The sequence below is a fragment of the Labrus mixtus genome, chromosome 11 (genome assembly GCF_963584025.1).
Source record: "Labrus mixtus chromosome 11, fLabMix1.1, whole genome shotgun sequence".
In the NCBI taxonomy this organism is placed as follows: domain Eukaryota; kingdom Metazoa; phylum Chordata; class Actinopteri; order Labriformes; family Labridae; genus Labrus; species Labrus mixtus.
In genome coordinates, this window is record NC_083622.1 from 25,700,058 (window position 1) to 25,771,059 (window position 71,002).

The 71,002-nt window shown below is 38.7% G+C and overlaps 6 protein-coding genes across 8 annotated transcripts in view; 2 read left to right on the forward strand and 4 right to left on the reverse strand.

Annotated features, from left to right (window-relative positions):
• Positions 1-17,530: 17,530 nt before the first annotated feature.
• On the reverse strand, positions 17,531-29,248 carry trmt11 (tRNA methyltransferase 11 homolog). The gene is made up of 13 exons (XM_061051083.1): positions 29,127-29,248; positions 28,483-28,548; positions 28,272-28,345; positions 28,042-28,123; positions 27,820-27,912; positions 27,573-27,707; positions 27,333-27,489; positions 27,151-27,231; positions 26,425-26,589; positions 26,255-26,327; positions 25,499-25,633; positions 20,206-20,326; positions 17,531-17,856 (listed from the first exon to the last, which is right to left on the reverse strand). The coding sequence occupies exons 1-13, from the start codon at positions 29,214-29,216 to the stop codon at positions 17,716-17,718; spliced, it is 1,413 nt and encodes a 470-aa protein (XP_060907066.1). The 5' UTR covers positions 29,217-29,248; the 3' UTR covers positions 17,531-17,715.
• A 468-nt stretch (positions 29,249-29,716) lies between these two features.
• On the forward strand, positions 29,717-31,183 carry si:dkey-29b11.3 (actin-binding Rho-activating protein-like). 2 transcript variants are annotated; one of them, XM_061049365.1, is made up of 4 exons: positions 29,717-29,868; positions 30,040-30,111; positions 30,263-30,951; positions 31,107-31,183. In XM_061049365.1, exon 3 carries the CDS (start codon positions 30,274-30,276, stop codon positions 30,796-30,798), a length of 525 nt encoding a protein of 174 aa, XP_060905348.1. In that variant the 5' UTR covers positions 29,717-29,868; positions 30,040-30,111; positions 30,263-30,273; the 3' UTR covers positions 30,799-30,951; positions 31,107-31,183. The 2 variants fall into 2 exon arrangements, with proteins under 2 accessions (XP_060905348.1, XP_060905349.1); XM_061049366.1 differs by lacking the exon at positions 30,040-30,111.
• Positions 31,184-31,557: 374 nt separating this feature from the next.
• On the reverse strand, positions 31,558-35,389 carry hint3 (histidine triad nucleotide binding protein 3). Its single transcript, XM_061051084.1, has 5 exons — positions 35,211-35,389; positions 33,936-34,053; positions 33,605-33,674; positions 32,991-33,117; positions 31,558-32,667 (listed from the first exon to the last, which is right to left on the reverse strand). The coding sequence occupies exons 1-5, from the start codon at positions 35,352-35,354 to the stop codon at positions 32,620-32,622; spliced, it is 507 nt and encodes a 168-aa protein (XP_060907067.1). The 5' UTR covers positions 35,355-35,389; the 3' UTR covers positions 31,558-32,619.
• Positions 35,390-38,344: 2,955 nt separating this feature from the next.
• On the reverse strand, positions 38,345-43,358 carry LOC132984300 (nuclear receptor coactivator 7). Of its 2 annotated transcripts, XM_061051085.1 has the most exons (7): positions 43,218-43,358; positions 42,164-42,359; positions 41,164-41,316; positions 40,885-41,037; positions 40,677-40,772; positions 40,325-40,398; positions 38,345-40,120 (listed from the first exon to the last, which is right to left on the reverse strand). In XM_061051085.1, the coding sequence occupies exons 1-7, from the start codon at positions 43,241-43,243 to the stop codon at positions 39,982-39,984; spliced, it is 837 nt and encodes a 278-aa protein (XP_060907068.1). In that variant the 5' UTR covers positions 43,244-43,358; the 3' UTR covers positions 38,345-39,981. The 2 variants fall into 2 exon arrangements, with proteins under 2 accessions (XP_060907068.1, XP_060907069.1); XM_061051086.1 differs by lacking the exons at positions 42,164-42,359; positions 43,218-43,358 and adding an exon at positions 41,663-42,101.
• Positions 43,359-62,764: 19,406 nt separating this feature from the next.
• LOC132983126 (zymogen granule membrane protein 16-like) lies at positions 62,765-65,472 on the forward strand. The gene is made up of 6 exons (XM_061049367.1): positions 62,765-62,877; positions 63,134-63,190; positions 63,320-63,446; positions 64,404-64,503; positions 64,884-64,970; positions 65,063-65,472. The coding sequence occupies exons 2-6, from the start codon at positions 63,139-63,141 to the stop codon at positions 65,204-65,206; spliced, it is 510 nt and encodes a 169-aa protein (XP_060905350.1). The 5' UTR covers positions 62,765-62,877; positions 63,134-63,138; the 3' UTR covers positions 65,207-65,472.
• A 3,981-nt stretch (positions 65,473-69,453) lies between these two features.
• Positions 69,454-71,002, reverse strand: part of cmtm8b (CKLF-like MARVEL transmembrane domain containing 8b) — a 2,703-nt gene continuing 1,154 nt past the window's right edge. The window contains exons 2-4 of the mRNA XM_061051087.1: positions 70,607-70,780; positions 70,230-70,349; positions 69,454-70,119 (exon numbers count right to left, since the gene is read on the reverse strand). Of these exons, the coding sequence (XP_060907070.1) occupies positions 70,021-70,119; positions 70,230-70,349; positions 70,607-70,780 (393 nt within the window). The 3' untranslated portion in view covers positions 69,454-70,020. The remainder of the gene's footprint in view (positions 70,120-70,229; positions 70,350-70,606; positions 70,781-71,002) is intronic.

Genomic DNA, 71,002 nt, shown 5'->3' on the forward strand with positions numbered 1-71,002 from the left:
CCTGTAGTGGAGGAGTTGAAAAAGAGAAATGCTGTGGATTTATAGTGAAGCATAAAGAGTGCATAATTTAGAGTAATCTAAGGATAAAGAGCAGTGGTCTGGAAGTAATTGTGATGTCTAGAGTTTTCAGTGGCTCCTACTGCGAGGGATGAGTGAAGAAGAGAGGAGCACCCGGCCTTCACCTTTGTATGACACCCATCCATCCACTGTCGTAACAGGAGCGCATCACAGCATGGCCAACAATGGCCGGTGGACCGGTTTGATTCGTGCACTCACCACAATAAGAGGTCATGGAGAATATCTGTGTGTGTGTGTGTGTGTGTGTTTCATCACAGAGACATCCATGGTTTTCTCTACTTAGCCTCTGTTCCCATCATCAAAGGACACAGGTGAGAGCAGCATTGTGGGTCCTGAGTTCTCATGTTACCCTTTCAACTCAGGGAGGGCACATCAAAGACGGGAGCTTAGAGGGTACTACAAAATACATGCTTATACATGCACCTACACAAAATCATCAAAATGCAAGAACACTTGTGCACACACACAATATATGGGGTACAATCATTAACATAAGAAGAATGCATGCATACGCTCGAACAGAAAAAAAGCCCATCCTGGAATGTGTGTGTGTGTTTGTGCGTGTGTTTGTGTGTGTGTGTGTATGTGTGTGTGTGTGTGTGTGTGCGTGTGTGTGTGCGTGTATGTGTGTGTGTGTGTGTGTGTGTGTGTGTGTTTATGTGTGTGTGTGTGTGTGTGTGTGTGTGTGTGTGTGTGTGTGTGTGTGTGTGTGTGTGTGTGTGTGTGTGTGTGTGCCCGTGTGTGTGTGTGTGTGTGTGTAGGAGCATGTTTGTGTGTGTGGTCCAAGCATATATCATGTAACTCATCCATCTGTTTCTCCTCATCACTTTTAACAAATTGGTCCCTTATAGAGTGACGTGGTTTGTGTCACTCTTTTATTAAAATCTTCAATTTCAACACAAACAAAAACAAGCTTTTCCTCCTTAGCCAAAACATGAATCTTGGATTATAAAAGTACATTTTGGTACAGTACAAGTTTGGCCGTTCTGCAGCTCATCTGGCTGATGCGGGGGTCCAGTGGAGGTACTAGTAATGACCTGCCAACTCATCATAATTTAAGACCCATCTAACAGTATTTTCCTCTCCTGGACCCGCATTAAGCAGATCCGTCAGGCCCTGTTAGCGAGACGGTGTGGGTATGCCAAGTGCTTCATGCAGCAGCCAATGCATGCTTTACACACCATCTGCAGGAAAAACCAAAGCTTACTCACAAACACACTTGAATCTGCCTGCCTGTGATTTAATGTACAACAAAACAAACATGCATTTAGGTGTTCTTAAACTGTAAAAATGTTTATTTCCTTATCAAATCAAAGAAAGTGTTAAAAAGAAAAAAACAAAACAGAACTGAAAGGCAAAACCATTGTTCAAATTTAAATTTGAATATGAACATGGTAGGAGATTTTGATAAAGGTATAACATGCATCATTTAAATCATGAATACAACAGATGTCATAAATATCCTTACTAAATACATCATTGAGTTATAGTTTCCTAAAAAGACAGTGAAGTTGTACTCCCTCTGGGTTTGATGCTCTCTGCTCTGTGTTCACACTGACAGCATCATCCTCAGTTAGCCCTGCCACCACATGGGGAAATAGAGACAGCCGTGTCCACTCAGGGATGCTGTATAACGCAAGCGGCAACCACCGACGATCTTGAAAAATCAAGCCAATGCGGAAGTGCAAAATGAGGCCTCATGAGGCCCAAAACCTGCCTCAGCTCTAGCTCTCAGACTGTCGTTAGATTGACTGAAAGTTAGGCTGAGACAGGATGCGGCTGCTGCCAATGACCCCCATGCCGTAACAGATGAGTGCAACACTCAGGCTTTGTCCTTAAAAATGTACAGTCTATGATGTAGCGGTACAATGGCGGGGTGTAGTCGCAAGACAATTGCAGGGGATCAAACAGACTTTTGAGCTGAAGAAAAGACTTCTAAAATATGTCCTATATACCCTCTTTGGTACGATCAATAAGGGAGGGAGGGGAGGTAGTGGACTAAAAGAGACTGGATTATCTTGATTGAAGTCACATACATCAAGTTTTTCCTCGAATTCTGTTTTATGGATGAATATACCGAATGGAGGACAATTACGTGTGATATATGTCGTGACTAATTTGATGTATTTTATCTATGAAATGCTGCCAAATGCAAATACTGGAAAATTCTGTTTATTTAAACAAAAGTCTTCAGAGAGGAGAAAAGAGGCCTGAAAACCAGCTGCATGTTTCTATGTGTTACAGAGTGTGAGGTAATCACGCCTTTTATAGGCCACACCTGACAACACAGCTGCAATCAGGACAACAATTAACAGGCATGCTGTTTATGCAAGATGCTGAAACATAGGAGGCTAAATATAACCAGATAAATGAAAACATACTCTCTCAATAAAATGAAAAGCACCTTATCTGTTGTAGTAAAATGATCTATTTTATAAATACTTGTTTATCTATTTTAAATTTCCATTTAATTATTTTTTTATAAATCCTGCTTTCTTCTTGCTCTGTAAAACTGAGGAGATATGTTGGAGCTGAAGCACACTATAATTGGTCTTCTCTTTTGCCCTTTTTACTTTAGAAATATTATAAAGAAGACATTTAAACAAGCACAAAATGTCTCTCTGAATACAATACAGATTTGTATCTATTGTCAAACAATATTTTGATAACTAATGTAATTTAAAGGCTAAACAGACATGCAGCCACCATTAGTATTAAGTCTAATTTGACCAATCACAGAAGATGACACACCTGTGATTTCTTGACTTGATTGCATGTATTTGTGTGGTCTTTAGAAAGCTTGCTTCTTCCTCTGCTTAGTAAAACTGAAACTCAGTCTCTCAATCTCTTTTCTATTTTTTTACTGAGGAGACATTCAATACAACATTTACAAGCAAAAAAAGTACTCTACACTCCATATCAAAACAGAGGGATATTCTTCATCGTCTTTGTTACTGTGTGTTGTGAAGCACCTGTGAAGTTTGTTATGAGCGTGATGAGGTCTTTTTTTATATTGCTGCCTAGTATATTGCAAAAAGTTTTATGTAACTGAGGTAATGGTTTCCACTTGGTTCTAGAGCAGAGCCGGTCATGTCAGAGTTTGTTGCATTAAATAACTTTGAAGTCAGATCATCATCTGATTCAGTGTCTGGTTTAGTTTCTGAGACACGCTCAGAAACTAAACGTCAGCTCTCAAATATTCATTAAGAGCGATATGAACTGCATCCAAACTGTAGATTCATTCCTGTTGAAGACAATGCCTTGAAGTATAAACAACAACCCATTCTTACTGATACTCCCCTTTGATATCTGAGTTCCACCAGTGTGCAGCAAGTGTGCACAAATACTTAATGTCTTTATCGTTGTATTGTTTCCTGCTAACACATGAAAGATATGGACTTTTAGTATCAACAATTCAAGTGTATTGTGATAGGGAGCCTTGGACGGAGAAAAAAAATGACAAAAAAGTAAATTTCTGTTGAAAGTGTCTTCTATCAAACAGAAATATTTCATGAGTTATTTTACTTCTATAAAGCAAACATGTCTCAGAATACTATTTATATACTTTCTCCTTTCTATATTTTTTAAACCTCAATTTAGATTCAAACTAAATCCATATCTGTGCTGAAGTCTGTCATCTGTGTTTGCTGTGTTGTTCTCAGTCTGGTTCAGATACAAACATCAGAGGTTCCAACAACAGAGCAATAAAGTCTCTATTTTCCTTAATGATTACCCTTTTTGGTACAGTTTATAATCCAATTTTTGCCCCATGATGCCATTTCATAAACAGCACATCAGAAGAAAATGATCTAAAGCAGAAAAGGCTTAAATGTTTTTTTTTAATGGTTTGTTTTTTAGTGACACCTTTACGACATGTCCCTCCTCTTAGCCTAACAAGTGACATCATGTCTGATTGCTTTTACCTAATGAGCCCCCCTGCACATCAATGACATAATCCAGTGTGATTGTCTGGTAGTTTCTACAAAAACAAAATGTAGCTGCTGCCAACGTTTGAGGCATGGCTTTGCTAACAGTAACAGTCTAATATGAGTGAAATGAAGTTGCTGCCCGTCATACATATACCATACATACTGCACTGTTCTTTCAATATGGGGAAAACTGCTGCAATCATCCAGGACCTGCTGTTTAGGACACTAACCAGAGTATTTTTCATAGTAGCACTCTTCACTCTCTGATTAGTGACCCTAACCCAAAAAGAGGGGGAAATTATGAAAATATCAGGGGATAAAAGGAGACAGCTGCTTGACCATATGACAACTCCTTATAAAGTCTGGCTCACACTTTGCAATTTTTCTACGATTGTATTAAAGTCGGGGTGGCATGTCAGCTCACACTGTACGACTGAATCGTTTACAACGCTCGACCAGACCTTGTGATTTAGGTACTCACACTGTACGACCCAAGTGTCGGGTACGACCTGAGAGCTCACCCTGTACGAGTGTAATCGGGGCGGAGTGTTGACAATTGTTTTAAAAAAAAAGAGAAGGAAGTGGAAGTTGTAATTATAAAATTATAAAATCAAAATATACGTAAAAAAAAAAAACGGTTTGGCATTGGCAGAGAAGATTTGGCACGTTTTTCACGGGCGCAACCCTCATACTAACTCTGCTGCTCATCCCACAAATGCTGACAATGCTGTTCCTGACAAATGTGGCACCATTTAAAAGGGAAATAAACAGGCTTTCCAACGGTATAAGATTTATTGCCAAGAAGCATTGTTAGAACAAAGAAATAATCTACCAAACACAAATGTCCTTACTTTTTGTGCGATAATGGGCAAAAAACAAAGTTACTGTTATATACAAGGTGGAATGTGAAGTTATGAAACGTAAGTTAAGAAGTAAACAATTGATTGTAAATATAGCAATGCCAATGGACAACAGTATTGTATATAAGCTTATGTTGGACTCCAGAAACCACTGTAATACGATCTCCAGGGAGCCACCAGGGATCGTTTGTCTCAAGAAAAACACACATAACAAATAACTTAGAATTCTTCACATCTGCTGAAGAAGTTTACACGTTTTCCTCCAACCAGTTATCCAAAAACTTTGACTGAGTTTAAGTTGTGGCATACTGATTGTGCTCTGTACATTATGCATGTGTCTGTGGGTGAGTCTCAGTCTAATAAGTGTTACCCCTCCTAACACACATTCATGGGTCAGTGCCCTTTTGCAGACGTTGGCAAGAAAGCAATGTGAGGCTGAATTTGAAAACCGTATATTCCGTTATGCTCGATAAATAAAATTGAATGATCAATTACCGACCATTACCGTCACTTAGCTGGATGTTAAATCACAGCCCTTTCATTGTCGGCACATGTGCTTGGTTTGATTCCCTGATAAAGAGCGTGTCAAGAAGAAGCAAAGTACAGCAAAGTAGTCCATAACCTCCATAAGCCTTTGCTGTTAATAATAGGCAGACTGTGGATTTTAAAGGGTACCGTGTGCCAATTACTGAAAGTGTTTCACAAAGCAAACTTCTTCCAGTTAGCAGGCTCAATGGTTGCAGGTGAAAAAGCACACACAATCTAACTGAATTTAATTTAGCCAGATGAAGGTTGGATTGAACAGGGTTAAAAAGAAATACTGTAGAAATCTTAAGAGAATCCACTGCTCACCTGTTCAGGATTATCCAAGGTAATAGAGTTAAAAGTCTTTCTAGACACTTCCACACATCTGTTAGCATTGACCTGACCATGCGTAAGTCACTTTTACGAGAATGACCTGCTCTTCCACTCTTGTCCACTTTACACCCCCTGACCAGCACCCCTCTTTTTTAACCCCAAATTTCACACTTTTTTTTACCATGGAGGATGGAAACATTAACAAGAATTATACGCATGTCTGCTTCATGGATGAGTTATGTTGGAAATGTTAGTGATGGACAATGACGGATTTACAATACTGTTTATGATGATACAATGAGAGAGTTCCCTGGAAACACACCAAGATGATTAAACTTCCCCTGACTCTCTACATCCAACAAGAAATACAGAGTCATTCATTATATAGAAAAATATACAATTACATGTATAATTCATTAACTGGCTTTGTGTAAGGGGTGCTATATCAGATCCAGCCAGACCTAACAAGTTGATTCTGAAAATGTATAAACATGCACAACAATGCAGTTAAATTAAATACAGTTATAGTTAGCAGTATTGCACCTCAGCTTGGATTAACGCTGGTTCTATATGCAAAACTGTTCATGAAACAAAAGTAAATTCAGGAAGATTTCAGAGGCTGGCTGTCTTGAGATGTTGAATGAATGTGTGAAAAATGATTATGTGAGATTGTTGGCTACTTTTAGTTTTTATTATCTTCATATTTCTTTGCTGGCTTCCTTCTTGATGATTTATTTCATGATGAAAGTGTCAGGTTATGTGATTTCACCTTGTTCTTTGTATCTTGATTTTTGTGAAGAATGTAAACTATTGCAATGGTAGACTTTGTGTGCCAGCTAAACACTATATGAGCGTGTTACTTAAAGAGTTAGCATAGAATAAAGATCTAAATTAGATAGATCTACCCTGTGATATTTTAAATGTCTTTCATGTCTTCTATCATTGCCTAAGCACAAGCACTGGTTTCTTGCAGATGTTCCTTCATCAACACTTTCTGCCTCTTCTTAGTGTTCCTCCTAAAGACATCTGCCTTCTGCTGGGCATACACTGTTTGTTTGGTGACAACTTAACAGTGGAAAAATGTACCTCAGTTCTGGGAACATGGCAGTCAGTGGTAATGCCGTTGTGCAAGAGCATTCAGCTATAAAGAGCTAACTCAACATTGGTGTGTTTGGTTCTGCTCGCAGCCTCATAAAAGCAGAGATCATCTACAGCCCCCCCCCCCCCCCTCCTCCTTTGCATCCAAGCTTTAATTCATTCCTCATAATGTGACGTTTCCCCTCCTCCACCAGCACCACCTTGAGGAGTGCTGGCAGCAAATCAGGCTTCACCTCCTCCCCCCTCCTACATTGCATGTCTGTTTTTTATTACAGGTTAAACGTTGTTTTTTTTTTCTCTCCTTTTTTCCACTCCGCTTTCATTACACAAATGGTTCTTTTTTGGAAATAAGCACATGATGATAAATGACTGTTGGAGGCAAACTCGGTGTTACACTGCGGGCACATGAACCTTTGATGAGGATGGAGGGGCGGGCTGGTGAGGTGGAAGAGTGATGAAGTTCTGTTTTTGTGATGAATGAAAGCTCACCCATGACCACTTCAATTAGTCATCAAAAGGTAAATGTGACACTTTATTTGACTGAAGGAGAGCAGAATGCAAGAAAAAAAAGACATCCTTTTTAGACAAACTTCAAATATCTGCTAAAAAGAAATCATGGCTGCATATAAAGATTCAAATCCATTAAGCCTTATTAAATATCATACCTTTGTGTTAACCAGTCAGGCCATGCTAAAAACTTGAAACACATGCAGCAGGTCCCAGTGCACTGTGGACCTTCCTGGGAAATGCTACAAATGGAAAAACTTGCCAACACCTGCCAGTAATGCTCACCATGGCTGCAGCCTGGCACGCCTCCAATCATCCTTTTTTTTTTTACAATAAATCTGTCTGGAAGGTTGATGAGGTGCTAAGTGTGTAATAAAGGGTGAGATAAAACTCCTTAAATCTTGACATGACTCCTTTCATATTTCTTAAACAATCACTTTATCATTTGCCAAGGAATGTGAGCAACCTCAACTGGCTGTGAAAACGGTAGAAACACATAAATGTATTTCCATGCAACTAAATCACCTTACTACTACGGAGGCTTTATGAAACTTCTCTCTTCAGGCCTATCCAGAGGACGCAGGGTAAAACTTACTTTGTGACTTTGGTCAACTGTGTGGTATGTAAAGCACAATTAAGGAACATCAATGTGCTCCCTGATGTATGCACAGTCTCTTAACCAGTGTTGGGAGAGTAACACGTTACTTAACTGTTTTTGGTAACTACTGTAGTAGCATTTCTAGTTACTTCAAATTAAAAAATGCTGCTACAGTTACAGAAATTTAAAAAGCACTTCCTCTCACTGCCACACTTAAGTAACTTAATGCAGAAACTCTTTTTGATAGTTGTAACTATTTTTTCAGCAACTTACCCTTCGGGATCGTCTCATGCCAATATGCCTACTTTAGCGATTCTCAGGGCTTCAGGTGAAATCAGCAGTCAGCAACAAAGGACATCCGGTCATAACTTCCTTTTCTGTACTTTGTATATTTACAGTCAGACCCATGACCTGAGATGTGAGAGTGCAGTTGAGAGACGACAACTTAGAGCAGATTATGAACTGCACTTGCATGCAAATAGAATAGAATAATAATAATAATAATGATAAATAATATAATATCCGTTGGACATTAATTAAAGCAAAATCAGGTGACTGATGAGATCAATTATTGCATTACTGCCTATATGTTTTGCGTCTTTAGCTTTACACATGTGATTTGTTGAAACACTAGCTACAAACAGAAACCAGAACCATCCTGACACCCAACATTGTGTCTACAGTGTCTGTATTCTTATACAGATTAAGATGGGCACTTGTAGATCCTTTACTTGTGCTGCAATAATGGAGAGCTCAGTGATGTTACACTTTCAAGACTTAATAAAAGGACAGAAGCAGTTACTACACTCCCTTTTACAGACACATGGCTAACCACAAAAATGAACATTGAAGTTTATGCAAAAAAAACAGATTTTTATCAAATGACTGTTCCAAGAAGCTGACACATTGATGTGCTTTCATTCTTAAGCCCGTCACCTGTCTTTGGACCTTCACGATGTCTTTCTTAACATCCTGCTGTGCTGCTGAAAACAAGACACATCCATCACCCGCTCTGAAGAGTGGGGGAGACTGGAGCTAGCAAGAGCCATAAAAACAGAACAAAGACATATAAAGACCACCAATATCAGTTCAAACCAGAGTGTACTGGTCTTTGTAATAGAAATGGATATGGTCAAACAACTTTGACACAAAAAACACTGGAGGTTTTTTACTATTTCTTTTAGTATTTCTATGCCACAAGGGGACATTAATGGACCAAAATAGACTTTTAAGTAAAATTAGGAGATGGTATAGAACCTGATTTTCAATGGATTCATGTGCAAAAAATAAGGAGTATTTTCAGAATACAGACACGGATCATTTCTTTTTATACCAAATTGATCTCAACTCTTTCAAAATACATGTGGGTTTAAAAAAATACTTCATTCATTGTGTGCAGGATCTATTAGGTAAAGGGATTTGTTTTATAAATCCACAACATGTGGAAAAACCCTGAGCCAGATTGACCATGTTACACCTTGATTCAAATCAAGTCCAAATATAACAAAGTGGTGGTTTTTAGACTAGTGCTGCTGGTTGCTGATTTATGGCAGAAGTTGATTGGCTGCATGAGTGTGTGGCAGGTGGGAGGTAAAAAAGCATCAGAGGAAGGAAGAAACAAGAAAGCTGCAGATTTCAGCGGGGGCAGCTGGAAGGGAAAATGTGCAAGCAAAGAGAGAGAGGTGTTCTGGAAAGCCCCCGTGATACAAACTGTGCAGATGAGATAGGCGTACAAACAAGGTCATGGCTGTGCAGAAAACGACATACACAAAACATGCTTGTGCATACACACGCAGAACCTTACACAAACATATCTTATGTATTTAGATTCATAAAACCTCAAAATGTTCAACAAAAGCTACGCAAGAACGACAGAAAAATAACAGCAAGAACTTTTCATCATGCAATATCCAAACACACACCGTAAACAAATGCAAACAACTTCCCAGCCGTCTCATGTTGCACACTATAGATTGTTATTTGCTCCCTACATTCACTTCAAAGCCCATTTTCTGAAGGTGAAAGAGTGAGTTCATGAGGTTCACCATGTTTTCTCCATTCCTTGTGTCATCCAAATTTACCACCAAGGTGCATTGAAGCAAAAACTAAAGGCAATGAGAGAAAAAACACATGCATTTTATATGCTCTGGATTTCCCATAGCAATGTTCCCTGAGCCGACAAGCAGGGTCTCTGCGGTCTGCAAATTGTTTATGGTGTTATGGCAAGAAGAGGTAGCATAGCAACATTGTTTAAACACAGTAAGAGAAGAAAATAACAAAAATAAACATCAGGTCTCGTGGTTTGTTTGTGAATGTTGTTTTTTTTGTGTTAATCTGCCCATAACACTTTATTTTATATCAATAGTTAAAATACCTCAAAAATCCTCTTCCTCCCGCACTGAGCCGGTTGTTGATCAGAGGAACATAGGAGCTTAAACACTTTTAATAAAATAATAATGGATTAAATGTAGAGATGCAAATGAAAAAAATGTAAGAGACATTTGACTTGCATTAGACATCAGTCTTTCTTCTGCCCTGTGATGTAAAATGAAGCACTTTCAGCTCTGGGCTGCACTTTAAGCTATATGGTTGGAAGTCAGTGTTGGTCCGGACCTCCGCCAAACCAGAAAGCTGTAACAACAAGAACAAGCACTAACTCAACTCTACAAGGTTTATTTGGTTTGAGTTCCACACTGTCATATACTGGCCAGGTCGTTTTTGGCTGCAGAAAACAGCAGGGAGGGAAATGAAGTTAGAAAAGGGCTCTGTCCAAACTCTAAGCCTTATGAGCGGATTCCTCTGATCTGAAATGCTACAAAGAAAAAATATATATGATTTGTCTAATTACTGAAGACCTGTACCACCTGGTATGTTGTCATACCTGGTGTAGTTAAGAGCTATTTTGTACCTTTTTGTTTTGCATTTATTGATTTTATTTACCTGTTTTCTTGTAATATGATGCCATGGAATATGATTGAATATTTACATTTTATGCATCCAGCCCATGATTAATCTACTCTGCATTAATAATCTTGTTAAGTAGCAACACTCAATTTTTTTCAAGATTTATTTTTGTGCTTTTTGTGCCTTTATTTCAGAGATAGGACAGTGGATAGAGTCAGAAATGGGGGAGAGAGAGAGTGGGGAACGACATGCAGGAAAGAAGCCACAGGTCGGATTTGAACCTGGGCCGCCCGCTTGGAAGACCACAGCTTCCACACATGGGGCATGCGCACCAACCACTGCGCCACCAGCACCCAAAACAATAAAAAATTTTGTGACACTAATTTGATTTACATTCGTTTTCCTACTTTTTCAGCATAAAACATGAAGCTAGCCAGCAGCTGTTCATCAAAACTGAGTAAGAGCATGACTGTGTCAACATACAAATAAAATAAATAACTTATACATGAATTAGCTTTTTAAAAGGTGCGCTTCGGTGACAATGGTAGTTAGACCTTTGGCAAAGGCAACACTCTAGTTTGAAACGTACATGACATTACAGAATGAGGCTTGTGAGAGAAGACAAAAAGGAAAGCACTGGCTTCTGCAGATTACCAAATTAGCTGAATCATTGTCAATGTGAGTTAGATGACACAACCTGTGTTTATCACTGGACATTTTGATGTAAATAAGGCTGAAGAGTCAAACAGAACAATACAGGAGAAAGGTGAAAGCATCAAAGTGACAGAGAAAGTGTGTTCAGACTAAGACAAAGCAGAATAGTCACACTACAGAAAGATAACATTTTGACACAGGGAAACACAAGCAGCTGGGCTGATCCTCAGAGGGGACAGGTGTGAGTGTGTTGCCAAGAACTGATAGGGGTGTGAGAGTCTCTGCAGGTCCCAGAGAAGAAAACATTGGAGTGTCATGCGTGTATCCTGGCTCTGGCTAACGCACTCCCCCATCTACAACACATTCCACTCAGCTAAACAGCCATGAGACAGCGGCTGAGGGATCTGCAAAGTACATGCGTACACAGCCGGGGATTTGTTCACAGAAACTCAGAGGCACAGTACCACTAGACCTCAATCAGACCCTCTCAAGAGGCACTGATGTGCATCCCTGAAATCCAAACCCAGCACAGACCTGCACTCCTCACTTCAGCTCATCCTGAAAGATGTAATTTCTCAGCGAGAGTGGAGATGAGGGGGCTGCAGGTGGAAGAGATAGCAGAGAACCACAGGAATAAAACATGAGGGAGAAATGGGTATCTGCTGTTACTTTGGACTATTAGAGATCCGCCCCCACCACCACCACTCTCACACACACACACACACACACACACACACACACACACACAAACCCTCCTAAACAGCTGCAAACTTCATGTTTTATGTAAAGCATAGCGGATATTAATATTTCCTCTCAGTGGTGTTCTCGCTGTGTTCAATATTTCCTTTGGCAGCTCCAGTTTCCTTCCACTTTGCTAATATATGAGAGTCAGTAGAAACTGGAGACTCAAATTAGCTCATTAGTGTAAATGTCAGCGTAAGGGGGGGGTGTCATTATGCTCTGTGACACTGCTAACCTGCCCAGGCTGTTTCCATGCCTTCACTCCAATGAATGCGGGATAGACTCTAAGTATGAATGAAAAGTCAGCCTGGGAAAATGAATGAATGAAAAATGCTCTCATAATGGCATACATCCTCGCTGGTGTCTTATATTAAGACCAATTAGTGCTTTATGACTCTTGCAGGAGGAGAAGAGAAAGTTTCATGTCACCATGTTTGCCATCTTGGCTTTGTGTGTGTGTGTGTGTGTGTGTGTGTGTGTGTGCGTGTGTGTTTTACCACTTGGCAGTTTAGAGTCATTAAAAAAGGGCGTGAGGGAGCCATCCAGCGGTTTCTAGTCATTAATGAAGAACAGCACTGACAGCCACAAGAACCCACACAAACACTATAAACACAAAATAAGGCACACATGCAAACACCAAAACACACACATTGACTTTTTGTTTTTGTCTGTGTCTTCCCTTCTGTTTCTGCTACAAACACATTTTTTTCAGTCCTATTAAGCGCGTTGAGCCAATAAAATACATCCACACACAGACAAACAAGTCATTTCACTAAATCAACCATGCATTTGTGAAGTGCTCTGGGGGACATAAGAAGATAAATAACAAAATAACAAGAAGTCAAGATGCAGCACTCGCCACAAAAGAGGAAATCTGGGGGGTTATTTTTAGGTAAGCATAAGTGGTTGTTGCTTGGTTTCCTTAGACGTCACTCTGTTATTAAAACAAAATAAAAAACCCTGTGTGATGATATAATGGGCCTCGGATAGGTGAAAGAAGGATGAGGAAGTTGTGTGACAAGCCGTTCAGTCACCCCATTTACTTCCCGGGCCAACAACCCTCACCACTTCCAGGCTATATCTTTAAAGAGGATGTTGTGCGTTTGGAGCAGCTCTGCACTTTCTCAACCACGGTTCTATCACTTCAAAAGCTTAGCCCCTGAACTGTTTGTTTACAAGCTGAGCGGCACTGATTGTATAGCAAACAGTCTGCAGGCTGGAGGACAGTACACACAGGACCTCTACACATCCCTAATAGGGAATCTCTGAAGGCTTTCTCTGCTCAAGGCTGTCATCTAGTGGCTCTGGGTGCAATAATACTGGAATAAGATGTAAGTTACTGTACCCTGGATTGTAAAACAAAGGGAGCAGGGTCTTGATATTCCTCTATCCCGTCCCTCGACTGCTCTCTCTTCCTCCTACACTCTTTTAAACATGGTTTTAGTTTCACACAGCTGTGTGAGATGTGACTCTTGTGGTGATTTGTGGCGCTATAATGACTCTTCCTCTGCAGGACTGCTCCTCCCAGACATTGAGATAACAGCTCTCACCTTACCTCCATCAACCAATCGAGGAGCAGCGGAGGGCTTCCTGGGGTGTATGAGGGCACCAGGGTGACCTGAGGGCGGTGGAGGACCTGCACCTGTACAAACTCCATTGGCTTTGGACAGGTGCACTGCACCTGCACCACGTGTTCAGTCACTAATGTGTGTGTGTGTGTGTGTGTGTGTGTGTGTGTGTGTGTGTGTGTGTGTGTGTGTGTGTGTGTGTGTGTGTGTGTGTTTAAAGCTTGGACATGCAGCTGTGTGCTATGAAGTTTCTGCCACACACACTCTTATATTTAAATTCTGTCAGGTGAAAAAAGATCATAGGTTAGCTTGTGTTCCAGGTCTCAAGGTGTCTAATCACTTTCTATCCATCAGGTCATCTGACTGCAGTGATCCTCCCTACATGTTTGTTAAAGGTATGTTTGCATTCTTCCTTTCTTCTTAGCAGTTCCCATAGTAATAGTTTGTCAATTTTTGCAGAGTTACTTTTGAAAACTGAAGCACATGTTTTCACAGTCCTTCATCAGTGGCTCTCAAACTTTTTCTGTCATGCCCGCCCTTGGAATGGGAAAAATGTCCACGCCTTCCTAACTGATCCAAATGGTGACCAAAAAGGGCCAGGTTGAACTTTATTTAAATGCCACCTTGAAGGTATTATATTAATTTTGCTGAGGAATGTGTGAAAACTAACAAATGAATAGCAATTATTTACACTTTCTTTCTTCACTAATATCTGCATTCATAAGTCAAGACGTAAAAAAAAGATTAATGACAAAAGGAACACTTTTTTTAACTTAAAAAATGTATATCTGAGGGGTGCCGATAGTTTAGCGGTTGTGATGCTCGCCCCATGTACGGAGTCTGTAGTTCTTTTCCCAGCGGCTGTGGGTTCAGGTCTGACATCGGCCCTTTGCTGCATGTCATCCCCCCACTCTCTCCTCCCAACATGCCCTGTCTCTCTTCAGCTGCCATATCAAATAAAGGCAAAAATGTTTTTTTTAAATCAAAAAGAATGATATCTTATACATTTGACATTGTTTTTTCTTAAACTTTCCTTTTTTTTATAACTTTAAACAGTAACACAAAAAAGTGGAACGGTTGAAATACTCTCAGCTTTATGCTTAAGAACTCGAAAACCTGTGTTCAACGTCACATTTGGAGTAACTGTTGCGACCTAGAAATATTTGTATGCAATTCAATTTGACAGAAGAAAGCACACTACACTATAAGTTAGAAAGTACTGTATATAATATTATTTCACATTTGTTTAATTTGTTAATTAAAAAAACATACAGGTACTGTAATTTCATGTTAGTTTACACAGAAATAATAAAGTTGTTATTAGCTCTTTTAATTTTAGGTTTTGATATATGACGTCATCGGCCTGCGTGCAGAGGTGACGTAAATGGTCGGGGTCGTGGTCAAGAGATGAATGCGCATGTATGCCGTTTTTGTTGTGAGGACCCGATGCTTCTTAAGAAAGATAATCATAAAAAATACAGCACCGGGAAGACAGAGTCCTGGTCTTTTCATGGGTGCAACATAAGTAACAATTGGAAATGTGCCACATTAAAATGTCAGTAATTTGGAAAAATTACCTTTCCCAGTCCGCATTAGTTTTAAACTGCCTTTAAAACATCAGGTTCTCACAGTACACCAGCTGATTCAGCAGTCTAAAGGTATTTTTCAGACATGAAGAGGAGTTTAATCAGGAGTTATCGTTCCAAAACAGCGACCCTGTCCTCCTACAGGGAGATCCCCTTTGAGAAAAAAAGAGGAGAGAGCAGGGAGTGCAAGAGGTGAGGAGGTTGAGGAGTTGGAGGGGAGGTGATGTGGAGGGAGAGAAAAGAAGGGACGGCGCCTCAGTTGTTACAAAAATTACTCACCTTTTCACTGAGTATAAAAGAGGGGATAATGGTATAAAGTTAGGATTAGAGAATGAAACACAGCCAAACCAACTGTTTGGATATGCCTTTTGTTTACAGTTTCAGTCTCAAATTATTTTATTGCCACTGGATTACACCAGGAAACTGTTCTGCTGCAGTGAGCATCCAACATTAAACAAAACCAGATCTAACAAGTACACACATGTACACACACACACACACACACAAACAGAATTTCCACAGCGTCTGGACAGAATTACGTGGTGAAATGAGGGACCCCCCCCCCCCACACACCCCTCCCTAATTATAGTCTGGATCATTGGAGACGGAGGGCTTTTATGAAGCACAGTTCATCACTGTACTGTGGCACAGCAAACACACACACATACAAACAGGCACCCTTCAAACACAGATCTTTAGAGACTGCATTTACGCTCCTATTCTTAGAGGGGATTTCTGTTGTGGCAAACATGGAACTCAATGACATGTGACACGCAGAGAAACACCGAGAGAGAGAGAGAGAGAGAGAGAGAGAAGTGTTAAGTAGAAAAAGGGGAGCTCTCTGACTGCCTGGTGGAATCATTCGATTTTGTGAAATGATGATATACAACAACCGGGCACTGTGGAAACATAAACAAAAGCGCACCACAAACGATGTGGAGCCTGGTATCATGTGATGGTGCCTGAAACTCTCACCCTGTGAAGCTGAGTGGACGGGGAAGTGTGGTGAGGAGGCAGAGGCCCAACTGATAAACAGAGCAGAGGGGTAACACGCATAAAGGCCTGCTGCGTGCTCTCTGGAGATGAATAACGAGCTCGGGCTGCGTGTAAACTGTGGCTTGAAAAACAACAAAAGCTGCTGACTAACTGTAATGGTGTGTGGCGAGCTGGGGACGCCCTGTCATTTGGGCGCTTGCTTGCACAGGGAGGCCTCTCTCACCTAATCATGTCAGGATAAAGCACGACAACGGCTTTTATTGTAGTCATACACAATGTGTCTCTGCAACTGTGTAGTATTCAAAAAAACAACAACAGAAGTCATGTCAGGTCAGTCTGGTACAATGAAGCTATTTTTGTTCTAGAGGCAACACAAGGGAATGATGTTTTTATGTCATTAGATATGAACAATTGTTTATATACTACGGCTGATTGTGGACTTCTAACTCTGCCATATTCTATATTCCCAAATAGATACAGACATAATGACTATTCTCTGAATGAATTGTTTTTATTCTGTCATTAAAATTATGGAAAACACAGGGGCGCCTTAAGCTCAGTGGTAGAGTCGGTCGTCTCACAACCAGAAGGTCGGGGTTTGATCCCCAGCTCAGGCAGGCACATGTCGAAGCGTCCTTGGGCAAGAAGCTGAACCCCAGATTGCTCCCTCTGCGTGTGAATGTGTATTCATTTTGTATGGTTTAGTTAATAGTGATTGTCACGTTACAGAGCAGCCTCTGCCTTCAATGTGTGAATGTGGTGTGAATGGGTAGGTGTGACCTGCAGTGGAAAAAGTGCTTTGAGTAGTCAGAAGACTAGAAAAGTCCATTTATCAGAACTTTAACACTAAGTCTGTGTTGGATACTGGGGGAAAGGAGTTTCTATAAAGACTTGGGTGTTTACCAGGCATGCAGGAAGGAATGAAAGTTACTAAACTGACTACAAGTTAGGACATCTCAGCCTGGACTGCTTCTATTTTCCATTCAGTCGCCTCTCCAACCTCACAGAAGTGTGACACTCAAACACTCCAGTACCTTCCTACACTTTGACCCAAGTTCTCACTTATTTGTATTTATTTACAAAATCTTGATTTACCATTCAACCAATGAGATGTCTGGTAAGTGTAACTGTAAAAGCACTCATGAAAGAACACTTATTTTATAATCATTTATTTTGAAGATATAAGTACAAGCAATAACAAATTAGATAAAATAGTGATGAAGATAAAAAGTAAGGTAACAAAAAGGTATCCGTTTGTTTCCGTCTGTCAGTCCATTAAAACTGGGTTTTTTCTATCTTTTTCTGTTTCCTTGAATCTGCATCTGGAGCAGTTACGGCTCACTGTCCATTGACATGAGGTCTGTCTTCTTCCTTGCCACACCTCTTGTTTAATCCACTGAAATACTTTTCTCTGAAGGCGTTGTGTCCCTGGTAGGGGCTGAGGTGGAGGTCTTCCAGATGAGCCAGGCTGTCCAATTCCTGTAAGGAGAAAATGTGTAGAGGTTATCGAAAATTAAGTTATTTAAACCAACCCTGAACCTTAAAGAACTTCAAGTTTACGCCTGTTAGAACAAACTAAAATCCTTTTTGAAGCAGTACAGGTTTTTTATTTTTCACCCTAAACCGTTTTTAGATGTGATGTTATCAAACTTCCAGCAGCAAATATCTTTTGAAATGTACAGAATAAAGCCTGTAATTAAAAAAAATAAATGAAAATCAACCGGGACACAAGGAAGCTGCCTTTCTCCCCCTCCCTGAGGCACATGTTGAGACTACAAATTTGACAAATAAATAATTATTAGTAAATATAACCATGACAGCTTCATTCCAGTTTAGGGGAAAAATAATTGTCAGTGTCATTCTTCATTTTTCTCATGTCAACAAAAGGACCTGTACTGTTTAGTGCTCATAATGATGAATATGAACTTTAGTTATACGGTTTGTGTTGGCTGTTAGGTCGCTGCATGCTGCAGGTCAATGAAGGGATGAAGGCAGGAAGAGAGATGCTGGTTGAAGGAATAATGAGGTGAGTTGAGTTTGAAATGATGACTCTAACGTTGGTCCTGTCATTTTTCAGCAACACCTCTCGTCTGCTTATTGATGCTGCCATGCAACCTGGAAACGTTTCCATGACCACACTAAGGGGAAATAACTATGGCTGACTAAATATCCATGACCCAAAAACAAAAAGGTTAAAGGGACATAAGAACAAATGACAACTGTGGATATATCAACTCAGTATATGCCAAAAATCATACAGGTGAAGGGGAACACATGTTTAGTGCAATTTTATATTAATAAGTATTTTAGCCAACCATAACATTATTTCACGCCCCATAAATGAGAAAAACATGGGTTTCAAAGAGACTTTTCTGTGCTCGTTTAACAGAAAACATTTGGTAAATGGACTTGAGCTTGCACACACTGATGGCAGAGGCTGATGTGTAAGTGACCACCAGAAGTAACTAATCCCATTCATACATATTCATATGCCAAGGACATATCAGACGTGGCTTCAGGGGCTGGGGATCGAAACCGCCGACCTTCCACAGTAATATGGCTGACATTTGCTTAATTCGGGGTGGAAACATTGGCATTGTGTGAACTCATGTATGTTTAACAGAATTATCGACATATTCAGAAGTAAAAACCTGATGATTTAGTTCCCATAGGTGTGCACTCTGGCCTTTTTGGAAGAAAGAACTCTGCAAACTCAGATACCTAGAAGTCGGAGAAGAACAAACATCTGTGTGTTTTTGTGTGTGTGTCATGCAGGGAACTTCATGGGAACAATTTGGGGTTTTGAAGTGGAATGGATGTCAGATCCAAAGATGGATTGTTTTCCATATAATGTGTGATTAGCCCATTTAGGTTTTCAAGTATAAAAGAAAGAAATCATATCCAGATGTTGAGGATTAACCCGAAAAGAGACACCATCACTGACTTCAGGATAGCATGTAACAAAACATGAACATATGCACATCATACATACATGAGCATGACACATACTTATGTGGTTACGCATATACAAACATCTTCTGTTCAAAAGAACAGGCAGGCGGACACATGATCCTGTTTAACATAAACAAACTTATATCTGTGATGCTGTTCATGCTCACACATATGAAACCAGGAAACATCTCTGCAGCACTTAGAGGACAGTTCTGTGCAGATATGTAGACATTATATGTTCAAATGAGAACTAGGTGAAAAAAGTTTTTTGGTTTTCCCCGTTCTGTGTGTTCCTTTTCCCCTTTCTGTTGTACAGTATATGTAACTCAGGTGACACTGATTGTCAACCACGTGCACATCGTCTTGGACCACGTGCACCGTCTTTGAGCCCCAGCACTGACTTCAAGAAGCTAGAGGCTTTTGGACTGGGGACTGCTGCTTCTTTTGATTCTCAGACAGGGACTTTGTGTTGGTGTGTTTTGTTGATTTTGTCCTCACTTTGTTTAATGATTTGGTTCTTATGTATGTCTACAAATAAATCCAGTGATTTGACAGTTCATGTGTTGAATATGTTTTTGTAGGATTGGTTTGTGGAATATTGTTTGCATCATAGGGCCACCTTAGGGTGGCACATAACAAACCAAAATAAAATGTTAAAAACTAAGACTCCTGGATAGATATGGTGCATAACCACCAATTCTCTGATCTCACAAAGTCAGGCAAAAATTCTCTTCTGACAAAGTTAAAAAAACAAATTTGAATCAAAAATGGAACAGATTTTAGATTTTTAAAATACGGTGAGTTGAGAACTAATTTTCTGTTGTTTTATCTTAGTAAATAACTTTTGTTTATTATCTCAATCACAACAGCACACACCTCTGGCTCCTTGATCTTCTCCATGGTGATGAGGCGTCGCGCTGTGTGGCTGGAAAGAGTCTGCTCACAGTTACTGATGACCCGGAGACATGGATGAAGAGGAACCATCTCCTCACAGTACCTGGAAGGAGACACACACACACTCAATGTTACACACAGGCCTCCAGGTGGACACAAAGAAAGGGGTAGAGAGAGAGACAAGCAAAAACAAATGTTTTTCATTTGGGCATCTTAATTTTACATGAGTTAGAAAATGTAAGTCCTGTGAACAAAGTGGACTCTTTTTTCCCCTGGTTGCAAAAAAAGAGCTGTTGGGATACAGACGAAGACTATTCATGTCAAAATTACAACCTAAAATCTCTTCTCTTTGACAACCATTCCACTTACTTTATCACTGAGTGTTTTAAAAAACTATATATAAAGTTTGACTTACCGGTACTTATTTATGTTTCTCTCTTCCTCTGTTTCCCACCAATAAAATCACAAGAACCTTTGAGTCGTAGTCTATCATTTGAGCCTGATTCTGCAGGTGGAGCATTCAGTTTATCCTCAATAAGGTTATGAAGAGAGTTTGGTTATAAGTTTACGGTGACGTGGGATAGAACAGCCGTTAACTTTAATAAAGCTTAAAGTTGTAACAAATAACAGACCAAACTGGTTTTCTACTGGGATTTGAATTTAAAATTGGTACCATTGGGCGAGGGAATTTGCATATACAGCATATTAAAATGTAGCTCTACAAAATGTGTATGGAAACATTTGAAATCCAGCAGTTTTAGTCAAAATGATCATCCAGAGCACTATGCCTTTCTTGACCAGAGTACAGGGTCTGTGCCCAGCAGAGATGTGGTATCTTGCCTTTGGCTTTTGTAAACATGTTTTAACTCTTAAATATTCTAGATGTCACCTTTCTGTAACAGATCTGCAGAAGATCCTGACTTGCTTTTTTTTTCTCAGATAAATGTTGATTTCACTAACAGTTTTTTTAGAACAATTCCAGCTTGCTCAGTTTTGTTAAATGCCTTCCAACACCATAAGAAGAATCTTTATGTTGGAGGTGTAACTTAGTTGTTATAATTAAATAGAGAGACCTACTTCATTTGTGATTTGACATAATGTGACTAGCATGTGTGTTTGTTCTTTTGCTCTTATTTTGCATGCAGGCTGGAATGTTTTGGTGCATGGCGTATACAAAATAAACTAGTGCTACTACATTTGAACATTGTAGTGTAAAAACAGCTAGTTATTTAAAGGAAGCGTATTTAGTGCGAGGATGAAGATGGAAAAAGTGACCTGACAGGTTGACTGCGGTGTCTGTCATCACAGGTTCGGCCAGGTTAGGCCCTATTAACAGCAATGATGTATGTGTTTGTATATTTGTGTCAGCAGCACTTTTTCCTGACCACCATCACAGTAACAACAGTCCCCACTCAAAGTCGGATTTGTACATCACTGTTTGTCAGCCATGTTGCCATGGCTACGCGTGGGCCTCTTTGGTTTACGGAACGTTAGGTCATCACAGGGACTAGAGGTGATGCATCCAGGAGAGCTACTCTCTTAAGCAGTCATCAAGAGCATTGCCTGTGGTGCTAGTGGATGCAGGCATTGATTTGAACCTTTGTAAAGGACACCGGCTTCACTTGTGTCATAATAACAAACACTCTTAAACCACTACTGTCATAACAACAAACTATATTAAACTACTAGGCTTTTTGTGCCTTTAATGGAGACATAGGACAGTGGATAGAGTTGGAAATCAGGGAGAGAGAGAGAGGGGAATGACATGCGGGAAAGAGGCCACAGGTGGGATGTGAACCCGGGCCGCCCGCTTGAGACGACAGCCTCCATACTAACCACTGCGCCACCAGCGCCCCATTAAACTACTACTTATAACATAAAAGTGATACTTTTTGTCATTTGGAAGCCTTTTGGGCACCCAAGAAGTCAGCAATAGCCAACTTAAGAGGGCTTCTGGTGTAGCCTAGACTGTAGTTATCGATAAAGGACAACTGGCCAAGACTAACTTTTCTGTGCACTGCTCATTGATTATGGTCCCACTTGCAACTTAAGAAACAAGGACTGAGTTGGCGTTCTAGAGAATGTCTAAGAGCAAATTAGTAGCTGCAGTCATATTCAGATACAGTATGTTCATAGAGATGGATAAAAAGCTGAGTTCCTGTCAGATGAAAGCTGACATGTATTGGGATTGCATTACAGCAATCAAAGATGCTGAAACACTATAGGATGATCCTTTTCAGACAACAAACACAAATCTGAACGATTCAGAAACCGGCGGAAATAGGGCCTGTTTAATCCTTGAATTAACACCCGTCATGGGTAGTCGGATAACAAGTGGTAAACTTGAAATGGCTGTGAACACAGTGAGATCCGTTAGCTCAGACTTTCAAACCGTCTGGGATGCCTTTGTCCACATTGACAAGGTCGCCTTAAGGACTGCCAACGCTCCCCATTTTCAAGACAATGATCACGTGGAGTTGCCGAACAGACCACTATCCTGAGATTCTGAGATTAAAGTCAGAATTTTTTTTTTCCAGAGAATTTTTCTCAGAATTCTGGCTCTGGATAAAAAGAGTTATTAAAGAAATTAAAGTCAGAATTCTGATATTAAAGTTAGAATCCTAAAAAAAGTCAGAACCAATAATTTTTTTTCTCAGTGGCTCTAATCCTCTTCCGTAGATTTAATATTACTCCATGTGCCTCGTCAAAATATTTGCTTTTAAATGACCAATGTCATGTATGGATATGACTGTCTGTCTGTAATACACCATCCCTGATTCTATTAGGGAGATGATCTGTACTGTATGTCTGTACATGATCAATGCCTACAGTACTCATGCTTTAAATTACACTAGGAGGGTTGACCAGCAAACTTCATTTATTCATCCAAGTTTCAGATCCCCTCATCACTTCAGTCCTTTCTCACAAGATCCTGGAGGGGGGGCTCTGTCTGATCCGAGGTTGGTACGATTGGATTTGCACATATTGAATGAAATCATGATAAAACACTCAGTGGATAGTTTATCCACAGGTGTTTTGGTAAGAACAACTGTTTATAGACATATTCTGTTGGGATTTTATCAATGGCAAATATTAAAATTGGAAATTGGAGTTCATTTCATCTGCTGAGTATCTTTTTCTGTTTCGGCTCCTCAGGGGTCCCAGCTTTTCTTAGATACAAGAAGAAAGGGCTCCAAGGAAAAAAGTTTGGGAACCATTTATCTAAGCAAACTAAATACAATTTAAAATACACTGTCTGACAATAATATATATATTAAATAAACAGCTGATTGATGCGTGTAATCTCGGTTGTAGCGCAGCTCACATGCTACTGGGGCAGTTGACTGTGTGGCCTTTTGTAAATATGACAGAACCATGAACTGAGAGATTTATCTAAATGTCCAGAGGGATACATTAGAATAAAAATGAATGACCTCGAAATGAAAACATGGTTCATTTACATTCTCTGACACATGCATCATCTTACTTTATCACTTTGCTTCACGTGTTTATGTTGTAATTAGGTCACTTTATGGCTGTGATGACTGATTTTCCATCATCTGTCTTGATACTTTTTCTTTCTTCATTTATTTTTCTCAGTTGAGAAAAGGAAGAGAGGGTTAGGGGTCTGACCAGGTCTAGACGCGGGTCTCTTGCTGACAGGACTTTGTGTCACCTGTCATCACACAAAGCGCGCACACACACACACATTTCAATGAAGCAGGCGGACACACACAATCCTGTGTTTCTATCACAGCCATGGATGCTGATATAGACAAATGTGGGGGTGACAGAAACCCGATATCTCCCCCGTAGAGCCCCAGATTAGGCCCAGGAGACAGGCTGGGCTTACACACGTGTGATTGTACACACACACACACACACACACACACACACACACACACACACACACACACACACACACACACACACACACACACACACACACACACACACACACACACACACACACACACACACACACACACACACACACACACACACACACACACACACACACACACACACACACACACAGGTCAGACTGTAGAGACAGATAGTTAACAGATCTGACTCTCCCAGCCTCAGACGTTTATTTTGGCTCGGCGCTCTGTCAGGCACGGAGTCAGCCACCGGTAGATGAGTAGCAAAGACAAATGTGTGAACATGATGACACATATGTGTGCATGGCTTCATACACAGGACCACACAGATTCATGCAAATGTACTGATGCATACACACAAAGGATGAATGGACAGGGGAATAAGCCTGCCTGTTTATCAAAAGGTCCAAAGGAAAATCCAAAGGTGGATGTTTCTTTTCCCCTCACATTTCCATACCCACACAGTCTAAAAACCAGAGGATGTAGGACTATCTCATCTCCTCCCTGCTCTTATAATAAGTGTCCACAGGGAGTGCCAGCCCTGCAGGGGTATTATTTCCCTAACGTCTGTTGGTGCCGATCTCTGTTGTGGTTTTACACATTTACAGTCGAACACCTGCTCTCAAAGTCTGCTCTTTATTTTCTGCTAATGCAAAGAAAATGGAACAATATGCAACTTTGTTTCAGATGATCCCTCTCATAGAGCACACATATAAAGGAGTCGTCAGTTGTGGTGTACTGTAAACCACCTCAACACACCTGTAACAACCCAGTTCAAACACTCTCATTCATACAGGTAGTTACAGTGGCAGGATGATGTTTAATAGGAGCGGGAATAGGAAATAGCTAAAGGGAAAACCAAAGTGGATACCTTAATATGCAAGTTTACTGGACACAAAGTGAGAGATTGATAAACAATCCCCAAGAGTTTAAAGGTAAGTCTTCAAGTCCTTTGTCAATGTGTGTATTCACAGACAGTCGCTGCTGTCAACTTACCATGTAGACTTCCCTTAGTTAAGTATCAACATCAATTGATAAAGGTTGTGTTCCAAACTATTTCTATTTTAGAGTTCAGGTTTTATGGAGTCAGTCTGCCCCCTACTGGTAGAAAAGCAAAACATTTCTCAATCTTAGCCTGATGGAAAACTTTAAACTTATCACATAAAAAACCATCAAACTATGAGAAATGTTTTCAACATGAATACAAATATATTTGCCACTTATAAGATGTCACTAAAAACAGTGAATCTGAAGTTCCTCTTGACCAGCGGGTATGACAGTGTGACTATAGCAGCATGCTTAGCGTTTTAAATAGTGGATGGTTGCCACAGTAATGCGCTCTCTTGTATACAGTATGGTCAATAAAGCTGATACGGATTCTGAATACTCACTCTGGTCTGTAGACAGGCAGCCAGTAGACTAGCCTCCCGCCCATGACCAGGTGGAGGGCAGAGGAATGTAAGAGATCCGTGAAGATGTCACTCAGGTGGTACGCCTGTGACACAGGGACGTGAGAGTCAACGTAGCTTAGGAAGAAAAAACAAATAAACACACACATGGTTAGCCCACAGAAACATAATAAAACATTTTAAAGAAAATGAAAAGGTTTTAGTGAGCAGACTAAAGACAGACGAGGTTACTCTAAATCAACACAAAGGTTAACTGTAGTTAGTAACAAATATGTTATGCCTTGAGACGAGGGCTTGATTAAACCAATAAAACATATATTTAGAAAATTGGGATTTTCAAACTGAAAATCAAGATTTTCTTTAAGATACTCGGCCGCGGGTGACCCGGGCATGTCCCCACCAAGCTACAGCTTTTTTGCTGAAGTTGCTCTGTCTCATCTGTACTTTTGCTGAAACTACATAGAGCACTTTTAAAGACAAGTTTACAGCTTGACCTTTAACCCCTAAAGAAGAAATAACTTTATTCATCTCAAAAATAAATTCAGTTTCTTTTTGTTACATTTTATTGACAAAATAAATCAAAACTTGTTTGAAGTAATTTCTTCGTCGTTTTATTAGAAGAAAAAAAAAGGAGATTAAAATCATAATTCGAGTTAGTTATGGAAAAAATCACAGCCCTACTTCAGCCCGATAAGATCCATTTTGTGTAAAAGTTAAAGAGCAAACAGCTGAACTTACATGCCATCGTGTGGTTTACTGATGTCTTTATGAGAGCCAGTTCTCCTTGTAGACTCGCGGATACCATACGGAGCTTCACACCACAAAGGAATAATCAAATGAGACACGTTAGATATTCAGCATGTCTCAAGTGTTATTAGTGGTATGTGACGATGAACTTGATGACCTACGATCAGTGATGATGGCGTCAAACAGAGCAGCCTCCCTCCACACGGGCTTGGAGGCGTCAGACACCATAACATCGACATACATCTTCTCTGTTCCGTACTGCCGCAGGTTAGCTCGAATGTTCTCATCGGGTCCTCGCCACTTCTGGCTTTTACGACTCGACCTACCTGAGAGACAAAGACAAAATCTGGTTTTCTAAAGCAATATATTCAAAAGTATGAGATAAAGACACAACATGCTATACAACAGTTAAAGTCTTTATATGTGATTTGTCACACTTAAATATAATAGAAATCAAGTATATCCTCTGAAAATAACTCTGTGAGTCATGACTGTCTACAATGGGTGTAACACCCGAGTCCCACTGTCTGTGATGTTTTCAGAGTTTTCAGAGTCCTATCTTCACTTTGTTTACATCGCCAGGACGGCCGGCTGACTCCTCCCCTCACGTATAAAAGTTGATTAATTGAGGGACTAGAGAAAAGAAGAATAACATACTGTACTCACTGCTTAACTGTGTTTCTAGATCACGCTCATTTCAGGTAAATTTACATGCAGTGTGAAGATACGAGCTTAATAAAGATCGCTAGCATTAGCATGCTAACACAACAATGCACCGCAAGTTGTTTTGGTTTCATGCTGGTGCTCAAGGGCGACATCTGCTGGATCACAAAATCACATATAAAGCCTTTAACATGCAGTTTAAGCTCTGAGTAGACAAAACTTACCTTTTCCATGAATGGTGTTGAAATCGATATCTGTTCCACAAACATAAGCTCCAAACTGAGAGCAAGCTACCAACAGGCTCCCTACAACAAACAGATACAAGGATCAGGAACCATTTATTGACACTGATTTCCCAAAGCGTGTGAATTCCTGTATTTACATGTGTGTGTGAGGATTATCTTACCTGTGCCAACAAACGGGTCGAATACCAGGTCGTTCTCTTTAACTTTAGCATGGTTAGCCATAATGAACGAGAGTCCAGCATCCATACTGGTGTTTCCTATGAAATGCCTGTTTTTTACACTGTGAGAGCGAATCAGTTCACGCTGTCCATCTGCAATCTGGTGCAAGAGAATCAAAGGATGAAATGTGCTCGAGTGCAGATTCGTTTTTTATGAGTCAAATGCAAACTGATGTATCTCACCCATCGGCCAAAATAGATGTAGTTTGGATGCTCAGGGATGTTGTTGGGGTCTGTGCCGTAGTCTTCCAATAAACAGAAGATGTGTTCAGGGCTTTTCAGACTCACTGCGCCCTCAAACGGGAGATAGTCCAAAGCCTGGAGAGAAAATACAAAAACATGATATCCTGCACATTCACAGAGAAATCCACAGATGAACATACACCACATACATCTATATGTTTTCACATCCAAACACAAACATACTCACATCGATCCTTTTGATTCTGTCCGCAAACTCCAAAGTCTTGTTGAAAGTGTAGACATTGATTTTGTAAGTTGAGTCTTTGTGCATGAACGGTAACTGTGTAAGTATGTGGAGGAGAAAGCGCAAAAAAAAGCTTAGACTCTCTATGTTCCAAATAGAGGTTTCATATAAGTGCAGGGATTGGTCCTTCAACAAGATCGAACTTTAAGCCAAAGCATCACAAACCATGCTCTCCAATGGGTAGTTCAAGAGAGATGTTTTGAGCTCACTGTGCGTTTGTCCATGACCCCAGAGTTCAAAAGCAGACCTGCAAGAATAATGCTGCATAAACTAGAGCTGCACATCAGCTGAGAGAGCATATGAGATATACATTCAAGTCAATGTGTGTAGGCTTTTATGTACAACATTACAGGATCATTCCATCACTGCATCGGCCAAAAAATATAAAAACTTACTTTGCACAAACCGATCTGGCCATGATGCCACGTACATCCTCCTCACACAAACCATCCAGACACCAGAAAGGAGACTAAAAGAGAGTGCATGCAAGACAGGGAGTTACTTTAGAGGAATGAGGTCTACAGGACTGAACTTTTAGATATGGATTATGTCTTTAATAACCAGTGTGTTTAGAAACAGCTGAGCAGGTGCATATCACTTGCAGACCTTTTCTGTGAAGTTTGTTCTGGGATGGAAGGGTTTTCCTCTGAGAGCCAGCAAAGCCTTAATTTCCTGAATGAAAAACAAAAAGTTCAGAAATCACAAATGACCATGCTTTATAATCAATTGAAATACACAAAATGTAAATGAGATTAAAGGGATAGTGAGACAATATAGGATCCCACTTTCAAAAAGTTTGGGGATACTTGAGGGAACAGTTTGGGACTTAGGGTAAGACTAGTTAACTCAGAAACACAATTTAAGTTTCTCTATTTACAAGTCTACAGGTTAAGTTAGTTTAGTTTTCTTAATCTTCATCCACTGGTTCAGGTGTCTTTACATGTATAACATACAGTTCACTTATTCAGATTTAGGGACACGTTTACATTTTTGACCCAAGAAAAGCAAAATATTATGCAGGTGTAACCTTTCAGTTTATTGTCATGATAATAAGACCTCTCAAACTAATGTCTAAATCTAATATCAGACGGCTGCAGCAACATGAGTGTGTTTAACACTTTAGCGGCTAGCTAATGGGAGAAGGGACTTGTTAGCTTGTTTCTGCTTTTGTTTATAAAGAAAAACTTGAACTAAAACATTCAAAACAACAGCTAAAAAAGTAACTGAGAGCAATTGTTAACGGAGGTTACCGGTAACCTGAAGTCCAAATTATCTTGGGCAAGATGTATCAGATATTGGTTGCATGATCGATTCAGGGTGGTCGCCATTTTGATGCGCATTCAAAACACGTCCGACTAGAAACCGTAATGTGAGGCAACGTACCGCCTGAGGACAAAATTACTAAAAAAAAATAGTAAAGAATGAGGGTTTTGTTTTTAAGTTCATACAAGTTATTGCCTGGAATTTAATCGTGCATCGTGTTTGTTGAAACGTGTTTTTGCAGTGTGTCGACGAACTTCGGTTGACTTAATAGATAAATATAATTTGGATCATTTGTAACAATTACTGTACTTAAATCGTCCGTTTTTTTAATAAAATGTTCCCTATGTTATTCAACTTTTGTTTTAATTACTCTAATTCGGTATATCTGTGTGTGTGTGTGTGTGTGTGTGGATCATAGACTGTATGTGTGGATACATTGCCTTCCTTTTCTTCTTGTAGCATTATAAACCCCGACTGTAATCTGCTTTACTTCTGTGACACCTTCAGCCTCTCTGATTGGCTGCTTGGATCTCCTCTAACATGCCACTGGCTGTCTCAGGTGTCCGTCACAGTGGTTTTGTTTCGGGACAGAAATGCACCCACACTTTAGCTGCAGTCAGCACTGCTGCTTTATTGTTAAGTTGTAAATTGTCATAATGGGTTCTATGCACTTTGGATGCAATGACATGTAATGTCGAGGGAAGAGAGGTCCGATTCAGTCTGTGTCATGTAAGTTTGATCATGTTTGACCATTGTTAACTCGCAACTTCTGGCTGTCTCTGTAGTTCTGGTTTTACAAATCTAACTTGTTTTGATAATGAACTTATAATAATGTAGTATAATAATATTTTACCCTGTTTCCTTTATTTTCCTCAATGTCAATGAAATTATTTTGTTTAGACTGTGGGTAAATCCTGTTAAGCAATGCTGAACTCTAAGCCATCCAAGGTTCATTTGCAGATCCAAACAACAGTAAGTTAGATCAAAAATATTCATATTAAAATCCAAACCTCATGTATTTTTATTACTAAGCATTAAAAAGATAGAGATCTATTCTTCAGTGAGTGCGTTGTATCCCTTCTTGCAGAAATAACTGATTAAAGCTTTGTAATTTCCCCCACAGCACAATCAGTTATGGAGACAAACAGCCAGAGCTCTGATGTCCTGGAAACTGATGATGATGTCCCGGCTCCTGCACAAGTAAGAGATGACACTTCAGCATCTATCGTCTCTGTGAAAGGCCTGAAGGAGAACTGGCAGAAGTGGTCCCATGAGCACCAGGAGTACCAGAAGCACAACCCCTTCAGTAACAACTCCAAGCCCAGTGTGGTGGTCCCTCAAAGAGGTCAGGACGACTATGGGAAGCCCCTGCAGGGATCCATGACAGAGCAGCGGGGAAAGGATGCTCACACACGCATTTACAGAGAAGTTCAGGAGCTGTGCGAGGTTATAAGGAACATCGGAGAGCACAGAGACGGAGATCTGGATGGGAAAGTGATCGCTGTTGAATTTGGGAAACTGTTTGAGCATTATGTGACCATCTCTAATAAACTGGTTGGGATTCTTCTACGAGCAAGGAAACAAGGGTTGGTTGACTTTGAGGGGGAGATGCTGTGGCAGGGGAAGGATGAGCACACAGTTATAACTCTGTTGCAGTGATCAAGAACTTGGAAAACAGCGTCGAAGTTGCATGCAGTACAGAGCTACCTCAAAATAATAATGAGCCACAATTTTCAGTAATCACAGAAGTTATCAGCATGTTGATATGTGAAGAAAAACATTTGTAAGAGAGGTTAAAGGGCATGCAAATATGTTAAGTTTAGCCTAATACATTTTGTGACTTAGGACATTCTCATAAATTTACAAAATTTTGTTTGTAAGATTCACCAACATAATGTAGTGGGTAAAGTGTATAGTTCAGATCTTTGTTGAAATGATCACCTTTACCATATTTCCTACTGGACTAGCTTTTAATTGTAGATCAAGTAGATGAGTGAGCTGCTGAAATGAAGTCAGACTGACCCAAGGAAACAACATGGTGCTTTAGAATAAACTTGGCTCGAGTGCTTCATAGCATGTACGTATGTAGCCAACCTGTATAGTTTGAAACTGTACCACACTGAGATTAGAAGTATACACTAAAAATGCTGCTTTTCTTCTTCTACTATGCACTGATATCAAAACGCCATAATCTCTGCTGCCAAAAAACATTGCCATGCATTATAATTACCTTTTTAGCCGAAAGGTAGAAGTAGAATGATGAGTGTGAAAGTGCCGCTTATGGTATGATAATAAAGAAATACAACATCCTTTCTGCTGTAAGGTTCTTTGTTAACAGTAAGCACTGCCTTGTGTAGTTTAACTAATGACGATGAGACCGTGTAAACTGATATGTCACTTCAATGGAAAGACACTGAGAAGCAGCAATACATTATTTATTGTAATAAAACTCATTTATAAAGTGAATACACTTTCTTACAGTACATGAAGTAGGGTCTTCTTTGTTTACATTCCTTTATACATAAAGCATAGCATTGAATACTATAGTTATTCTTAACACACTTACCAGTCAGTTCACATTAACCATTTTCACATAATAAATTAATTAAAAATTAACATACATCAGCCTATACACCACTATGTTTCAGTGCTTGTTAGAAACAAAGCATCATTACTTTCTTCAGAGGATGATGTAGTTGCTTCCGCTGTAAAGGAGCCGCATTAATAATGAATGATGAGGTTTCTCTGTGCTTTGAGTGTTAGTGATCTCAGCTATGACACAAAATGCCCTTCAGTAAGAAGACCGAACATGCAGTAGTTGAGGAAGTCAGAGTACACATAGGCTATCAATATATTACAATATCAAACTGCTTTTTCTTGCGACTGTTCGATACAATTTCAGCTCTACATGCAGGACCTCAAAGCTGCAAAACATCAAGGCATCCCTGCATGTAAACAATTCAAATCATTTGTCAGTTATTCTGGTGTGTTTGGCTTCGAACTGATGTTAAAAGTAATATTGAAACATCTATTGTTCTTCGAGAATCACCTTTACTTTAAGTAAAAAAAAAAAAAACCTTCCATATCTTATCTGGATATTAATAGACCTGAGACTCACTGTATGCTTTAGTACTTGGTCCATTTTGTTCATGCATACATTTCAAACGAATGCATGGAGATTAAATTCACCTCTTCTGTAAAAGAAGAAAGTTGAAGAAAGTTGAATTTTCCCGAAAAAACACTTTGGCTTCATTCAAATTTCATTGTGAAAATGTCAATTTGAAACATTTTGATACCAAAGAGGAAAACTAAGTAATCCATCATTACAATCATGTCACTGGTTTAAAATACTGTCATTGGCCACAGCAAAATAGACAGCAACTAATGAGTATTGTCAAAATTGACATCTGCTAGAAGTGAGATGTTGTCGTCCCTCTGAAAGCAGTCAGGTAGTATAACGACTGTTTCCAGAGCACTTCATCAGTTGCTCTCTCCTTTAGAGTTGAGGAGCTCAATTAGCTGCTCTGCCTGCAAGAGATGAACAGATAAGGAAACAACAAAAGTTAGACTAGCAGCAGTACTGCCAGGCCTTGTTTTCCACTAGGATAAACAAAATGACAGTGTCATGGTTACAGGCAACAAGAGAAAATAAGATGCATGTGTTATCTTTACAGATCTACAGTGCAAAATGTCGGCTTTTATTAATCAATCAATTAGTTTTTACACACAAGAATACTTTGATACTTAGTGAATGAAAAGTAATCACAACCATTTGCACTTCATTGAACGTTTCCTCATCTTAATCTATGTACCACTGTAGCATTTAAATACATACTGGAGAGAGTGCTTACCGTGATAAACCAATAGGAGTTGAGCCTGTAGAAGAGGCGGGACATGAAGCCCATTTGACTGGCAGGTGCCAGGACGTGGAGGTGTAGGTGTGTGACAGAACAAAATGGGGGCCAATGAAAACCAAACCTGCAGACATGAAGACAAGAAACAAAAAAATGTTTCTTACTGCTCGAAAGAAAAAGATTCCACTGATTGTTTCATCATCACAGCAGGAGACATGTTACAAAAGCTAAATAAGTGAATGAGTTACACAACTGATATACAGACAAGATATTATCTGTAACATAATGTACATTAGATCAAGAACTGCTGTTGACTTGGTAAATACAGTTCTTTGTTTACTCTTAATTTGAGTAGATACCGCGGTGACAAGAATGTTTGCCATTGCCCTGCCATGAGGAGGGATTATTTGCTAGGATTCTGTCTAAACAGGTATCGTGTCGATTATTGATTTCCAACAGAGAGGCAGTATACCTCAAAGTAATGTATCAGTCACTGTGTAAACAGTAAAAATCAAGCTGACCCTTGACCTGTGCTGAATAACTTCAAGGGACATTAGCTGTTAGAGTGAAGATGTTTGTAGTAAACTGTCACCCTTACATGCATTACCCACCTGACATCGCTGAGGTCTGTTACGTTGTTTTTCTGGAGGATCTCTTTCCCTGTCTCCACCATCCGCTTTACTGTGAGGGAAAACAAAAACATCATTTTTAAATACACAATTTTCCATTCAAAATTTGAATTCACTCAAAGTTGAACAAGATGTGCTTTATATTTTACAGCGAGCTTCATATTTACTTAGTCAAACTTAAATTCCAGTCAACTGCATACTGTAAGTAAAGGGAAAACAGTCAAACCATCTTCCCACATAAAGAGGAAATCATCACGGAGTATTTTTTTGTTTGTTCTAAGTTTAACCTTGTTAGTAACAAGACAATCCTTACCCAAAGGCACATGTTCTTTACTGAGAGATTTACAGTTTCCAACATGCTTGGATGGGACGACCAAGTAATGGTGAGGGGCTCCAGGTTTGATGTCTCTGAAACATGAGATTTCCTCATCCTGTTGCAAAGAGAGGAAAAGACTTAATAGATAGATAGATAGATAGATAGATACTTTATTGATCCCGAGGGAAATTCAAAGCATCCAGTAGCAGGTTACAAAGACGTACATGACATGAAACATTTGTTACAAATTAAGCCGCAAAAAAAGCCACAAAACCGACGCCGCCCCCCCCCCCCCCCCCCCCCATACATATATATAATACATATATATTAACCCAAAAAAAGATTTAAAGAATACCCCTAGACGAATCAAACTTAAACTGTGCAATTAAAAATAGACTTATATAAGAAATGTACATAACCCGTGCAGGGATAAAAATATATGTGAAATTTAAACAAGAACATATAAACAGTGGAGGGAATAAAATCTGTAATTAGACCTGAATATAAAAAAATAAAAAAGTGTTGACCTTCTGAAGTTGTGTTGTTTATATATGTACAGCAATGTTTAAAAAAGCAGATAGTGCAGAGTTATCAAAAACAGACATTAAATAACAGGCAGTGCAAACATTAAATTAAAGGTGCTATCTAAGTAATTGAGGTGATCATTGAAGTGATAAACAAATTCAAATAAAGAAAAGAAAAAAGCTTGAGGAGTAGGCTACTCATCTAAAAGGGTTTATGCTATAATGGTGACTTCAGTGACTTACATATTAACTTCATGTGAGTTTTAGTTATTTATATTAACATACTTTTTAGTTGTGTAACTGCTTACACTTTAACACCAGCTCTTTAATACGTCTGTGGTTTACAGACTGTAATTTACAACTGGAGAGTGTTTCAGGTAGATTGAACACGCTAAATTTATCAGGGTTCGTAGTATTAAAAAAAGATGATCAAATATTAAAGATTAGTATTCAGGACCAAACTAGAAAACAGATCTAACAGTGAATACATAAACAACACAACAAGGTGAGGCCAGCATGTGAAACTAAAATATATAACCTGTAAATGCATGGGTCGTAAAGTAACTGAACAGAGAGTTACATATTTTCAATGACAATTTGATATTAATTTCTCTAATAATCCGGGTTTTGTCATTTTTACAGTCTATGGTTTTGTCACACACAGATCAATCTAAACAGCTGATTAGCAACAGGCTAACGGGTGCTAGCTTCGCTCTCAACAGTTTTTAATCTTTTCCAATAGTCTCACACAGTGAAGAAGCTCTGTTCCCAGTTCATTGTTTACAATCCTGCAGAAAATACATTTCTTCTCATAGCCTTCGGTTGGCACACTGCCCGTTTTGGAGATTTCAACCTGGGCAGGTTGTGTAACGTTAGCCTCGACGCCGGCCATTGTTGACTGTTGACCTGCAAGACCTGCTCTATAGATCTCAGAGATCATCGAGCTGTCAAGGGGAAACTAAAAGATTATCGATCTATTGCAAGTCTAGAGTGAGAAAATAGCCACCAGAGAGCGATGTAGTTCAACTAACTCCATATTCTGTAACCATAGACTGTAAATATTACTGTTATAAAATATAATAATAATATTATATTATAATATATTATTATTTTGTATATTATTATATTATAATATAATTATTATATATAATATTACTGTTATATATACTGTTTATATAAATATTAATATTAAATATTATGGTCTGTAACCATTCATGAGAGCAACCATGCCGGCCCCGCCCCTTTCTGGGTGAAATCATTCCATCTGAATGAATGGTGGTTAATGGACAAGTTGGGGTGGTTAATGGACAAGTTGGGGTCATTACTTTAAAACTGCAAGTATGAGCATAAATCTGATGACCAGTGATGTAAACATTTAAAATACGACATTTCTGAACAGAGATCTGCATCATAACGGTATAAAATTAACCATGTACGTGAGTGTCTGTTCAGTCTCTCTCCATCAAACTGCTGAAACGAGTCATCAGAGGAAACTGACTTTAAACACCTGATGAGTAATTATTAAACGTGTTACCCGAGAGGGATCTTTATTTTTAAATAACATTTATCTGTAATAGTTTCTAACAGTGTTCATAGCTGTAATGGAGTGCTTACAGACATTTATTTTAGAGAAAAGGGTACATTTAGTAAAGAATAACACATGTAAAGTCACCTGGATGATATTAAAACATTTTGTATTCATACGTGAGTGTAAATAATGATGAGTGGGGCGAGACGAGGTGTTATATCGAGCTAGTGAACTTTTTATTTTGACATTTATTTTTCAGTAAGAGGATTTAGTGTAGTGTTCCTTCATTTAGAGACATTTTCACCAACATGTTTACGTGATGTGACAGCTGAAACGTTGTTAATACATTAGTGAATGTGTGAAGAATCTGTTAACACACTTCTCTGCTGTCACGGAGCGATCACTTTAATCCTCTCTAGTTTCAGTCCAAACACACACAGCTCTTCTTTTACCCTCCTTTGTTCTTTGTAAATGAAAATCCGATACTAAATTGTGTTTTTAAAATAGTTTGAAGTACAAAAAGCTTCGCGTTTAATGTCACGGCTACCAGTGTTTTCTAATCTACTGCAGATACATTCTCAGGGCTTGTTTTCACCCAAACGGGGGCGTGGTCACGCTCTGCGAGCCGGAAGTGACGTTCGACTGCTCTCGTGAACTTCATTGAACCTTACGGTAACTACAATATCACAACCACAGGATGTGAACAACCGCTACATACATTCTATTGAATTCAATATTTTCAGGGCAGCCTACTTTACGTAAACATTAGGTTCCCTCATTTTGTCGGACATAAGGTAGCCAATTTTATTAGAACATTTAATTCATTAGGCATAACCGATGTAATAAAACTTCCAATTCAGTATTTTAACAATGGTTAATAGGTCTTTGAATGGCACTTTTAGCCATGGATGACTTTGTTTTAGCTTAAGATATCTCTAGCAAGAACTGTTGGTCTTTATTGACAATTATTATTATTATTATTATTATTATTATTATTAGGCTATTAGAACGCTCACAGGATTAGTCTTAATTTAAGCAAATTTATAAAAACTTTCAAAACCTTCATCTTTGTTTTAAACTGACAATTTTCTCATGTTCCATCAAAATAACTCAAAACATAAAAGAACTGTGAAGCAAGTTTTTTTTTTTCTGAAGTATGATTATTCTGTAGGCCTATAGTAGAATAAGCATCTGAAAAATCTTACCTGTTCTAGTGCCATCTTTTATGGCCTAATGCTCTTCCCAAGCAGATCAAGCTCTAAACATTGAATAAACAAGAATAACATTGTAAGGGCAACTTAGCCCTGAAACGTTCTGATAAGAGCTGTCATATCAAATATTGGCTCTAAGCCTTGGGGCCCTTTGCTCTTTTAGCAACTGCATGCACTTATCAGCTCTTTAACACACGTTCAGTTTCTAATCTCCCTACATCTGTAACAAACTCTCAGAAAACTGCAGGTCAGCTGAAACTCTCAGCTCTTTAAAATTGAGGTTGAAGACTCACCTGTTTGCAGCTGCCTTACATTAAACAGTTTTAATAAGATCTTAAACTCTGCACTGTAACTTTTAGGCATTTTATTTTTTTATTTATTACTATAATTCTGCACTGTAACTTTTATTGTTATTATATAACTCTTTTTATATTTTAATTTTATTTATTTCATTTGTTGAATGTTTCTGAAGTAACATTTAAGCCTTAATCTTACATTATTCCTCAATATTGGATTAAAATACTAAGTATTGGATTTTCTCCTATTGTTAAATTCTAAACATTGGATTTTCTGGATTCTGCGTACAACCGTAAAAATATGCATCCTGTCAAAGACGTTTTCAGGATTCAGGGAAAATCTCACGTGGGTCCTTCAAATCTGGGATCTGAAGGTAGCAAAAATGCAGTAAAAAGGGATTTTCTATTTGAATGTTTCTTTTTTCCTCTGTCATGATGCTTTTGATGTTTTGTGTGAAGCACTTTGAATTGCCTTATTATTGAAATGTGATATATAAATAAACTTGCCTCGCCTTAGCTGTCCACCCATTCCAATGTCTTCATGGTTGTGCTGGTTGTAAAATCAATACTTATTATCAGGTTGTAAGTTGACGACTGGGTGCTGGCCATTTAACAGACTCAGTTTCTGTATGGTATGCAGTTGTTTTGTAGCCCAAAACAAAACATGCTTTAATTGAGAGCGATGCCTTGCTCTGCTGTTTTCAGGGATTTTCTAATTGCGTCTTAGTGTACTCTTTTGTGACTCTTTGTAATAAATATTTAAAGAATATTTTCCATTGCATTTCTCTTTTTCTTCCATATGCCTTTCACACCATTACAGTGGAAACTACAAATGTGACCGCTCATATTTATACTTTGAAGTCTTTTAATGCTTACAAGAACAAAACTGAACAAACAGCTTCCTTTGTGAAAAGGTGATATTTTGTTTTTGAATTTTATTCACAATTACATAAAGCTTGTATTTCACCAGGAAAGACAACATTTTAATGTGGTTCCACAACACAATATCAGCAATAATACCAGCACTGCCTGACAGACTCAAACTTGGAGAAATGAGATACAAAAAAACAACATACAAACAGGGAAAATATCTATTTCTTTTGCTTTCCTATTTAAATATTCTTCAAATACATTTTTATATTTAACTTAAAATGATGTCATAAAACATTTCAAATTCATGCAAATAAGAAGGCAGGTGTGTCACTTCCAAAAAAAAAGGAGAAGTTACAGTTAACGGTTGAGGTACCTTCCTCCACAAACTTCACACATCACTGAGAAGAAGTTTCAGTAGGACAATTCTATGCTTCTGTTTTCAAGCCAGTTTCCTTGTTCTTAATTTTTAGCTTTAGTATTCAAATGGTGAACAGTCAAAACATACATAATTTAGAAAAAAAACTTAAGAAAAAAAAAGTACATTCAGAGTTCAGATGCGGGTCCTATCATGTTCCAGTGTTCAAACCAAAAATTACCTATTTTATTCTTTTGTCTTGAGGATATGAAAAGCCCTGTATGTGCCAAGTATGCTTCATAATCCTTTAGGCCAGTGGTGTCCAAACCTTTTTTCTTGCGGGCCAAAATTGTCGTGTTAGAATCGCTCGTGGGCCACAGGTTTTGTTTTTTTAAATATAGTTGAAAACATAGTCAGGCTTTGTAGATCAGAATCAAAAGGCTCGCTAAAGAAACTCTTTAATAAAAGGAAATCAAATATTTTGATTTCTTCGTTCTACTTTATTTGTTTTTTTCTCAGAATCAAGCCTGTAATGTGGTTCATGTTTTTGGAAAAGCTTTCTGCATTTAGCTCAGGTCATTAAATGGTTAAACAACAGTCAGCTTGTTTGAAAAAACTTTGCATAATTTTTTTTTCATAGTTTCCACAAAAAATGTGGAAAATAGTAAAAGCTGTAGATTTAAAAAAACAACAACAACATACATGATACTGAACATTTTCTATTTTTAGGAATATTGTTCAGCCCTATGCACACATACATGTTCTGTAAACACTATTTATATGTGCCAAATGTTTCACATTGTTTTTTGAAAGGAAGAAAAAACAATTCTTACTTTTCTTATGTGCTTATCGTAACAAACTTTTAATCCAACAGTGTTACTCTGGCTTTTGTATTATAATGCTCTCTATAACAAAGAAGAGCCATGGAAGCCTTTACGCTTTAGATCCCATGTTACTAACTTGGCCAAGCATTGGGATAGTGGTGACTGGCTGGAAGTTTGCAGTTAGAGGACCCAGATCTGCAGATTTTAATCCTGCCACATGGATTCTAACAGGCACAGATCACCCCAAAACTGAACATGAAGCCCAGGCCGTGAACCAGACCAGGCCTGAGTCTGAGCCAGGTGCACTTTACAGCAGCTGCTCCATCAGGTCATGGCTGAACCACGCGTACAGCCTTTTAGTCTAGGAGTTCTGTTACCCCAGACAATTCTGGGTTTTACTTTGTTTTATCTCGTCGTTTTAGATGTTCTCTATCAGTTCTGAACAGTCCAAACTTCGAGGTCTTGTACAATGAAGTCTTCCTGCGATGACAGAGACACATTGTGGAAGGTGGGACAGGAGAAGCTTGAACCATGGTACAGATCAGCATCCAGCCACAGGCCAAATCCACCCCTACAGAACAGGAAACAAATAGCAATTTAATGCACAATCTATTAAAAGCTCATATAAGAGACATTGTAATCCAGATGTTTAACAGGTATAATCACAATCCTACTTTGTATTACTATATGATACTGCTAGGCCTATATCCCACCTTCTCCTCAGATGAGCATGTCTAAGTTTAATAGGTCTAGCTTTAAATAACCAAAAACGTACCCTCCGCCACCAATCTGCAGAGACTCCAGGTTCCCACTCACAAAGTAGGAATTCTCACCGCTCCACCTGTACGCCTGAAAATCCAGAACATAAAATCATTGGAAAAAGGCAATCAAACTCTGAGCACAAGTCTTGAAGTATAAGTATAATTTTTTTAATTCTCTGAAATTCACTCCTTTTCTGAGGCTTTATTTGTTTCTTTAGCGTGAGAATTTATTTTTATTTTGCAAACTTTACTGCTACTGTTTTATGAGAAAACACAAAAAGCCTTCTTCTTGTCAACATGAACACCCATCCTCTATAGCCTCTCTATAACTGTACTATAGGTGATTAAAAACCATTCAAATCTCACCTGGAATTCAGGGTTGGAGCTGAACAGGAAGGTTTCTCCTGTGCCGTAGGAGTATTTACTGACTTTGAATGGATCAGAAGAAAAAGCACCAAACACCTGGGAAGAAGTAAGATAGCATTTCATTAAAGGAGTACCAACAGTTATTCCGTGAAAGCGTCAGTTTGACTTCATTTGTGTTAAGAAAAGTGTTGTTTATAAAGATGCCAACCTTTTGTTGCATGTCTTTAATGACAAGCAACACAGGGCTGTCCAGGCCGGCCATGTTCCTGTACAGAGTCTTCAGGCTGCTGCCATGGATAGCTGTACTGTAGACCAGCTGCCATGGATACCCCTGGGTCCTTGCTGGCATCTGAGCAGCAAGCTGTTGAAAAAAAATGTTGTTCATCAAATGATGTCTACCTGACATGTAAAAAAAAACAGGTATTGTCCTCCACAAAATTGTCATCCTTGCTTTTTTTCTTCCGAAAAGTGAGAGTGTATAACTTACTCTCTTCAGTTGGTGGTCATCCAGCAGCTGGCTGTGGTCTCCCAGCACAGGGAGGATGTCCTCATCTTCTTCCTGGTACTCAGGCTCCTCTGCCTCAGAGTCGTCAGAGCTACACAGACTCAGTCGACGCTTGGCTTCTTGTACTTTGACGATCTGAAGAATAAACAAAAAGTAACAAGTCTGTCAGAAAATGTATCAAACAATATAAAACCTTTTCTCAATGGTTACTTTTCTCAGCTGTCCTATTTTTTTTCATTAAAATGTCCTGTTAGTGGTGCAGTGGCTCGAAGGCAGTGCAAACATGACATTTTAAGAGTAAAGCTAAGGATTGGGAGGCTGCACAAGCAGCAGCAGAGCAAGTGGATTCATAACTTGAGTGCTGGATGACAAGCTTCTTCGGAAGGACAATAAATAAACATCCTTTCTCTAAAGTAAATTACATTGTTCTAAAAATACAGGACAGTACCTGACATGTAAACATGCAGTACAGTAGTCCTACCTGGACATATGGCTCCACACAGTCACTAGCAAAATAAAGCACTTTGATATTTTCTGGAAGCAGCTTCATAGCTCCTGATTTCTCTGTCAATAGCGACACTCCGCAGTACCACATGTCTGTTTCCTGAGCTAACCAGCATCTTTCACATTTATACAGTCTGGATTCCTTTCACTTTCTTGTTGTGAAATTTCATTGGTTGGAAACTTGAGTGCACAGGCTTCTCATTGGTTTGATCCAATGCTGAACAGTTTCTTTTCTCTCTAAGAGGAAAGTGAAGCGTGGTTTTAGATGCTGGCAGGCAGGATGTCCATATATGGAGGCAATGGGATTTCCCACAATGTCTTGGACAAATGCCAAGCACTTTACAGCCTCAGTTACTGTAAGTTGATACTTAATGATTTCCAACTGAAAATATTTGGATTGTGAAGTGCTTCTTGTTAACCTGAAGCCAAGGAGGGCTTTAGTTGAATCTTTAGACGTATAATTTTTACAAATACGTACCTCCCAGTTGTTAGCAGTGCTGTTTGCAGGGTTGCTGAGGAGCTTGTTGATCACAGCTACCTTTTCCTTCTCCACTACCAGGTAGCGGTTCTGATGTTTCTCCCTGATGAGATAGCGGGGCTTTGGTTGCTTCTTGCCCCCCTTCTTGTATATTGCAGGAGACCACTGCACAAAGAAGGTGTAAAGGTGATCAACCCTGTAGAAGCAAGAGGACAAAGTGCACTTTTTACTTAAAGATAACATACTGTGTACTAGAGAGAGATTGTTTAAGATGCATGTGGCCTGCCATGTCCTCGAGGAATTGTAATTTGAAGAGCTAAAGGGAAAATACAATGACGTAACTGTTCAACAAAAAATAAAGAAAAAGACTATGTTTCACCATTTAGACTGGAATACATCCAATAATCTTTGACTTATACTGAGCATGTAACTGATGATTTTTTAAGATGTTAATAATGGTTGCCCCGGCCTCCATTTCCCATGAAAAAGAGAACAAATCGAAAGTTATCAAGAACCACTCTGCAATACTATGATTTTTGTTGATATGTGCCCCAACATGACTTGCCATGAAGGGAAGCATGCTCTGAATGTGTAAGGCATTACTCATGAGGACATGTGTAGCAAATCAGGAACTATAGACAATTCAATGATGAAATCCAAGACTGTGTGGGTGGTTTTGAACTAGTGTAAACCAGTTAGGTTACTTCACCTCAATCAAAAAGCCCTCCCACCCCATTCACTTATCTTCCCTTTTCTCCCTCTTCCTGTCATACATTCACACCCAGAAAAGCACACTAGGCTATTTCCAAACCCTTGGACCTTTAATTCTGCACTGCAACAACTTTTTAGTGACCCATTAATTACCCTAAACTTTTGCAGATAAAGATTAAGATCAGATTTCAAATTCTCCTATTAAAATGGTAACTGCAGGTCCTATAGCTCAGAAATGACCTAAACTATCTTAAAGAAGCAACAAAAGAAAACATCTTAAACTTTATACCATTAACATCTTCAGAACCAGGAAAAAAACGTCTTAATCATTTGTTTCACTTACTCTCCGACGCTGTATGCAACTCCCATGGTTGAAGAAAAGGAAGGTGTTGATGGTAAACTGTGAGGAGAAGGAGCGAGTAGATGGTTTGGAGGCTCAGTGCTTGAGAAGCATGTCCACACTGAGTGGCCACCATCGGCAGCATTTTATACCCAAGGATCAATCTCTGGGATAAGCCCCTGTGACAATAAACCCTCCCTTTCTCCCTATACAGCTCTACATAGCTTGCACATTTTTTACACAAAGATTACACAATGATGCCTGAAAGTTTGTGACACATTAACCTGACCTGCTAAGTGTCCCTGTCCTTGAGTTTGGCGGCAGGCCAGACTGCCACTGTGTCAATGGCTCAGTGACCACTGAGGTGGCTTTATATAAAGATAAATGCCTGCATGTCCATTTTATTGTCTTTGCAATGAGCCTAACGGTCTGTTTTCTGTAGTCTACTTTTCTGCCGCGCTGTGTGCGTCTTGCAGCCAGTTCGGGGGTTGTTTGATTTTCAGGTAACATTTAAAAAAAATAAAATAAGCATTACAGTTTTCCTACTCTATCCACTGTCCTATCAAATAAAGACAAGAAGCCCAAACATTAAGCTTGGAAAAAAAAAAAAGGTCAACCTGAATGCAAGAGAGCATTAAACACTTGAACGTCAGATCATCAGTTCAAGTATTTGATAGATTCCTTTCTGGGGAATGAGCACTTTGAGAACTATTGTTTATGACACTTGAATACATTTACTTTAGGGATTAGTCTGACATGATCATTATTAACTTTGTTCGTGTGAGTTACACCTTATTTGAAGCTAGTTTTAAAAAAAAAAAAAAGGTAAGCCTAACTGGAGAAAAAAAAAAAAAAAAAAAAAAGAGAAAAACTTTTGCTCTGTTCAGATGTAGAAATTTCACTTACCAGCATCTTTGAAGACTGCAAATAAACACATAACGTGGATGTTAAATCTGCACAAACCTACAGGTTATGATTCCAGTAGGGAACGTGTTGGTTTTAAGCAGAGGCTTCTGGCACACCATGTCACATTCAGGAAAAAAAACAAGGAACTGGACCAAAGTGCAGATGCTAGAAAAATAATTTATTTAAATAAAAGATCAAAAGTCCACAACAAAAACCTAATATCAAAATCCACACAGGAGAAAACAAGGAGCCACTGGTAAACTGACGACCGACATAGACTGACAATTAACATTCCGGCCTTTCAGGCAGAGCGCCTGGAGGCAGGGCACATAGCCAGGACAGTTCAGGCAGGCAGCCAGAAGGGGGACCAGACTGGCAGGCTAATTCAGGGGGGCAGCCAGGAGCCCAACAAAACGGGCAGACCAGTTCATGGGGGAGGCCAGGAGGATTAGGCCTGGCCTCCTACAGGGACACAGTCCACAGGACCTCCGACGAGGAAGCAGGAATCAACAGAACCTCCGATGAAGGGGCAAGATGGTGCAGTGCCTCAGATGAGGGCGCAGGAGTCGACCGGACTGTCGAGGTGTAACCAGGAGTTGGCTGGACAGCCGAGGGGACACCAGGAGTCAGCCGGACTGCCAACTGAGAACCAGGACGGACGCCCCACTGTGAAACAGGGGGCTGGAGTCTCTCAGCAGGCACAGGGGGACTGACGAGACTCAGCAGACACATGGGACAGACGAGACTCTGCCGGAACTGGTGGCAGAAAGCATCTCTGCAGGAGCATCGACTGGGTGCAGACGGCACTCTGCAGGAACAGGAACACAGGGAGGCTGAAACCCTGGGAAGCCAGAAGGCTGGGGCTGAGGCTGAGGCTCTGTGGAGCTTTCTGACTCCAATGCGAGGTCCAGCAGAAAAACTACCAGAGAGCTAGAGGATATAGACTCCGGACATCTTGAGCCCCGACTGCGTATCCTCCTGCCTCGCGCACCCGGAAAAATAGCGAGCCGTGTTCCCGTCCAGGGAGATGGCTCAGAGTAAAAACAAAAAAAAATCGTCTGGGTCCATGATTTTGGTCAGATCATTCCGTCATGTTCAGGTAAAAAAAAACAAGGAACTGGGCCCAAGTACAGAAGCTAACAAAAATGATTTATTTAAAATAAAGATCAAAAGTCCACAACAAAAACTTACTATCAAAATCCAACAGGAGAAAACAAGGAGCCACGAGGAAGCACAAGGAGACACTAGTAAACTGACAACCGACATAGGACAATGATCTGACACAGAGGAGAAGAAACACAGAGACTAAATAGAAAGGGTTATCACACCCAAGTGAGACCATCAAGACACAGGTGAAGACAATCAGGGTAATCAGGACTGGAGAGAAACACAACAAGGAAGAAATAAATACAACAAGAAACACTGAGGACAAGAACTACAAAATAAATCCAGAACCACTAAAGACACACAGAACTCAAGAAACAACAATACACACTACACACTCGAAGACAGAGAATAAGAAATTACCAAATAAAACAGGAAACACTAAAGATATATCTAGGAAGCACACAAGAAAACAAGCAACATGGATAGACAGGATAAATGAAGACAAGGAAACCTAAACTCTGAAATAGACAAAAAAAAACAACTAAATAACACCAAATCATGACACGCTGTAAGTCCTCCTCACATCATCCTGTTTTTACACTTTTGCTTTTCTGAAGATTAAACAAACAAGATCTTAAACCTTAATTAGCTTTCAGATATGTGAACGGGCTGTTAAGTGTATCGTCATCTTTATAATACACATGACAGTGGTATTGATCATCTCATTTAACACCGTACTTAAGAGTGAATCGGGACATTGCCCAGATTTTGAACTATTCAACTCTGAAATTAACATTTTAAACTAAAAAAGTGGTACTGCTTCTTAAAAGATCTTTTTCACTTTCTTTGTTTTTTTTATTTCTCTTGCAGCTCTCAAGTTGTTGTTGTTTTTTTTATAAAGAGGAAAAGCCGAAGTGATTGACAGTTGTTTTTGCCACTATACAAAGACTGAGTGCATAAAAGATTACTTGTGCTCTGTCTTAAAGATATAATTATTTTGATGTTACACAACACCAGACATTTTGAGCTATATGATCTCAATCTCCCTGTGTCTATCAAGAAAGGCTTCTATCTTTAAAGTCTCCACATATCAGCATTAGTCTCAGACTCCAGCTTTCCTAATGAGATTTAATCAAAGCAACAAACCCTGATTGCAGTGTTGACCTTGATCAAAAATGATGAATATCCAATACCAACCATTCAGACGTAATCAACTTCCACTGATAGCTATTATCACTGTCAAACAGAATCACAATGTTGTCTGTTTTTTTTTTTTTTAAATCTGTGGTCATTAGGATTACATGGGTAAACACAAATAACTTCTCAATGGGCCAGACTGTGAAAACATGCCAAGCTCTTGGAGCAAATCCCCAAATCTTCCTTTTTCTGACCAGCAGGTCTTTCTAGAATTTTCTCTTGACCAAAGCACATGATAATGATCTTTTAGAAGAACTGTGCTCTTGCACTGGGTCTGATGTAAGGTCAGGAGATCCCAACAATCAGTCATGAGGTTTTTACACAATAGAAAAAGGAATGGAAGATCAATTAGAGACCATGTGCAGCCAGACACACAGACAGGATCGATGAGTAAACACGCAGATCTACACGTACACACACCATACAAACACTTGCACACAGGCAGATATGTCCATGAATGTGTGCAAAGACCAGCAGACAGATGCATATCAGATTCCACACGTGCACACTCACACACAAGCAGAAGAACCTTTAGCTCTTAATGATAGTACGTTCAAGTCTATTTAGAAAAAGATCACAGCTGAGATTTCTTTCTTCATGCAATTCTTCTTGCAGTTCATAATTAAGCCAATCACTTTTAATGACGTCATGTTTAAAAGCAGTTATGGTAGTTGGTCCAACCTTTGTGAGAGAGAAATTTAATTACATGTTGAGCAACTTTGGATATCTTAATATCTGTTGAGACAGGTATGGACATGACCGGTCACAAAGTAAAGCATACTTTAAATGTTTAACGTATTAATCATGATGAGAGTATCCGAGTACATGAGGGAGAATGATTTATGTCCGATTGGTGGTCCAAACAAAACCACTTTCTGTCAATGTTTGTGCCCTATATTAACCTTCTTTAAATGATGGGAGGTTGAATCTCATTGAGCCTCAATTAAGATATTTGTCTTCTTTACATTATTCATCAATTTGTGTTTTACATTTTTGAAGTAATAATGAGAATGTTTGACTTCTGCATCATTGATCTGGAAGAAATCTGTCACTGGCTTACATTAGTCACTCATATTAAATTAAGCTACTAATAATGTGGCACTGGACTTTGTCTGTTTAAATTCATCAAACAGCAGCGAATTAGCGTTTTGTTCAATCATGCGTTAAGTGCTTGAACAAAAAGGTTTAAGAGGCCTCAGAAGTGTCTATTTGGTGCAGGAAAATTGGCCGTTATTTGTGTGGTTTACTGTATTTCCTGTCACTGGAGCAAGCAAGAAATGATTTACTGCTGAACCCTGAAACTGAACTTAAGCAGAGAAAGAAAAAACGGTTTTTATGTAGTATTCAAACTATTGGTAATAAGCACACCTTGAACTGTGACCAAAATAAGTTTTATTTGGCAACGTGCACACACCAACAGATAATGTGTTGCTTCACAGACACTGAGGTCCTGTGGAAAATTCTGTGGGTGCACAGCTCACAGACATATCCTCACACGCGCGCACACACACACACACACACACACACACACACACACACACACACACACACACACACACACACACACACACACACACACACACACACACACACACACACACACACACACAGTGAACAAGCCTTTGTCATTTATTTATTTTTTGGCAGCAGGTTTGGCAGCAGTTATTGCAAAGCCATTGTTTATTCTTTTCCTCCAATTCCTGTAAATCCATTCTGCCGCTACGCATTCACAACTGCTCTTGGGAAAAACCTCCACAAACCAGCATGGTTGGACTTATAAGGACATGTTTTGGTTTGGCTTTCTGGCACTGTACAGCATTTTGAGCACTTGATGGCCTAATTTCCTAAAAAAAATGTTAAGACACGTGTTTAATACGTGACTGATTAGATGTTTGATTTTGACATCAGGAAGACGGATGTCTATAGTAGGTCATGCTTGTTGTAGAACATCCTTGTTTTCATCTAAAGCAGTTTGTGTATGAAAGCTTTTAGAGAGTTGTTAAAGCATGTTAGGAAAATCAGTAGCCTAAAGTTACATAAAGTATCACTCTTCCATTTCAAGAATAACTGTCATCCATCATGAGTAAGCTGAAAAGGTATGGTGGTCCTTCAGTCCAAGACTATCACTGGTGGATAAATCCACTGTTATGTTTAAATAACAACTCTTGTAAGACCACTGTCTTCCTAGAAGCATTGAACAAAACAACATTGCCATTTAATTCAACATGATATTAAAAGTGTACAGTAAGTTTTTGAATCAATTTCAAGAGTAGACTCCCTGTATGTTTCAGTTTTGTGGTTTGGTTAAAGAGCTATTACTATTCAGAGAGGCAGAAAAACTTCTTAACAATCCTCTCAATTTGTTGTTTCAATATGTTATAAAAACGTGTTAATTTGTTCTCTTAAATAAACACAAAAGCCCTCCAGGTTTCACATTTTCATAGCGGGACTGACTGTGGATCAGTGGACGAGTCAGTCATCTGTCAATAGAAAGATTGGTGGTTTGATTCCAGCTCCCGCAGTCCACATCTCTAAGTGCACGCAGGCGAGACACTCCCATGTGACTGCTTGTGAATGGGATATGTCACTACTGGTGTGCAGTTTACACACAATGCTCTGCCAATAGGAGGGGTGTGGTATGTGTAGAGGGGTTAATGAAAGCTGTTGAAAAGTCATTTATATGAACTTTTCACATGACAAGCATTGACTCAACGTGCTTTAGAATAAAAGTAGATAACGTACATGATAACAACATTATACAATAAAAACACAAGATGAAAAAACATGTTGAAAAGTGCATGAAATGAAACAGTGACACAATAAAAAATGAGTAGGAATCAATCCATATTCAAATAGAAATAACATTTCCGAGACATGTTTTAAGTTTGCTTTTAAAAGCAGACACAGTTGTAGCTGACCTTGGTTCATGTGGTAAAGGAATTCAGAGAGTTGGAGACCATATGGCTAAAAGCACCATGAGCTGATCTGGAATTAATTTAGGGTACGGGGAGGAGACCTTTCTTTGACGATCTGAGGGACCTGCCTGGTGTGTACTCAGTCAGCATGTCAACAGCATAGAAGGGAGCTCGGCCGGTCATAGATTCAAAAACAATAGGAAGTATTTTTTATCAATTCTTTGTTTTAGTGGCAGCCAATGAAGAGTGGTTAAAATTAGATTAAAAGCACTTTAAGTGGTCAGAAGAGTAAAAAACTGCTATGAAAGTACAGTCCATTTACTGATTTGTCATAATAAAGGACTAACTAAATAGGAAAGTTAATGTTGATTGTTTAAACTGAATTGTAACAGTTTTAATATCTTGTAACATTATATGTATCCATCAACAAAACACAGGTTCCTTTTTTTTTTTTATAATTGAGAGAATAGATTTTGAGTGTGTTTTACCATACCTGTATGCAGCTGTGCATCATGCAGCTTTGTATGTTACAGGAGTCAGCAGCATGAAGATGAGTGAAGCAGCTCCGAGGTCATTCAAAGTGACATGACCAATCTGAACTCTCCGGGCAGAGGCATTGATTTCTGTCTATCCAAAAGTCCATAAGTGGCTATTGCTGAAACTCACATAGTGTGTGCATGACCGTGAGTGTGTATGTGTTTGTGTGTGCGTGCATGTGTGTGTGTGTGTGTGTGTGTGTGTGTGTATGTGTGTGTGTTTGTGTGCGTGAATGTTGCATGGCCATGCCTGCTCAGACTTGATCTATAAATGAGAATTTTTCCGCAAGACTTTCTCAACCGCTCATGTGTAGGTGAACATGAATGTCAACAGTGTGTGTTTAAATGATAATGTAACACAACCAAACTATTGTTGATCAATTAAGAGAGCATGGCCCCTGCAAAGTTAACACAAAGGTTACAGGTGATAGGGTATCAGCTCCAGTACATTTACAGGTGAATTGCATTAAACAAACTTTACTGAAACAGATCAAACAAATCAACCTTTAGATTTTGCTCACAAAGTCTTATATAACAACGTCAGTTGAAGTTCTTTCTCCAAGGCTGAGCCGGGCAGCTGTAGTTCAGAGGTAGAGTTGGTCATATTCTAAATGGTAGATTGGTGAAACTTCCTCTTGCAGTCTAAATGTCTAACTGACCTCTGGCAAGACTTTGAACCTCATGTGTATCCTAAAGGCAAAGCCATCTGTGTCTGATTGTGCGTGGTGTATGGTCTGATGAATAAAAGGTCAAATAAGTAAGTCTTTGTATTAGTGGGGGTCTTGCTTTAAAAAACACTTACTTGAAGTTAGAGACTGTAAGGTTATAAGTTCATTTTCATCTCACTTTTTCCTGCAAACTTTACTTTTTTCAGTGTTATGTGTGATTAAAAACAATGTGAATGCCTCTCTATGGTGGGGTGTACACAGTCAAAGTCATTTCCCATAGCTGCTCGTTGGGAAGCATTGGTGTTCAAGTGCCTGCCTGCAAACAGGCCAAATCTGAGCTCACAAAACTAGTTATGGCTGGTAAGGCTGACTGCTTTGACACATTGTGTGTCAGGTGTGTGTGTGTGTGTGTGTGTGTGTGTGTGTGTGTGTGTGTGTGTGTGTGTGTGTGTGTGTGTGTGTGTGTGTGTGTGTGTGTGTGTGTGTGTGTGTGTGTGTGTGTGTGTGTGTGTGTGTGTGTGTGTACATTTGAATTTGTATTTAAAATGTTATAAAATTAATTGTTTAAAAACGTTTATCTTTAGAAATGCATCTTAAAACAGGAAAATAACATGAAACATACACTTCACTTCATGAAAAAAAAGTATAGATAATTCAAATAAAACATAATATACAATGGAAAATAAAAACCTATTTAAAAAAGAACAAGTTAAAATTAATGTAAGGCAAGAAGATGTACAATTCAGTTGTCTTTCGAGCAAAGTTTAGAAAAAGCCAATGACGGAAAGAAATGTATAAGCACAACTGAAGCGACACCTTTTTAGCCTCCAGCTTAGTTTAGTTTAGTTTAGTTTATTTGCACATTTCTTTTGAAAGAAGAATCAAACAGAAAATTAAAAAATTAAAAAATTAAAATTAAAACACATGTGCAGGTGAGGTAGAAACCCATGAGGGCTTATCTCAAAACCTCACTTTAAGAGATTAAACAAAGTTAAAATAAAATACAGTAAAAATAACAAAGTAAGAATATTTACTATCACAAATAAAAGTTACCCTAATGAAAATGACATACAAACATTGAAAACATAAAAATAGAGCAAAACAGGACATACAGTATGTAGACAATATAACAAAATCAGGACAATTCACTATTCACTACAAATCTTTCTGACATCAATGCATTTCTGAGTCTCAATTTGTATCTAGAAAAAGACAAAAAATCATTAAGTAAATAAATATGTGTGTTCCATAATTTGACTCCACTGTATCTTATTGAGTACTGTCCTCGAGATGTATGACACATTGGTAGGTATAGGTTATTGGTTTCTAGTGGAGTAATAGTTCACTTGAGAATTAAAAATTAAAAATGCTTTAAAGCTTTCTGGCAAGTTTGCACTCATGTATTTAACTTTAAAAATAAAGCTACTTATTTGAAGAATATTGATATCAAAGATTGTCAATATGTTACACTTCAGAAAAAAAGTGGAGGTTGCATCACAGGACTTGGAAAAAGTTGCCATTCTGACAAAACATTTCTGGAGTAATAGAATTTTATGAAGATATGTTTGGAAAGTGCTGGCCCATACAATATTGCAATAAGTAAGATACGGATATATTAGGCTGTAATATAATGTTGAGATACAAGAAGAGTGTAAAAAAACACAAATGTTTTCTAATAATCCCCAGAGATTTTGTAACCTTACTACAGACAAAGCTGATGTGATCTTTCCATGTAAGTTTCTCATCAATTAAGATCCCTAAGAATCTTGTTGATGTTACTTTAGTCATTTCTTCATCATTTATATACAATTTCACCATTTCAGAGTTATATTAAATTTTTCCAGCAAATATCATGAAGTTAGATTTTTTCACATTTAATGCCAACTTATTTGTTTTAAACCATTTTGAATACGCAAGAAGGCCATTATTTACTTCATTCATCTTGTTCTGACAAGTTTTTATTGGAGACAAGTAAATTAGTATCATCTGCAAATAATAATGGGCATATTGTGTTTGACACTGTTGCAAGATTGTTAATGTATATGATAAACAGTAACGATCCTAAAATGGACCCTTGTGGGACCCCACACTGTATCATAGTTCTCTTAGACTCTACACCATTTATGTTGACATACTGCTGTCTGTTACATACATAATTACTGAACCACTTCAGGACATTTCCATTAAATTCATATCTATATAGTTTAGCTAGTAAAATTTTATGATTTACAGCATCGAATGCTTTAGAGAGATCCAGAAAAATACCACATGAAAACTCTTTCTTTTCTAATGCAGAATGAATCTTGTCCACTAGTTGTAAGAGCTTGCTACTCTTATATCTTCATGACATCTATATTCTTAAACTATCTCCATCCCTTATTCACGTGTGCTTCTCTCAGTCTTTACCCTAACCCCACCGGGTGAACTGTACACTCAGCACTTTGTTCCCAGCGCCATTTAACTTTAAAAGCCATTTAGTGACAGAGTCTGATGGAACGTGTGTAGCATTAAGTAGTAAAGGCCAGATTTAGTCCTGATGACTGTGTAATGGCCCCCTCTCTGCTGTGTCAGTCAGGGTTAATCAGTGATGTTTCTGAGTAAGACTTTCATTGACCCACATACAGTAAGATGCATTGTGGAACTCCGAGGTTAACACCACCCACCGCTCGGTCCACAAGAAGCCAGATCAAGTGGAAGTTTTGACACTGCACAGGAAATTCAAGAGTGTGGAGATGATGGTTTGATCTGGAGGATGTGCATAGTGACCTACTTAAAATACTGTTGAACAAACAAAAAACCACAGACCTAAGGTCTTTGCTTTCCTTAGAATTTCATTTATTTTCTACTTCAAAGGTTGTCATGATTTGATCTGGTTTTGTGTTTTCAGAGTTAAAATTTTCTTGTTTGCGTTTCTTCTTCTTCCCTGGTGTTGCTTGTTTCCCTTGTGTGTTTCTTTAAATCAATGTTTCCTAGTGTTGATTGTTTAGTCTTCAGTTCACCTGTGTCATTAGTCTCACCTGTGTCTGATTACCCCATGTCTGTTTAGTCTCTGTGTTTCTTCTCCTCTGTGTCAGATCATCAGTTGTAGTTAGTTCTTGGATGTTGTTTGTGAAAGTCGGTCATGGTGGGTGGAAGTTTTCCTCGTGGTTACCAGTGTTCTTTACCCTTTGTGTTTTTTTAGTTTACATTTTGGATTTGATATTTTTCTCATGGGTCCTCCTCTACGTTGTTTTTCCGCAAACCGTCACATAGGTATTCTTTAGAATTGTCAAAGCTGACAAAAATGTTTTAACTTCATGCATTGCTCTATAAACTATTTAATGTCATGACAAACCAAATTTCTAATAAAAATTAACTGATGATTCGTGTTAACTTTGAACTAAAGTCCAAGAAGCCTCTGTTTAGCCTCTGTGCTGGCCCAACACTCCTCCTAAGGAGAAAGACAGACCTCCACTGAGTTAGATTTAAAATAAATAGTTTGAAATAAGTATTTGCCTTTGTAAGAGTTTGTCAATGTTGTAGTTGTCAAGTTTAATATGCAATAAAAATGTTGGTTAATAATGCTCTGTCTAAAGTTACTGATTGCTCACATTTTTATGGCCTCTTGTTTAAGTTGTAGGCCTACATCAAGTCGCTCCTCATCAAATCAAGAGATAGGAGCATCTCAGGGTATAGCACCCAAAACAGGATTAGGGCTTCCAGCATCGTCGCGGGAACGCATTGTGAGCAGGGGAGGCTGAGGAAAAAAAACAGAGGAGGGGGGTGGGGTCAAGTTTAGCCAGAATTGACGTTGTCTTTGCACACACACACACACACACACACACACACACACACACACACACACACACACACACACACACACACACACACACACGTTAGGTGTGGTGCCACACCTAACGTTATGGGCCCTGCTTTTCTATTCGGAGTGCTTGTACGCTGACCGTGGTGCTGAACATCAACACTCATTTATGTATGACTCATTAAAGGCTTTATATGTGATTTTTTGATCCAGCAGATGTCGCCCTTGAGCACCAGCATGAAACCAAAACAACTCGCGCTGCATTGTTGTGTTAGCATGCTAATGCTAGTGATCTTTATTATGCTCGTATCTAAATTTACCTGAAATGAGCGTGATCTAGAAACACAGTTAAGCAGTGAGTACAGTATGTTATTCTTCTTTTCTCTAGTCCCTCAATTAAACAACTTTTATACGTGAGGGGAGGAGTCAGCTGCAGTCCTGACGATGTAAACAAAGTGAAGATAGGACTCTGAAAACTCTGAAAACATCACAGACAGTGGGACTCGGGTGTTACACCCATTGTAGACAGTCATGACTCACAGAGTTATTTTCAGAGGATATACTTGATTTCTATTATATTTAAGTGTGAAAAATCACATATAAAGACTTTAAACTCCATCGCCACACAAATGCAGACTGCTCAACGGCAGCATATAATATAACAACATATGTATGCCTAACCACAATCTCCAAAACACTACTGCAGGCTGCACGGCGGCAGCATATTCAGAGGTGCTGCAGCTGCTGCTGGAAGGATTACTCCAAGTCTGCTCCCTCCTCCTCCGATGAAGAGATATATCCTCGGGTTGGCCGATCGATCGCTTTTTGTCTTTTTTGCGTTCTTCAAAAAAGTCATCAATGCGTTTTTGCGCTATTATGACTGGTGTCCAGACCATGGACTGTATTAGACACTTGACCTGACTGAGTCACTGACAGGTGCTGTCATGAGACAATTGTTGCTTGTTGTCATTGTGGCTTAGGGAACTTACTTCTTACAATCAAGTCATTAATGTTTCCAATGCATTTTAATGAATAGACGGGTCAATACAATTAATTTGATTTATTTTTTGTTATCATTTTATATTTGTTAATTTTTTACCCCCAAAAAAATCATTCTTGGGCTCCACGCCAAGGGGGTGCTGCAGCACACTCAGCACCCATACTTCCCACAGGCCTTACTTCCGGTGCTACTGGTGCCTGATATGCCTATGTTCTGTTCAAGTTTTGCACAAAACAATGCTGTTCTCCACTCTGTTGTCTGTCAACTGTGGGAGCTAATCAGATATCCTGGGGCTTTTGCTAACTGTAACATGCTGCCAACTCAGCCTCTTGCACCAGCCAACAATACAAATGGCAGCCAAACAATATTCTCTTGACCTCAATTCAGCACCCCAACCAAGAGCACAGACCAAACCAGACAGATTTCTATCTTTTTCCACCATGCGAGTCCATGTGAGTGCATGTTTAACAACTCTTTCTTTCCTATACATTAAGTTAATATCTCCAGGAGCTAAGCAAACCTTGACAGAATATGACAACCCGCACAGGAACTCAGACAAGGAAACGCATAGAGCTTATGGTCAATTTCTGATTAAAACACAATATACGGACTCACAATCGTATTTTTCATTACTTCATCAACATTAAGTCAAAACAGGCACCAAACGAACAACAAATAATACTCAAGACAAAGCAACATGTTGTTTGCATGTTTTTTCTCTTTATTCCCATGTGGGGAGTTACTGATTTCATTCACAAAAAAGATGATCAAAAAGTGATTTAAACAGTAGGTGGAAAGTAATGATAAGTTTAAAAGTTACTGCACGCTTTAATTATTATATTTTTTTCAAAATGGGTCAGCCTTATTTCCACCAGGCGGCAATATGTAACAGTCTGAACATCATTGTTGTACCACATAACACAACAAGGTTGTGCCTCCTTTACGTTTTAGTTTTTGTAGTTGAGAAAGTCGTTACTCTCAGACTGCAGGTTATGCCTATGTTCTATTGCTCGTGTATTATAGAGAACATAGTAGCGTGGAGAATTGGCATTGTATGGTTGGTGTTAATTAAGTACTGTAGAATAAAAGTTACATCTAGAAATCCCTTTAATCCACTCTGATGCCTGTCAGCTGTCTGAGCTAATAAGCCGTCCTGGGCTACCTGACGCTAGCTTTTCCACCTACACCGACCAATTAAAAATATCTAACATGTACATTTTGGAATTTTTTATATCAAGATAAATGATATCACATTAGAATATGTAGACTCCTAGTCAATTTTCTATACTGATTAAAAATAAATTAAGTCTGGAAAAGAATGTTTTTAAGAGCAGTCACGGCATTTAAGACAATTACACTGATAATAATACCAAACACCATCATCTTCTCTATGCTGTATAAAATCCAGAGTTCGGAGAATGAATTTACACCTTTGCAAAAAAAGGTCAGATGAACAAACTCAGGTGCCCTGCCAAATCCACCCGCTCAGCAAACTGAACACCATCACTTCTGCACTTTAGACCACACTAGGCTCACAGCCAAGGTCAGGCTTCTACTACATGTCCACTCTGCTGTGTTACGTGCAGTTTTTCATTAGCCGGCATGAATTGGAAAGCTTTTTTATTAACAGTATAAAGATCCATAAATGTACAATGAAGATGCAGTTATACATACAAAACGTTTGTTTTACAGAAAATAACACAGCAAATGATCTTTTTCAATTTAAGCTACACGTGAAGGTAAGCAGAACCAGAGATACTTCCATCAGTACCTTTAATAACACAAAAAGATTTTTATTTATTTTATTTTTTTTACCTATTATGGGTTTGTATTCATTTATTTTTTAGAGAAAAGTGAAGGAGAGCACTGATCTCTAGTTGCACAATCTGACTCATCAATAAGCAAGTTAGAAAAATCAGAAGTGCAGAGATGTTTAGTTTATTTTGTTGTGTGTGTGTGTGTGTGTGTGTGTGTGTGTGTGTGTAAATGTAAATGATAAATAAAAGACAAATGTGGAGTGTGACAGTCAGTTAAAATAAACTGACTCAAAGGTTGAGAAACTTTGTAAGTGTATACTACAGGTCTCTGCTTTTGGTAGATTTTAAGATTAATAAAAAAAAAAGACATGCACAGCCGGTCTCTATACTAAGAAGAGGTTAAATTTTGTTAAATTCAGTGGCTCATGTATCCAGTCAAATGTGCAGCACAAAGTCCATTCATTGAACTTTAATTTGACATTTGGGGTTAACAGTCAGTGAAGTATCCTGCCTACTCGGCGTGCTCAACTGCCCGCTCATGTGCTCATCACTAGAATGCTGGCATGATTTCAGTGACCGTGACCTGTTTCTGCTCTACAGCTCAAGATAGCACCCAATTTAAAAAACTACATGGGATGCATTCAGGTTGTAGAACTTGCTCCGAGTTTAAACCTTTAAATCTTTACGAGAGGTATACTATCTTTATGTAAACCGAGAAACATTAACAGAGGCCTGTCAGTATGATCACGTCATCGCTGATTTACAGAGAAATCTTCCTGCATTGCAAAATTCACACTAGGCCATACTTGCTTTAGTTTAAGCTTATGTACATTCTTAAATCTCTATACATTCAGCATCTATATCTATCTCTAACTTTCTCTTATTAGTAAAGGACGGTGGATGTTTTAAGTTATTATTATCATTATTATTTATGTCTCTCGCCTCTCCCTTTCAATTGTTTGCGATTTTAATGGTCATCCCTCTATGTTAATTTTAAAATATCGCGGGCCCCTAATTGAGTACCACTCCTAATCCTGACAGAGGTTGTAGCTAAGTCACTCTGACAAAAATGCCTATACATAAGGCATGGACAAAAATACTTGGCAATGCGTGGCTGTACTGCAGAGCTCATCTGACAGAAACAGCAGAAGAAGAAGTTTTCCCTTCCTTTTATTTTCAATAAAAATGTGCTCCAACTTGTATGCGCTGGTATCATAGAATGTTATTAAAAGTGGACAAAGCATGAGTGACGTTACCCACTGGTTACTGCAGGCGGCTTTGGGAGCCTGTGGATGGCGGTCGCCATGCTGAACATGCTGTCTCAACCCAACATTCAGTTAACCTAATGACCTGGATTCCAGGAGACGGGTTATAAACCGCATGACAACCGTTGCATTGCACCCTGCCATCATTTAAATCAGCCATGTTCCTTATGAATAACTCTTAACCTTAAAAAAATCCAAACAAGTTATAAAAAAATTCACCCTCCATACAGTGTTGATCAGACCAAATTATTATTTTTTTTTCTATCAGGCTGTAAATATGTAATTTCTGCTGTAAAAACAAACATTTCCGATAATGGCAGACGCTAAAGTTTAGAGAATTACTTTCTGTTGGCTCCAAGGATGTTCAGACTGTTCTCAACACGAGTGGAGAACTGCTGACCTGGACTGGTTTGAGCGGTGGAGGAAAATACCAACATGTCCTAAGGAGGCATAGCCTGATGACCCAGAGGAAGCCTTAGAGAAAGGGTAAGAAGCTTGGACAGCCATTGGGGGTTGAAGTAGAGCCGTTGCTCCTTCGCATCGAAAGGATCCAGTTAAGTTAGTCCAGGTATCTTATCAGGATGGTCACCTGTTTTGAAGGTTTTCCTGGCACGTTCAAATTGTTTGATATATATATTATTGTTTGTTTGTAATTTGATGTTTAGGCAGACAATGCAAATACCTGCCTACCTGTGCACGCTTGTTACACTCTCTTTGCATGGGCGGCATCTTCCAGCATTCTTCTTGAGATAGCTGCACAAAGATTGCAGTGAAAGGTAGTTTGTTTCAATGATAACGATGCATAGTGCTCCTCTCCTCGATTCTCTCCTCTGGACTTGTCCTGCTTTTGTGAGAGAGGACATTTCTCTGGTTGGATACTCAAAAATCTACACTACTCTTGTTTTTATTTAATTTTCCAGATTGTGTACTGCAGCTTCAGATACAAATATTTATCTTTTACCAAATAGATATGTTATGTTAACAGTATACAAACAACTCCACTGCATGTGGTACACTGCATGGCTCGTTCAAGGAAGAACATCTGTAGTGCTGGACAGGTGATCTTAAGCTCAACAAGGGCATCTACTGGAGAATAGAGGCATAGCAGGAGAGAACAGTAGTACAGTGAAAATGCCTTTATTGCCTCAGTTTTGCTGTTTCTGCACTGCCCTGCACTTACGTGATGTGCGTATAACTACCTCCTTTTTCTTTATCATTATTACAAAGAAAACATCATCAAACGTCAAGTGCTGTATAGCCTTATGCCTTATGACATCAATATTACAGAAACATGGAGATTAAAGCAAGTCCGACTGGGTTTTTGACATCGGTTTTTGACAGCAGGTTAACAGAGCAAATAAAACAATATAATAATAAATACAAAGTAAATAATAATAAAAAATAAAAATACAAATTATAAATCTATACATCTAGGCTTAACTTAACATTACTTCTAGTCTAAAATCAAAACAAATAAATACAACATGTTGCCAGTCATGTCTAACTGAATGTAAACATACTTTTGCTGGAGGTAAGATATGTAAATGACAACTTCACAAAAGCAGAACAGGTTCTCTGCTCGCACAAGGTGAGCTATGTGAGATAACATAACTCCCTGTCATCAAACAGACTTTACCCACCTTTACCACCCCCTGCCCTGGGCCTGACAAGTCCAGTACTCATGCCGGGCAACAGCACCGGTAGCCGGGCAGCCAGCTTCACAGAGCTACCTGTCAACCAGACCTCGTTTCTCAATTTGTGTGGTATTTGGTACATGTTATAAAGTCGTGTTTTTGCACAACAGACAGTGGGGCATAGCTCCAGTGGTGTTTATCTGTCTCTCTCCCGCATCCATGAGCGTCCATCTGTAGAGACTTGAGCGGTGATTCAGTGAGAGCAGCCCAGTATGCCTGGAGTCAAGCCCCGCACCTCACCACGGTCCTCCCCAGAGTCAACAAAACTTCTGCGCACTGTTTTAAATCATACTATAAAGCTACAAACTTACAAACCAAGCAAAACAAAGCTCAAAATATGCCTATTACTTATCTCTCCTTTAAAAAAAAAAACAGAGAGAGTATGACAAATATTGATAACAGATTTCAGTTTTATCTGCTGATTCTCCAAACATCAGAAACGACGATAGCCTTAAAGAGAATCGTATTTAGGCACATTAAATTTACCTATTAATTAATTATTAAAATCTCACACATGGGACCGGACAGGACTTTTATTGACTGCTGTGCTGTTGTGCAGCATTTCTGAATATGCTGCGCGTTTATCAAAATGTTTGTCGGGTCAGCAGTTGCCAAGCGTATGACCACTACCGGCCACCGTACAAACAAACAAGGCTCAAAATTAGACATGGGACAAACCTTCATCTTGTACTTGGGTTTTGTAGTTTAAAGCGTTTTCTGCAGTGGCGGTTCTAGACCACTTTTACTGAGGGGGCCAAACTGGGCCCAGTTGTTTTGTCAGAGTTGAACATTAAACCCAGGTCAAAAATAGACAAAGATGATCGCTTTAAAAAAATATATATATATTATGCCAAATAATAGCGCACATCTTTAAATACCACACCAGTAGCAGTATTTAATACTAGATTGTGAGACCAGTTGTTGAGTCAAATACATGTGTTATTAGGGGGGCTCTTCCTTTTGGAGGGGCAATGACCCCTGTTGGCCCCTGCCTAGAACTGCCCATGGTTTTCTGATGCACTTTTAGGTATGCCTTGAGCAGTAGAAATATATGATTTATTTGTAAAGAGGACAAGTGACTTATTAGTCAGAAATACAATATTAATGATGAAGCTTTTTTCTAGAATGTATGTTTTGCTTGTAGTCTGCCCAGTTGATACCTTGCACATTAATCCTATTGTTTTTACGATGCACTCTCATCCAGTTCTCACCACCAAGTCATCAAAATTCCAACACGTTGTCACGACAATTGACGTCTAACCCAGATTGACATGAAGATAGTCGTCAGCGTTTGTATGAGAGGCTGAGGCACAAGTATTCATCTAACTTTGTTTTTGTGTATTTTATTTCAAAACTACTGTGAATATCACCTGATGGTTATACTAAAAACATGAACACCTTAGAAGCCATCAACAGCTTTTATACAAACATAAAATCTATTTACATCCTTAAAATAAAAACAAATGCTGTTCTGATCATTCATTTCGATTTTGTTTATAATTTTCTTTGAATACATAGAGATACATTGTTAAGCAGGATATTGTGTTCACTGATATATATGAGAACGGTTATTCCTGTCGAGTACAAACTGTACAGAGGAACATACCTCACATGCTTTAAGTTTTATGTGAAAACTCAGTGGCGTGTTTCAATCATGTCTTACATCATGTAGACAGAATTAGGTTAAGAACATTCATCCTACGTTTCAAGATAAAATAAATAAACTTGATCAACAGTAGCAGTAGATATGACCAAGAATGAAACCATCAATGTCAAACTTAACCTTAAGTACTATTTTCACTTAACAGATTAATTTCTGTTTTGAAAAACTTTTATACTACTGAAATTGTAATAATTTATTTAAATATCCAATGACCAAGATCTGCCTGAAACATTTACAGACAGAACATTTAAAAAAATATTCAGGAGTGAAATCTTTAAACCAGTTTGACAGCATTTGGACATTTCAACTATTTAGTTATTATGAGGAGTGTTTGGTTATGAAGCAGACAGAATTCAATATTTATATTTCTTTGTGACCAAGAAAGCAGACAAGATTGATCATTTCATTGTTGACGATTTCTCAGCAGACTGCAGAGACTGTGATGTCGTTTTCCACAGCAAAGGTTCACAGTGAATGTTTGACTGATCAGACGTTATGTTTTCAGGACATTCACAGCATATCAGGAAGTAGAGTAGAGTTTAAAGACTGGCCAATTTAAAGACTTCCTTTTCCATGCTGGTCAGAAACAATTGTTTGAAATCAACAAGAATTACTTAAATTTTAAAATAAACAGACAAACAAACATCAACAACTAATAACAGCTTTCAGTTTTGATTTCACCCAAAGTGAATCCAAATGTTACACATTTAAACCCCTACAGACAACCAACTTTAAAAATACATCAACAACATTTTAGAACGAGACCTTCATCAAGCAAACATGCATTTCCCACTGGAAAACATTTGATGAATCAGACTATTAAACCGTTTGTAAGACATAGATTTATGAGAGATGAGGTTGATAAACTAATACAGCACAAATGAGAAAGATATGACTGTATGATCAAAAATGTTTTTCATAACCGAGTGACAAACAATGTTTTTCTCTTGCTGGTTTTATTTATTTAGAAAACAAAGGCAGAGTACAAATAAAAAAAAGAAATGGGTGTGCTTTTGTTCAGCTGTCAGAACACATCACCTTGACAGGTAAGGGTTAGGGCGTGTGTGAGTCTTAGGGAGGGCAGGATTTTATTTAAATACAAGCATCTTCATATCACTACCTCAGTGTCGACTCAACACTGGTTTTAGGAGTTCAGGTGAATTGAACATTTGAGTCTGTATTTTTAAATAATTTATTAGTATCAATCTGTAGCTAGACACTCGAAGGATTTGTATATGGTATACACTGATTTCAGTTCATATCTGAAGATTTTTGAGTTATTTCTAACAACCAAATATCTAGTTAGTCACAGGTAGAAAAACATGTAGAAAGCTATATTTAGCATTCTGGTTTTGATGATGGAGTTGTAAGATTTGTTTTCTTACCCACTGTTTGTCTCTGGATTCCCTCAGAAAAAATGTTTTTCTTCCTGTCCTTCACTTTGATCTGCACTAGCAGTCTGGCAAGTGGTAACAATTCAACACATCCTTTAATATTAGTTGGGCCTTGTCTTGCATAAATTGAAAGTGAAGTTCATTCAACAAACAATAATATTGTATTTTCGTTAACATAATAACCATTTCTCTTTACCTCTCCAGCTTCTACGATAGCCTTCTCCTACTCTGCTTCTGTTGGTAATGGTGGCGGCATTTCGTATGCCACAGAGGGGAATGGGAGGATAACGGCCATCAGAGTCTGGGAGAGACCCAACTCATTTGTCACCAGGTTAGGATCACAGTTTGTGTTAAATGTATCCGCAGTATAAATCTTACAAAGAGGGCATTCTGGTCTGAAATATTTAGAAGCAATGCTTACTCTTTTCTTTCCACATATTTGTGCTGTAAGTGTTTTTCTATGGTTGTTAAACTATCTGATATTCATTTCAGTGACTGTTGTGAAATTTATTTTGAAATTGTTTTTTTTTTTTTTAATTTAAAGAGGATGTGCCACTTTGCTTAATATGACCGTACGTGCATCCTCAAACATAATAACATCAAACGACACAAAAGCAGAAATGTTTTGTCATTGTAAGAAAAGGTCAGATACTGACTCGTAAAAATATGCAGCAAAAAAACCATTCAGCCATGTTACAATTACAGTTCAGGGATTCAAGCCTTTTGCTTCTTCTGTGTTTGGCACAGCAGCTCAGCTTTTTTGTTTCTGCAGTTAACAGTTAAAGGCAGAGTGTGCAACATTTACAAATGAATATAGCAGAAATCCAGTATATCCTCTGTAAATATCTCTCTGAGTCATGACGGTCTACAATGAGTGTGACTCGCGAGTCCTGCTGTCAGTGATGTTGTCTGAGTAGAATTTATATTGTGTTTACATGTTTACATGCTGTTTACTGTAAGTGAGGGACTAGAGAAAAAAGAACATACTGTACTCACTGCTTATTTAAATGTCAAGCTAGCGTTTTTACATCATGGTAATTCCATGTAAATGTATATGCAATCTGAAGCTACGAGCAAAATAAAGAGCGCAACAATTAGCTGCTAACACAACACTGTAACTCGAGAATCGAGACAAGGACAATTTTGTCTTCCGCTTGCGCTTAGCGATTCAGCTAACCGTTAAAACAGAGTCGTTTTTTATACTGTCTCTTACTGCTTCTGATCAGTGCTTTCTCTGCACATGATGACTGATGCTGAGGTTTTCTGTCTTGTTTTTCTTGGCCTAAAGTCTCCAGGTCTGCTATGACTACATTTGGTCTGAAAGGATTGGAAAAGCAGGAGGAAATTTACAAGAGATGCAACTTTATGATGATGAGACCATTATTCAGGTGAGAGATTTGACTGATATTTAAGCTCTATAGTTTAGTTTTGTCTGATTTTTCTACTATTACATTTATTTTTGTGTGTGTAAATTTTGAAAGTCAATGACATGTATTACTCTAACCATTGGAAATATGTAGTTTAATATTCATTAACATTTAGACATTATTTATTATCATCGTTTTTCTTTTTATATAAACAGGTTTTTTTTTGTAAAGGTTCCGAAATTATTAGCAGCTGTCACATTTTTTTTAAATCAGTGGAATGGACTGTAATCTGTTTTGTACTGTTCCTCCATCTTTATGTACAAAGTACATCATTTATTTACATTTTGAGGACAAACCACATGTAACACCTGAGTTAATCTGCTTACACTGCTTTCTTCCAGGTCTCTGGCAAACACAGCAACTTCATCTTTCAGCTGGTTTTTGTGACTTCCAGAGGCCGTTTCTTTTCTGCAGGCTCTCCAACAGGGGTATTCAAACTTTTTTTTTCTCTCTTATTTTGGTTACTATGATTAATGTTAATGCTAATAACCAAACATGACATTTTTCGACTGTGTTTTAGTTCTCCTTTCACTTCTACCCGACTGACGGTAAGGCAGGGCTTCGTCTGCTGAGCGGCCGCTACACTAGTTCTGGGATAACTTCACTGGGAGCCCACTGGGGAGAGGTCATCACGAATCAGTACAGAGGAAGTAGAAGATGCTAGAACCTAATGCATGATTTTAACTGTGCTTTGTGAGCATGAACTGTAACTATAAAGCTATATGTTGTATTATGTAAGCAGTGTGATAACTGGGACATGTATTAACAAATGGGAATAGTGTTGCCTACTTCTTCATTAAGACGGAAAAAGGGTCAATCGTTGGTTTATACTGTACATAAAATACAAGGCATTGTGATTTTTTGAGGTGCAGTTTAACACAAAGAATGTACAAATCATGTTTTTATAGCGATTCTTGTGCTTTAAGTTAAGAGCCAATAATTTAAGATTTTTGCGGGGAGGAAAGCGGTGATTTACTGCACTTTATCAAAAACAGAGGAATGTAAAAATAAATCTTTTCCTTATGTGTTATTTTATGTACATATTATTTTTCTACATACTTTTAGTGTTGTCCAAATGTTGACGCTGAGTCATATTAAATTCTGTTGTACATAACAAAAGGTATAATCTTGAATTTTGTTTCTGTTGTGACCATAGGAAAGTAGAAAATTGAAACAGAAGTAACTGCTTTATATGTTCAATAACAAAGGGAAAATATGTGCCAAATAGAACATTTTGATGGTCAACTTGTGGTTACTTGGTGCAGATTTATTTTTACAAATGGCCTTCTTGTTCCAGTATGACACAACAACAAAAAAAAATAACCAACAAGCCTAAACATTTTTGTCATTGTAAAAATGTTTAAGTTTTGACTAAAAATTAAGGTGAAAGGATTAAATACAAATATAACCGTAAATTCAAATCTGTTGTATTTACGGTTATATTTGTATTTAATCCTTTCACCTCTTGGTGCTTTTTGTGGAACAGAAGCTCAGTTTACTTGCAGGCAACATTTTGTTAAAGAACACAAGGGAAAAGAAAAGGATAAAAGGTAGGACCAGATTAAAAAGAAACAAGGGGCATGAAAGGTATAAATATTGAATTTAAATATCTGAAAGAATAACTCTTTATTCTTGGAACATTTCACTTATTATCTATTCTTTTAAAGCAAAGCACTGGTGATTAAAGCTAATGTATTTGCAGCACATGATTGTACTCTAAAACAACTGGTGTTGAAGTAATCTCACCTGATTTATCTTGTTTATCCCCATGCAACAGCATGACACAGGTTGGAAGATCACATTCCACTGCTAAAACAAACAAAAGATGTATTTCTATTCTTGGGTTTTGGCTTTGGACTATTTCCAAAACTGCAACGTGTACTCTGCGACCTACACTGGGCGGTCATAGTTTCATAATGGCAGGCCAGGTAGCAGGCCAGTGGTTGCCAATCACAGGGGTGTGGTTATCTCCAACACCAACCGCAGGACTTTCAGCATTCTGTCACCGTTCAGCAATATAGCAATATAGCCGCGAAACGGTTGCTGCTGACAGGCCGGTCTTGTGTCGCGCCGGGGCCAGCGGCCGCAGCAGCCAAAACACAAGACCGGCCTGTCGGAAGCAGCCGTCTCGCCGCTATATTTATATTTTTTCGCCATTATCAGCTTTCTCCATAGAGCCTGTTAGCATAGCTTCCAAGCAATATGGCAGATGTTAAGTTTCGATTCTGGGAATGAGTTCCCACCCACTGATCTGTGATAGGTCTGTAGCTTCAGTGGTTCAAAATATGAGGAACTAGAGTTGTAGTTTCACATCGTCGACGCAATATGACGATATTTGCGTCACTGGAAACTCCTTGTCAGACTTAGAAATACAGAACTTTCCAGTCTCAGGGGGAAATGAGGGCTGGAAGCACGACCATTCAAAAATACTACCAGTTTACTACTGACACAATGCTTAATGCAAATGGGTGAAGTCTCCCTTTAATGTAGATTGTGAACAGCACGGGACCTAACACAGAACCTTGTGGAACCCCTTTTGATAGCGGTAAGTATTCAGAGTGATCGGATTGTACAGTCACACATTGCAATCTATTGGACAGATAACTCTGAAACCATTTACATGAGGAGTCAAAACCAACATCATTTAGCCTCTGCAGGAGTATGGTGTGATCAACAGTGTCAAAAGCTTTGGTTAAATCAACGAAGAGGGCAGCACAGTATTTCCCTTGATCAACAGCGGATACAATATTATTTATGACTTAGGTAATTGCTGATATGGTACTGTGTTTTTCTCTGAAACCAGACTGGTGAGGACTTAATACAGAATTTATTGAAAGGAATTATTTTAGTTGATTATAGTCCAATGACTCCAGGATTTTAGAGAGGCTGGACAGTTTCGAAATCTTCCGGTAGTTGTTGAGTTTGTTTTTGTCGCCGCCCTTATGCAGAGGGATGATGTGTGCTGACGTTGTAATTGAAAGATTAAAAAGATAAGACATTTATTCAGTGATAAACAGACTGGTAGCTTTATGTTTTTAGCTGGGGAACACTGCACATGAGAAGTGCTTCACCACAATTCTTACATAACAGCTGGTCTTTGTCCTAGCTTCAGAGTAATCCTGTAATAATGCTGCACCACTGGCTTACAACGTAAAGGCTGGCTAGAATAGTTGCTGGCTCTAGGCACACCCTCAGACCAACCTTTTGGTTTGACGTAGTTGGAAGGATTGTTTACGCTTGAATCGATTTCATCTTATTAATTTATTTTACTCACACATTTTTAATTTCATTAGAATGTGATTGCCTAGGAGACATCACTGTAATGTGCAAGCTGTTTTGAGGCCAATAGATAACACTTATTGCAGAATCTAAGTTTGAGAGGTAGTATTGCAGGTATTGCAAAAAGCTAAATAATGCTTGAAACAAGTGTATATTTTTTATTGTCTCAATAAGTAATTGAAGCACACTGTTGCAAAAAGCTGTTTCTTACAACTTTTGAGAGAAAGTGAAAGCCCTGAACAGCAGGAAATATTGCTACCAGGCACTACAGAGCTTCTCAAGACTATTATGTAAGTTAGTTTGAGGGCAACATTATCTTAGAATCTTAGCAGTCACAACCAGTAGGTTAAGAAGAAGTGGGCCTTGTTAAATCTTTATCCGTTGTTACCACAGAAATATAGGTTAAGGTGGGTGCCAGTAGTGGTAAATGCGCACGCCCCATGCACGGAGGCAACAGTCCACCAAACGGACGGCCCGGGTTCAGGTACGACCTGTGGCTCCTTTCCCACACTCTCTGGAGTCTATCCACTGTTATCTCTAAATAAAGGAATAAAAAGCCCCCAAATAAACCTTTAAAAAATAAAATGAATGGAGGTTAAGCTTGGTTCATGTTTGTATGTCTTTAAGAAATATTTGAAAGGTTCAACCCTTCTGCTTCTGACCAACTTTATGATCAAATGTTCTAACAGAAATTAGGTCAAAGGGCGTGTTCGGCGGCATGATAACAATCTTACTATAATAGTATGTCAGCTGGTGCATTATGATTTATAACACCCTAAAAAAATCTTATGTATGCTGATGATCTCTCACTTTGAAGTGCTTTGATTCAACAGCTGCTAAATATATGACTAATTCAGAAAATGTAAATTATATGAAGAAAGAAAAATAGCTTACACCTGGGGCGGATCTATGGGTGGGCCTGGATGTCCACAGGCCCACCCAATCAGGATCATGACCATATTATGAATAACTGAATAATTGAATGAATTAAAAAACATGTACTTTAATTTCATGTTTATTCTTCCTTTTCTTAAGGAAATTTAGAATTGTAAATATGTACAGTAGCTTTTCTCACACACAACTGACGTTATCACACAACATCACATTTGGCACTGGCGATTTCATTCTCCTTTAGCTAGCAGCCAGATGGAAATTTAGAACTATGGCTAAACAGCTATCTTTGAGCCACTTTTTGAAAAAACACGTTAAGAGGATGAAGCATGTTTGGGTCAGGTCGTGCATGGAGATTCCGCAGCAGGGGGGTCGTAAGTTACGCTTATGGCATTACATTTACAAGTGTGTTCAAAATGTGCATTCTGGTTAATATGAAATGAAAAGATCCTGAGTGTTGTATTGTATTGAATTGATACATTCACCTCATTCTGTATAGAAAACAGACGATGCAAACACAAACTATGTTCTAAATATTTTAAATAAATACAAACGTGAGTTGTCTGACCTAACTTAAGACATCGTTTTGTATCTTGGACTTGTTGGTTTCCACTGAAATCACAGATTATTGCCTGGATTCCAATTTACAATGGGTTATTGCATGATATGTACAGATAGACATAAGAAGAGAATGTTGTATTTTCATATGCCCCATTGGTGTGTGGACAATTAATGAGTGAATATTGTATGTTTATTATACAAAGGCTTGTTTATTTTGTGAGCAGTTAAGCTGAATTTAAGCAAACGATTTTGAATTTCAGGATGCTTTTCAGTATAAATAGAAAAGAACACATTTTTTAACACATCAGCGTGTACTTTTGGGACAACACAATAAGCTAACACAGTGATTGTGTAAAGACTTACACAAAAAGTGTTGTGATAAATTCAACTCTCAGATGTGTTGAAACTCAACACATGATGTGTTTTTTTTTGACACATTTGTCTTTAGAGTGAAGCTCTGTCTGATTTGACAGATTTTTCAATTGACTAGTGTCCTTCATGCATATAACTTTCTCAACTTTACTGGACAGAGTTACAGAGTCCACCACATCTTGTAGAGAGACGATGTCTTCCTCTGCCTCTTTTTCTGACCCCTAAAATATGACATGCAAAAAAAGATAACATCATTGACATGCACTGTAGTTTCTTTTCAAGTGTTTCATTTGGCTGAAGCCTTCTCCTGGTCTGAAGGTAGATCTCCATAACATATTCCTCAGGAACAGTCTCCAGAATGTTGTCTTCAACCAGCTAGTGATGAGATAATTGTCCCTCCTCTGTCAGTTTCCAGGAATAGTAACTCAGGTAAGTGCTTCCTGTGTAGCACACTGTTGTCAGACATGCAAAGAACTGAAAGGCGGAAAACGAGGACAAATTAGGATGTGAAAAAAGATAGACTGTTTTTTATTATAAAACATATATAATGAAATTAAGCATTTCCTCAACAGTTCATATCTTACTGCAGATGTTGCCCAGCAGTTGTAGTTGTGTCGCCCCCTAATGGCCTGGTTGACTGAAAGAGCATCCACTACTGCTGTCACCAGATACAGAACTGTGGCACTGCAGTTCAAACACAGAGACTAAAAGAGAGAGAGACACCAACAACAAAAATATCCAAATATAGAGCTATAGCATTCAAGCAATATCAAAGATCAAAACAGTTTTTTTGCTAAATGAGTAAACCACACTTTCTTTATGTGTGTGGTGTTTGTGTGTATGTGTGTGTGTGTGTGTGTGTGTGTGTGTGTATGTGTGTGTGTGTGTGTGTGTGTGTGTGTGTGTGTGTGTGTGTGTGTGTGTGTGTGTGTGTGTGCTACAGTATGTACGTGTGTATTACCAGTGTAGTCCAGGGGACCTGTGGTATCCTGTGATGGACTCCAGTGAGGTAAATAACAAACAGACCAACGGTCAGAACCCAGAACAGTACTGCAACAAACATCACCCAGCAGAGCGCAGACAGCTGAAAATAGTCTGTGCCCCCGACCAGAATCCACACCAACATACCAAACACCTGCAGGGGGGGGGGGAGGAGTTTATCACATAACCATACTTCTTGGTCTACTTCTGACTGAAAGATGATAAAAGTAAAGAGAGGTTGAAGAAAGTAAAACAAAAGAAGAAGAGGGGACTCTGCCAAAACTGGTTAAGAAACACTTTAGGAGTAATTTAATCTAATTGAGAATCATTTAACAAAAGATCATACTGACAAATTGTGTGTCTTGTCGATTTGTTT

Bases quoted from the DNA above. Each gene is read 5' to 3' on its own strand.
- LOC132984300 (XM_061051085.1), bottom strand. From the start codon at position 43,243: ATGGGAGTTGCATACAGCGTCGGAGA. The intron at 42,360-43,217 runs GTAAGTGAAACA...TTGCTTCTACAG, and splicing joins GTTGCATACAGCGTCGGAGA to GGTTGATCACCTTTACACCT. The intron at 40,773-40,884 runs GTTGGCATCTTT...ACTTCTTCCCAG, and splicing joins TTAAAGACATGCAACAAAAG to GTGTTTGGTGCTTTTTCTTC.
- LOC132983126 (XM_061049367.1), top strand. From the start codon at position 63,139: ATGTTTTTCTTCCTGTCCTTCACTTTGATCTGCACTAGCAGTCTGGCA. The intron at 63,191-63,319 runs GTAACAATTCAA...TTACCTCTCCAG, and splicing joins CACTAGCAGTCTGGCAAGTG to CTTCTACGATAGCCTTCTCC. The intron at 64,504-64,883 runs GTGAGAGATTTG...GCTTTCTTCCAG, and splicing joins ATGATGAGACCATTATTCAG to GTCTCTGGCAAACACAGCAA.
- si:dkey-29b11.3 (XM_061049365.1), top strand. From the start codon at position 30,274: ATGGAGACAAACAGCCAGAGCTCTGATGTCCTGGAAACTGATGATGAT.
- trmt11 (XM_061051083.1), bottom strand. From the start codon at position 29,216: ATGCGCATCAAAATGGCGACCACCCTGAATCGATCATGCAACCAATAT. The intron at 27,490-27,572 runs GTGAGATACATC...CTCTTGCACCAG, and splicing joins ACATCTATTTTGGCCGATGG to ATTGCAGATGGACAGCGTGA. The intron at 17,857-20,205 runs GTGTGTGCTGTT...TTCTCCTTACAG, and splicing joins AGAAGATCAAGGAGCCAGAG to GAATTGGACAGCCTGGCTCA.
- hint3 (XM_061051084.1), bottom strand. From the start codon at position 35,354: ATGGCCGGCGTCGAGGCTAACGTTACACAACCTGCCCAGGTTGAAATC. The intron at 33,675-33,935 runs GTAAGGATTGTC...TTTCCCTCACAG, and splicing joins TAAAGAACATGTGCCTTTGG to TAAAGCGGATGGTGGAGACA. The intron at 32,668-32,990 runs GTAAGCACTCTC...CATCTCTTGCAG, and splicing joins ACTCCTATTGGTTTATCACG to GCAGAGCAGCTAATTGAGCT.